A 72089-nucleotide genomic window follows, 5' to 3' on the forward strand; every position below is an offset into this window, starting at 1 on the left:
ATTCCCCAGAGAAAGCAAAGAAGGACGATTTATCATTTCTTATGTGTTTGATTTTAATAGTAGATATTACTACTGTGTATTCTATTAATAGTAAGATAGATTTTTGGAAAGAATATTTACAGTCAACTGATTCATTTTTGAGGGGGCGTGTTGGATTATTAGCAATAATAATGCAACTGCCAAAAGAGCAAAAATGAATTACGTTGTCCACGAATTCTCAAGTGAAGTCGATTATTTAAATACCCAATTGTGGCGGACCCCTTGGAGAAGGGTTGATCGGACCCAGATAGGAGCGTCGTCTGCGGGCTGGGACCTTGGACGCACTTGGTCGCCAGGCCCAAGCTCTTCCCGAGCGCACACTTAGTCGCCGGAACGCCGGAAGTCTGTTCCTACCTGGGGTGCACATTTGGCGACCAGGTTCGGGGTTTTTTCCTTGGCGTGCACATTTGGCCGCCAACCCTTTTTTTTTTTTTTTATCGTGAGGAAATGTTTTATACATTTCCCGACTCCCTGGGGGCAGCCGGGGTTATGTGGGATTCTCCCCGGGGGATGAACCCCCGGAGACTACCCACTAAAACCTCACGCCCACCTAAGCTACACGGGAGGTGCCTGGATCACGCGAGTACTCAACAGGACACCTCCCAGCTATCATCATACCCCGGGGGAGAGGTTAACCTCCCCCACTGCCTACGCTATAAGACCCCGGGCGGAGGGACCCGCCCGGTGTCCCCATCCCTGGAGCCTTCGGATTGGGCTTCCCGAGCCCCAGCTCGGTCCACCCACAGCTCCCGGAGTCTTCGTGCCCCGCTCGGAGCCGGTATCCCGAAGGAACCGGCCCCGGCCGAGGCAAGAAGACGCCGCCACCGGAAGGAAGGGCCGTCGGAGGCGTGATCCGGCACGCCCCGACCCTTCCTTTCCCCACAACCCCCCACGTATCCCCCTCCCCAATCGGGGAGGGACGGACCGACACCCCCCTACACCGGGAAAATAACCCGGGGGTGTCGGCCTATCAGGGGGGGAGCTATGCTCCCCCCCGGGGCCCCGCTCAGCTCACACCCCGGGCCCCCAAGTTCGCCGCCCCCAGTTGTGGGGGCATAACAGGGCGCGGGGAAACTCCCCGCGCCAGACCCACTCCGCCCCCACCACCGGGGGCACACGTTGGCGCGGGGGAGACCCCCGCGCCCTCCCTACCGTCTCCGCCCCCCTCCTGGTGGGCACACGTCGGGGCGGGGATCGTCCCCGTGCCCACACCCTCCTCGCGGAGCCCGGGTCCCGTTCCCGGGCCCGCTCGGCGGCCTGCTTCTGCTGAATAACTTCATCGCAGAAGGAGGCCACCGCCTTCCACGACCCCACGCTGCCGACCATGTGGTCGACCACGGTCGACAGCGCGAGGTCCCACCCTCCCACTGCGGCTCGCAGGACACGGCGCGGCCCGGCCCAAGCAGGGCACTCCTCCAGGGTATGCCGCGCCGTGTCTACATCTTCGCCGCAGTGGTGGCACTGCGCAGTCGGCTCCCGCCACATTCTGTGCAGGTACTCTCCGAAGCAACCGTGGCCGGAGAGCACCTGCGTGAGGCGGAAGGTCAACCTTCCCCGCCTCCTGCACCATATATAAAATATGGGCAGGAGGGCCCGGACAATCGGACTCCGAAAGACTTTCCGTCCGGGCCTGGCGATTCTGGCCCTCGAGCTCCAACTCCTCCTCGCGCGTGAGTTCCACCCCCGGCGGGCGGCGGAAGGAGCGGGCGATCTGGTATAACTTCGCCCGCTCCGCCGCCACCACAGTGAAGGGTGGAATCACGGCGAGGAGTCCCGCCGCCTCGGTGGAGATGGTGCGGTACCCCCGTATGACCCGCAAGGCCAGCCGCCGCCGCACTCTTTCTAAGAGTTTGCGGCTTGGCGTGCTGGCCTCGAGCGAGCGCTGCCATACGGGGGCCCCATACAGGGCTATAGACCGCACCACCTCCGTGTAGAGGCGGCGCACTTTCAAATCCGGCCCCCCGACATTCGGCAGCAGCCGCGCCAATGCGGCTGCCGTCTTCTCTAGTCGGGGGGCGAGGAGCTCGAAGTGTTCTTCGAATCGCCAGCGGCCGTCTATGACCAGGCACAGGTACCTCATCCTGGGCCCGATCTCGACGGAGGTTTCAGCGACGCGAATCCGGAGGTCCTGACCATAGGGTAGCCGCCGCGGCCGAGGCGACCGGTACATCCAGATCGCCTCGGTCTTTGCGGCGGCCACGGTCAACCCCATCCTCCGGATTCGTCCGTCCACGCGGTCCAGGGCGGCCTCACACAGGTGCCTGGCTCTCCTCCAGTCCTCCCCCTCGGCATATACCAGGGTGTCATCTGCATAGCAGATGACACCCGTATCCGGGGGGAGGACAACCCGCAGCACCGCGTCGTAAGCCAAGTTCCACAGGAGCGGTCCGAGGACCGACCCCTGTGGAACGCCGCGGTGCGTCTCCCTCGTGTGCACAATGCTATACCGGCCAGTGTAAGCCACCTTCCTGTCGCGGAGGTAATCGCCGACCACCTCCCGGAGATAAGGGGGCACCTGGAAATGGTCCAGCGCCTCCATTATCTCCGACCAGGGCAGGGTGTTGAATGCATTGGAAATGTCCAATGACACAGCTATCAACACCCTGCCCCGAGCGACAGCCTGCTCCCGGAGGAGGCGCAGGCGCTCCAATGCGTCTACAGTGGAGCGCCCCCTCCGGAATCCATACTGGCTGTCGCTCAGGTCGGGACCACCCCGCGACAGATGCTCGACGAGGCGGGCGGCAATTATCCTTTCGAATAGCTTGCCCGCCTCGTCGAGCAGACACACCGGCCGGTAGGCAGAGGGAGACTCTGCGGGTTTCCCCTCCTTTTGGAGGAGAACCAGGCACGCTTCTTTCCATACAGTGGGGAAGACTCCCCGGCGCAGGCTCGCGTCCATGACGCTCCTGAACGCCGGGGCGAGGACCTCCATAGCTAAGGCCATTATACCACCGGGAACCCCATCGGGGCCAGGGGCCTTCTTGCCCCTGGCCCGGTACAGCTCCCACTCGGTGACCCGGAATTCGTCCGACCACTCAATGGTCGGATCCGGGGCGCGTTCCCTCCCCCCCCTCACTCAGGGGGAAGAGGGTATCCACTACGCGCCCCAGAAGTTCCGGGTCTAACCGCTCCGTGACCGGGGACGCCCAGGGGCGGAGCTTACCAAGCACCGCCTTATACGGGCGTCCCCACGGATCCTCACGGAGGATGAGCAGGAGCTCATCCCAGGCCTTGGCCTTAGCAGCGGCAATCGCACGCTTGAGGGCCACGGCCGCCGATCTGTACTCACTGTACAGCTCGGCGACCCTCGGCTCCGCGTCGCCGCCCAGAAAATGGCGGCGACGGGCGCGGGCATACTGGCGGCGGGCTCGGCCGGCCGAACTGCGAAGTTCGGCCAGCTCCCCCGACCACCAGTAAACTGATCTTCTCGGGGGCTGAGCTCGGACCCGGGGCATCGCCACGTCACAGATCATCTGCAACGTGCCCCGGATCCAAGCCGCCCCCTCGTCTGCCTCGCGCTCCCTGGCCGAAGGCCAGGCGGAGCCGATAATCACGGCCCTCAGGAGGTCAGCCACGTCCATCAGGATGTAGCAGTGGTCCGACAGGGTCTCTCCACTCCAGACCCGCCAATTGGACACACGGCGTGAGGCGGCGGCCGTCGCGAACGACACGTCCACAATCGACCAACCGTTCCACCTCACGCACGTAGGCACGGAGCCCCGGTTTAACAACCGGAGCTCCATCCCCTCCGCCCAGTCTTTCAGGACTCCGCCTCGGGCGTTGGTCCCGGGGTTACCCCAGGTGAAGGACCTCGCATTGAGGTCCCCCAGGACCAACACTGGACCGGCTATATACGGGGTATCATAAGCCCCAGCCGGTCCAGAAACATCCCTAATTCGGCGGAGTCATAACTGGGTGAGCTGTAGCACCCAACGACCAGAAATCTTCCCCACTTTACCATAACCATCCCCCTGCCCCGTTCGACCACGGAGCAGGGGGGCACAGTCGCCGAGTGGCGACGCCACCATATCGCCACGGAGCCGTCATCGTCCCCGGACCAGTGTGGGTGGTCCGGGACTCTGTACGGCTCCGTGGCGATGGCCAGGCCAACCCCCCACTCCTCCAGGCACTGGACCATTAGGTCCTGCGCCTGGCGGCAGTGGTTGAGGTTGGCCTGGAGTACCGGGAGAGGGGACCAGCGCGGTATGTGGGCCATTAATTGGCCTTCACGCTGGTCCCCTCCTTAGTCGCCGGTGCGGGTGGCGGGGGGTCGTTACCCCCCGTCCCGCTGGGGACTGCCTCCACCTCCATTTCCACTGTCTCAGTGGAGGTGTGGGGGGCGGCTACTGCCTCCCCGGCAGTCCCCTTCTTCGCGCTTTGGGGGGGCGCCACACCGCCCACCCCCTTTGCGCCCTTCTTCTGTTTGGGAGGCGGGGAGCACGCTTTGCTCCCCGCCTTGTGTCCCGCCGGTCACCCCACGGCCGCACACACTACGCAGTGGGGTGGCGCCTTACACTCCACCGCCCGGTGGGTGGCGTCACCGCAGCGGTAGCAGTGACCGCTGCGGTCAACCTCCGCAGTGCACCGCTGCCGAACATGCCCCAGGGCAAGGCAGCGGAAGCACTGCAGCGGCCGAGCCGCCAGCACAACCACCTGGGCGGTGGACCACCCCACGCGTACTTTCCCTGCCTTTTCGATCGCCAGGGCCGCCACGGCCGGGCACTGCACCCATACGGTGCCGAGCCCGCTGGGCGGAGCCTTAAGCTCCCCTAGCCTAACGGACTCGGCGGTGCAGCCCCCGGCTTTTGACACCGCCTCCACTATCTCCTGGGGGGTCACGGAAACCTCCAGGCCCGTGAGGCGGAACTCCGCCTTCTTCACGGGCCTGGACACCTTTACGTCCGTCCCCCCCAGGACGGCGGCCATCTTGGCGGCCAAGGCGTCGGCCTTGGGGCCCCCATCGGCCCCAGGGACCTCAATAATGAGGCCCCCGGTTACCGCCCGCTTCCAGTTGAGGGCCCCAATGCCCAGGGCGTCGATATCGACGCCCTGGCGGGCCCTCCTAATGGCCTCCTCATAGGTTACTTTGCTCCCCTCCGGCACGGTGACGGTCACCGCGGCCGATCGGGGGGGAGCCTTCACCTTGGCCGCTGCCTTGCCCCTCTTTGGGGCGGGGGCAGCGGCCTTCCTAGGCGTAGCGGCGCCGGCCGATACGGCTGCCGCTACTTGGGCCGCAGCCTTAGCTGCGGCCTTGGCCGCGGAGATGGCCCGCCTCCCGACCACCTCCGCCCAGGTTCCCGGCTTAGCCGGGGTACCCGGTGCAGGCGCAGGGGACGAGGCCGGGCGGGCGACCGAAGGCTGGGGAGCCTCCCCAGCCTTCTTCCCCTTCTTCTTCTTCTTCTTTTTCCCTGCCCCTCCCGGCACCGGGGCAGGGGCAGGGGCAGGCGTCGGTGGAGCAGGCGCAGGGGCGGGCCGCGGGGGGATGGCTCTTTTGCGCACAGACGATTGCGCACGACGGCATGGCACACGGTTCTTTTGGACACGGTATTATTGGACACACGGTTTTTTTGGACACAGTAACATTGGACACAGTGGGTTTTCGCACACGCAAGGATTGCCCACATGGTTAAGACGCACACGCTGAGTTACGCACATGTAAAATTGTACTCACGATAGATTGCGCACAGAATGAATTCAAACTGTTGTTTATCATCTTGTGTTGTGCTGTGTGATTACATAGTCTATGATTATATACCTTCTATGCAGAATGTGTCTAAAGTATCAAAAGGCTATAGCCGGTTTTGGGGGCCAAAACGGCCCTGGAAGGGATTTTATTCCAATTTGCGTCATTCGATAGCCTACCAAAAAAGATATCTTTCAGCCAAGTTTTAGCCCTATAGCTCATCTGTAAGGGTAGTTACAGAGGAAAAACGAAAATCCAGTTTTTGGCCCATTTTCCCCATTTAATGACAATTTAAAATTCTGAAAAAAATCTGACACATTTCGAACACCAAACCATATACTTTGAGTCGTTTTCAGATTTTTCCGTTGTAAACTCTGGCTGTAAAAATCGAAAAATACGAAAAAAATCGAAAAAATGCAGATTTCATATGGAAATCTAAGAGTGACCCAATCAGAATTAATTTAGCAATAAGATATTGTCCTAAGTATTATGCTCAATTTTTTTCAAATTCCTGCGATTGGTGCGTCATAGTAGGAAAAAATAAAAACCACTTTTTTTGGCGTTTTTTCCGTGAAAAACTAAGTTATAATTATCGTAAAAATATATTATGTAATATTAAACATCTCTAAGTTCAGGGAAACATCGTCCAGACTTTAAAAATTGCGTAATACAAAAAACGACAATTATACTACACAGGATATATCCCAATATTTCGAAGGTATTTTCAACGGCACCGGTTGGTGCAGTAGCTATGGTCTCCGACTGTGGAACCGCTGAAGACTTTTTGGACCAGGTTCGGATCTCGCCTCGGTCCAATTTTTTTTTTTCTTTAATCACATGTTTTTTCGATTTCTAACCGTATGATTGTTGTTACGCTGTTGTAAAAACATTTTTTAACTATGTTTAAACTATTTTTTAATAATTTTCCGGAAAAATATTTTTGGAGTACTTTCGGCCTTTAGTCATCTACGGGCTGTATTACTTATCTATTTAACATTTTTTTACATGGAATAAGGGATTGATTATTTTTGTGACAGAAAATATATACATGAAGTATTATTAGGAATAATCTGTAATAATTATAGGTGGATTGGTATGCAGTGGAATCATGTATGGCGTTTTCAGTCTTCGTCGCTATCTTCGTCAATTGTCGGTGTTATTTGGTCGTTATTGAAAATTCTGGTGAGCAACTCTGCTGGTCGAACTATGTCTGTGTCGTATCGAGCATAAAATAAATATTAAATGAGAGCAGCTACATGTGAGCAACATCCAATAGTGCGATTACCATTGGCACATTCACAACAATACCGTTTTATACCGGAATGACCAGTTGTGTTTGGTATATAATCTATGTAGCATTTGTACGTTTTGCGGTTGATATGTCGCGATTTTACTTCCAATTTTACAATATTATTATTTTCTATTAAATAACGGACATTAATTTTATTATCGTGTTCATCCATTATCTCGGCCAAATACGAAACTGCTTAAGATAATTGGTATGATCCCGTGAAAAGTATCTTCAAATCGTCTTCTGTCATTTCCGGAAAATCAAAAATATTGGTGGAAGATATGTTTTTAAACGGCGTTTTTCTGCGACAGCTGCTCGTTGCTTGTAAAAGATATAATAAAAAACAGCAAAGACTATTGGAACACCTCAATAAAGCAATGTCCACGGCTCGATTGTTTCAGTTAAATGCCCAAAGTCCTGAATCGAAAATGTCCTTCATCAGGAATTTTTCCAGACAACAATGGTTATAGTTTTCCGAAGCATAAACATCGTTTTCATAATATCCCTAATAATATTTTTACTTGACAGAAACAGATACAACAATACCTCCCGACCCCAATATAACACTAGATTTATTATTAACAATAAGTAAAGTACCGACTAAAGATAAAAGATTTAATAGACAAGTCAATGCACTTATTCTATGTAAAAAAAATGTTAAGTAGATAAGTAATACAGCCCGTAGATGACTAAAGGCCGAAAGTACTCCAAAAATATTTTTCCGGAAAATTATTAAAAAATAGTTTAAACATAGTTAAAAAATGTTTTTACAACAGCGTAACAACAATCATACGGTTAGAAATCGAAAAAACATGTGATTAAAGAAAAAAAAAAATTGGACCGGGGCGAGATCCGAACCTGGTCCAAAAAGCCTTCAGCGGTTCCGCAGTCGGAGACCATAGCTACTGCACCAACCGGCGCCGTTGAAAATACCTTCGAAATATTGGGATATATCCTGCGTAGTGTAATTGTGGTTTTTTGTATTACGCAATTTTTAAAGTCTGGACAATGTTTCCCTGAACTTAGAGATGTTTAATATTACATAATATATTTTTACGATAATTATAACTTAGTTTTTCACGGAAAAAACGCCAAAAAAAGTGGTTTTTATTTTTTCCTACTATGACGCACCAATCGCAGGAATTTGAAAAAAATTGAGCATAATACTTAGGACAATATCTTATTGCTAAATTAATTCTGATTGGGTCACTTTTAGATTTCCATATGAAATCTGCATTTTTTCGATTTTTTTCGTATTTTTCGATTTTTACAGCCAGAGTTTACAACGGAAAAATCTGAAAACGACTCAAAGTATGTGGTTTGGTGTCCGAAATGTGTCAGATTTTCTTCAGAATTTTAAATTGTCATTAAATGGGGAAAATGGGCCAAAAACTGGATTTTCGTTTTTCCTCTGTAACTACCCTTACAGATGAGCTATAGGGCTAAAACTTGGCTGAAAGGTATCTTTTCTGGTAGGCTATCGAATGGCGCAAATTGGAATAAAATCCCTTCCAGGGCCGATTTGGCCCCCAAAACCGGCTATAGCCTTTGTCAGTGATTTTAATTTTATAGGTGACTGTGTAAGATGTGCTTAAATTATGAATAGTTGATAAAAATGTGAGAAAATGCTACGGTTTTGAGTAATTTATTTTGTGTACAATCTGTGTCACAAGTGTTATGTTAAGTACTATATTTGTTAAATGATCGTAATATACGCATGTAAATAGTGAAGAACATGAAGAAGCTGTAAATAGTTGAAAAAATATTTATGTTGCAGCAGATTCAAAAGGATTGAGAATACATAATTTGGGAGCTAGAATTTGATCAGATTAAGTAAGGTAAGTATTTCTATCTATCAAAAAGGTACGGATGGAATAAACCAGATACTATGTGGCTTATTTTATTTTCTTTTTACTGATGATATAGTGATTGGCAAACAAGATTACGTACACGAATATTAAGTTGCTCTTAAAAATGCGTATATTGACCTGTTGCGGTCCTATTTACGTCGACTTAGTCTAGAAATGTTATTTTTGCACAACTGCTCGCGTATTTTACATATTCATATTCCATTCATGAATAATACCATAATTACATATTATATAAATACCATAATTACATATTACATAAATCCCATAATTAAATATTATATGAAAGCAATTCTAGTTTTCACTGTTCTAAATATATTGCTAATATACTTATTTTATCTGGATTAAAGCTAAATTGTATGATATTATAGCAAGTTCTAAAACTATATGAGATGGAACTGTGTGGACCGTAAGGGATTAAGCATTCTAACAAGGTGTGATAATTTGACCAAATGTGTATATACGTTAGTGAAATAATAATAATTTTTTTATATGACAAATGATCCTTAATTATGTCTTTTATTTAAAATGTAACGACAACTCTTTGAAAAAGCATAAGCAAAAAAATATTGAATTTTTAAATTGTAATATATTTTATGTGTTCTTGATTTAAACACAGTGATTCTTGACGCTACCTATCACGATAGAACCATTGATATTAATAAACTTGTAAGTACAAGGTGTATTACCTAATTTATTTCAGAAATCCTTAAGTCATTTAATGTTATTTACAACATTAATAGTAAAAGATGCTTTCATGTTTCAGGTATTTCTTTACATTTTACTTATCTTTTTTTCAGAGCTAGTCCAGTGTATTTGTTATATATGTTACAATAATTATATTTTTATATTGAACTTTACTTATGTACATAAAATAATAGTTACATGTATTAATTCTTGAAAAATTGTTTTAGGTCATTATGTTGCCACTAAGATATGCTGCAGTATTTCTTCCGCCACTTTTGTGGAATACTTACTGTTTACGAGAAAAGCGGTGGTCCGATCTAGTCCAAGACATACATATATATCGGCAACATGTTGGAGACAATTTAATGGGCGATTCTTCAAGACAGTACGAGACGAAAATCAAGAATAAAACATGGTGATATTAATTTTTAATTTATTAGTGATTACACATCCTCCTGATTCGCCAATCCGTATATCTATTTTATATATCTATCTCTAACGCTATTTCATTTATTAGCGTACTCTGTATTGCTGTTAAGCATTTTGTGAATACATTTTTATCAATACTTATCATTTTTGCTCTCGTAAGTTTATTATTTATACTTACCTATACGGATCTATCAGTTAATAAGTAATATGGCATAACATCTCCTGTCACAGTGTAATAGTATCACACGTCGTTACATAATTTTATTTTCTAAAGCTATGGTTTCTTGAACTTTTAACTTGCATTGTTTAAGTACAAAATGGTAATAATATTTGGTCTAAGAGCCGCTTTTGAAAAGATTCGACATTCGTACAGAATGCTTCATGGTGTAATGAATATATATATATATATATATATATATATATATATATATATATATATATATATGCGTAATTTTGGAGGCATTTAAGAATATCAATCTAATTTCAAGCGGTATACTCTGTACATTTATGGTGGAGTCCGAATATATATACCAATTGGATGCTAAAATCTGACTAAAATATTTGAGATAAGTAAATTCTATCTGTAAATAGTTAGTTCAAATGCAATGAACATGATACTTTGTGATTTCTTTAATTATATTTTACAGGCGCAATCTGTGTCAAATAAAATTCTCTGAGGACTACCAAGGATTTGAGAACCTGTTATTGAGATACTGAAAATAAAATTCTCTGCCTCTGTGTATTGAGAAAAAAATTTTCATCATTATATTTTCCATCAATGTATCTATAATATATCCTCGTTCTAGAATACTGTATGTTGCATGTCATTTTAAAGTGTGTTGTTAAATGCAACTTATCCTAGCTTTTGTGACACCATTATGTTATAGTTTCACTACACGGCACACTATTTTGAGTATATAGGCATTTCAAACAAAATTCATAGCTTCTGAGCTAATACTTATTGAACTTAACAACTCCAGTATTAAAAAAAAAATACATATATTCATATATAGCGATCTCAATTTTCTACTAGATAGAAAATTTTTCACTAGTTTTTTCAATTTATATTTTATTCTGATCTGATTACTGACTAATTTTTCTATAAAACTTTTTATATGTATTTATATGTGTATTTGTTATATGTATTTATATATTGTGGATTTTAATTGTATTCAAATCTGATAGTATGCTGCATCTGTGAAAACATGAGAGATACATACAGAATGTACAAGTCTTATTCGTTTTTCTGTTATTATATGCTCACTTATGTTTGGAATATAGAACGTAAATGCCCAATTGTCGTGTAATAGATCTTTACTATCATTTACTCTTTATTAGTGCAAAATTGTATATACCTAATTCTGTGTTTACACGATAGATACGTTCCCGAAGAAAATTCGTGTACATTTTTTTATACGTATTCTTCGGGAACATATCTATCGTGTAAAAACAGAATTAGGTGTATATTATTTAGATGAAAATGTGAAAGACTTCGGAATAAGAAAATATATATGAGTGAAGTAAGTAATAAATAAATAAATGAACCAATCCTAGCTTTACACACGGTCTCTGCAGTCATTTGTTTTGTCGTTAACTTTCGTTTGTTCCAGATACTTCTGTTCGTAACTTCATACATGTTCATTTGCTATTCAATTCTCTTATAGTGGTTTGTATCATTTATATTGTGCTACTTTCACTGTTACGTGCTGTTTTAAAAATGGAAAAACTTCCCGGAAAATCCGTCGGTAGCTTTATTTACATATATAATAATTATACGTATAATAAAGACAATCGCACAAAAAATATTTTTCGCTGTAATACACGCCGTACTACGGGGTGTCGCGGGGCAATAATGGACGTCGGTGATGGTTGTATTAAATTGTTACACGATCACAATCATTCGAAACTTTTGCATAGGATCGATCAAGAGAAAATGAAGCACGAAATGCTTCAGCTTTGTCGAGAAACGGCGTTTCCATTAAAGCAAATATTCGACGACGATGTTTGAAAATCGCCTGAATTTTTGTCAGTGGGGTTTTCAAATCGCATAGTAAACATTTGTATTTACACTCTGTTGTATTTACAGATTCCCGAACGACGTCTTCGTCTCTAAAGTTTCGATAGACAATTTATCGTTTCCGTTTAATTTTTGAACTCAAAGGTCATTTCAAGGTCATGTAATGTACATAACTGAACGTATTTTTACATCAGCTACACGATGCAATAAAAAAAATTATACAATTATACGCAAAAAAACATCGATAACCTTGTAAACTCCGAAAAAAATTACCCTAGAAAAAAATTTTTTTTGCAATAGAATGGTTTTTTAAAACCATTCAAATAGCATACAAAATATTTTTTGTAACCCCACAATTAGAGGAGATATTTAGGTGGCCTTACTTAGGTGGACCACCCTGTATATACCTCTCATAGAAGATATAATCTTAATTCAATTTTTCGTGATAAAGGCTTTATTACGAAAATGGCGCTATTTAGGTCTTGCAGATGCGCCAACCAAAGTATTGTCCATGGCAATGACTTTAGCCTTGACTCCTGAAGACCTTTTTGAAAAAGGATTCTCTGAAATTCGTAATGAATCTGCTTCAATAATTCCTGAATATCCAGCAATAGAAACTTTTATTAAGTATTTACAAACTACGTGGCTACCAAAAATGAAAAAAGTTTCAGTACACGATTGTCCAATAAGAACAAACAATATATCAGAATCCTATAATAATATTGTTTCGTCAAAGTTAGGAAAAGGGAAAAAGAACGTATGGAAATTTTTGGGTAATTGTATTTTGTTTATATAAAATATTTGTATACTATTACGTATTTTCTCCTCTTCTCCTTCTCTATTACAGAATAAGAAAATGATCTGTTATTAAAGATAAATTAGTTCTTAACTTTACAGAACATTTGGAACAGCTACTAATGGACGAAGAAATTAAGGTCAAAAGATTAAGTACGGGACAATCGGTACGTCGTAAAAGCAATAACAAAACTATACTAAGGAACAATAAAATTGAAACATTACAGAAGCAGCTCGCTAATGGAAGGTTTGTAACACATAAATTTCTTAAACTGCATTTATTATAATTGTGTTCATAATTGTATTTATCACTTTTAGCTTTAATGATATTACAAAATATTTCTTTGGGCAGTTCCACTCTAAATTACATCGAACGTGTCTGTGGATTTTTATGAAATTTTGTAATATCTCGCTAGTCGTTCCTCGGCATTGTTTTACCTTTTCGAGTTATAAGGGTCAGAAGTTGAATATATATGTACTTCTTAAGAAAATATGAGCCTGCAGCATCAAACGGTCTTCTTAATGTTGTGCAAGTTTCAGGCAAGAGCATTAATAATTGTCAAAGTTACTACAGTTCAACGTTGCATATGACTTAGAGTTTAGTATATAGCCCATAGAAAAGTGTGTTGGTTTGACTCACAGTCAAGTCATGCGTAAAGTTGAAATTTGGTACCTTTGACAATCATTAATCTACCAGCTGGAAATGTGAAGACTATTCAGAAGAATCCTGTTAAAATTCTGCTCCTCAAGGTTATTTCAAATTTTGAAAAACAAAAATATTGTTTATAATAATTAAAAAGGACATAGCCGTATGTTACATTCTCTTGGTTAAACTTTATAACTTCACACACTTAATGTTGGTATTTCTAACATTTTTTCAGTTATAATATTTTAAAAATAGTATTCATCAAATTTCGACTTTCATAACTAAAAAAGGTTAAACTGTATCGACGAACAAGTAATGGAATTTTGTTTCCACTTGGAGTGGAATTGCCCATTTATATTGTAAGAATGTTTCCTTATAAAAGATGTTTATACGTAGCCTGGTGTTTAAATAGGTTAACTTTAAAGGAATACTTATTATCTTTTTATAAGGGCAACAAGATAATAATGTACGGGAATGAAGGTAAAGTATTGCAATTATTATTAATGTAGAAAGTTAAATTATGAAAAAGGTGCAAGTCAAAATATACAAAAATTAAGTGTGTTTCTTATTTTTCAATATTTCTCTCTATATTTCAATATTATTAATAAAATTATTGAAAACAATTTTTTTATTACACCACTTTCATAATTACTGGTAAATGTATCTCCAATAATAATTTTTTAAAGACTTTCCAGACACTTATTTTGACTGTGCTAACAATTCAGTGGTTGCAACTGTAGTTGAGGAAGGCCAAGAATCGCGAAATGAAATCGCCAATAAAACGCAATGTAGGTTAACACAAGGTATTGTAAATACATATAGACAAATGGTGACCTAGTTCCGATTGCGTTGCCCTTGAAATATGTTGTTAAGGTCAACATTTTGAACAACTCCTTCCTATACATATAATGCTAATGAATTCTCCGGGTGATTAGGTAAAGACAGGAATAATAACAGAATTGAGTTTCTCCTGTAAAAAGAGATTTTTAAAATTTTATTTTTCATGTTTTTATTTACAACTATTTACAAAGCTTACCTGTAAAAAGAGAAACGACATTAAATGTCAATTATTCCCTATGTCCTTTCCCTAATTACAATCTCTACAATTATTGTGAGTATTTGTTTTACTAACCTAATTACCAACGCGCAGTAAGTGCGCGGGATAAGTTCGGACTATGACCTTGACAACATATGAGAAGGTGAAGGTCATTGGAGCTGGGTCCCTCTTTGTCTATATTTACCGTTAGTAAGTACATTAAAGGGATACAAACATACATGGTCAAATTGTTTGTGTTTGTTTCTGCAGGTTCTCCAGAAATATGTTCTGAATGTGCTACTAATTCAATAAATTTAAGAACAGTTCGAAAAATACAAGTCCAAGTGAGGAAAAAACGTACGAAAAAAGTAATACAAGATAAAGGTACAATTTAAATTAAACCATCTGGACATACAATATGAGAAAATTGAAGGAATACTAAATATCGATGAGAACATTTACTTTATTGATTTTATCTCAACACTAATTGTAAACAATGCCTTTCTCTCTCACATAATATTAGACATAGCTTTGAGACACCGATTTGTCTTCCAATAGCATATATGTATATGTTGCAAATACTAATATGTAGATTTTCTACTTTTAGATTTTTTTAGAATAATTAAAATTACCCTTTTCTGTCGTATGGAGCTTACAAAATGTGAAGAATTACTTGTTTTGAGATAACTTTGCAAATAGAAGTATATCCTATTTTTTCATCGTCGTATCATATTTGAAATGAAAAGTAGGCCACAATTCAGTGTTCCTTGAATTTTTTTAATAGTATATTGTTAGAAATATTTAATTCTTATTCAATCAAAAGAAAAAATTCTTTTACAGTAAAAGAACTAGTCAACAAGAACATCGACCTTCGTCAGCCGCGTATAATTTTAGAAAAACTTCGAAATTAAAGTGTAGCAGATCTTTTTTATGTGTCGGGCTGAACAACTTTTTACACATCTGCCCATCGCTCGGACTTAGTTTCCGAGATAATTGCAAAAAACCATTGTTACATTTTAGGATCGCTAAAAGAGAGAGTGAATGGAAATTGGAAGAACTGGATGAATGAGAAACGGTTGAATTTGAAAGTAAGTGGAGTGGACTGTATAAATGTTGAAACTAGAACGTATGGATCTACTAATAAATAACTGTATTTCACTGGAAAATGATAGTCAGAAACAAATGTACACTGATGTTGAATAAAGATTAGATAAAGACTATTAACTAAATCGACTGTTAACTCGACGTTAACTAAATCTCGATCCTTCTGGCGTATCCTGAGTATAAAAATACTAAAGTATATTTGTCTAAAAACTTACCGTTGCTGAGATACTTGACTGTGTTCATTCCCTTAGATTCATTCTGGGACGTATTAGAGGATATGCTCACTACGTCAAATGTAAACATTATAAGGCTTCATGAAAACAGTCAAACATCTCAGCAACGATAAGTTATATATATATATATATATATATATGTATCATGGAAGGCGCAGTGTCACATGTGTATTAAAATTATCATTACATGTGGGACATCTATTACACTCTAGTCGCATGATGCATATCATGCAGCATGCAAGATGACCACATGGAACGGAAACTTGTGTTGCTTTCTTAACAAAGCAGATTATGCAATACCCTTCTTTATGTTCTCTAATATCTTCTTTTCGATTATTATTATCATTACTGACTTGATTTTCCGTTTTATCATACCAAAATCTATCTTCAAGAATTTCATAAATGTCATCATCTAGAAAAATATAAATTGGATTGTTAATATATAGTATACAGGACGTCCCACTCAATTGTGATGAATTATATATTGAGAATCGTTAGTGCCACATTTTATAGAAAAGAAAATTAAATAGTGTGGGAAAGTCTAATTTCTCATAGACTTTTTCCATCCAATTATACATTTAGCAATTGTGGATGCACTTTTTTAAAATGGTATGTACTATTTATTTGTGACATTTTAAAGAACACAATTTGCATGTACTATATCAAAAAATAATATAATATGATGAGCGCGGTATTTAACCTTCCTCTATAGAATGAGCCCTCACCCAGCTCAAAATATGATCTTATAAGCTCAAACAACGACATGGCGCAGACTCATGTTTCGACCTAAAATCTCATAAGATTCCAGTTCCTTTCTAGTAAAAATCTGAAGGTATACTACCCCCTTATAGGTTCTACCTGGTTATAGTACACTTTGGCTCTATATAGGATACAGATATGTAAAGTCAAATAAATTACCGTCAATATGATTGCTGTCAAATTTGTCATGGAGATTTTGTGCACTTTGTATATTTACTATGCTGCTGTGTAAAATACATTGCTGGGGTTCGTTGAGATAATTTTCTACAAATATTAAACTTTATAAATTATTTTATATCAGGAAATAGCATTGAGTTCATAAAAACGCAACAAGTGAAAAATAAATTAATTCTTTTATGCTAACAAAAAAACATATGAAATTACCTGTAACTTTTGTGTCTTTTGTTGTCAGAGAACCCGATGATGTCAAAGCCGTATTTGGTAACGTTCTTCTATCTTTTTTATGCACTCGTTCTGCTAATAATATATATTATTTTGAATAATATGTCGTATTTATATTGCAGGTAGTACGTACTATATAATAAAGCAAATTTATTTACCTTTCTCCACCGGTCCATAACTTATATCAAAATAATTGATATCTTCAATCTCATCATTACTATCTTCATCTGTACAAGAAAAACATGTTAATTGTATGGAATATCTTCTATGCGAAGACATAAGATATATAAGCTACATACTTGCCAATGTGATAACTTTATTAATTTGAAAAGTTTTTTCATTATGAGTAAACATATTTAAAAATTCTTCTAAAGATAATCTAAAAATCATATACATTCAAATATAAAATACACATACATATATGTATATGGACAAATAGTAAACATGTTAGTAACAAATAGTAAACAGTTGGAACTAGAGAAAAAGACACATACCTTCCAGCATTATATTCTTCTTGAGCACTTGTTATTTCTTTTCTATGATTAATATTAGCATTTGTACGACGTCTTCGAGATGCTATACCATTTTGCAATCGACTCAAGTCAAGCTCTTGGTCAATAAGCAGATCTTTTACTTTTTCTAAAAATGTAATAACATTTAATTATATATAAACCTCTGTATATGTAGAATAACATAAAGAATAAATTAAGTATAGTCACTAAATTATAAATAAATTCATGCCACTTATCAAAAATTAATTTTATGTGTATAATAAACAATAAAAGTAAAAAATACTGTACCTAAAAATGCCCAAATATTAATATTTTGTTTCCCCAGTTTTTGACATGCAATGTTGTGAAATGATTCTGCAATATTATTCGTACGTACTGGACAATTGTGCACGCTGACTTGCGATGCTATGTTTAACCAAGTACATCTCATATAGGTCATAAACAAAAGAATACCCGGAAACTTGCTGGATGCAATATCTGCTTCCTTTTGAATAATTGACAAACCTTGTTCAAATTTTATAGCAGGTATTAAAGGCAAAGACATTGCCATATGTACAACAGTATGAGGAGCACTATTTAATCCAAGCTTACGCCACTTTCGAAGAACAGCCTACAATATATAAACAGAAAACTAGAATTGTGTTAATACAAGTAAATGTATTATAAATAGCATTACAAACCTGACAATAATGGAACCAGCAGCCATGCATATCTGCACTGGGAAATAACTTGCTTAAGGTTTTAACAGCTGCTGTTTCATAATCGCTCATTATAAACTTTATAGTGTTTGGCAAATTGGGTATTATATTAATTATTTTTTCCCATATGGCAGTATATAAAGTAGCTGTTCGTTTTTCGCATAGAATAAGTAGAGTCGCAATACCCTAAAAAAATCATCTCATAATATTGAACTCATTTTAATATATAAAACTAATGCAAATTATGTTTTACATTATCCATGTAGCGTATGTGAACTGTGTACAGCTGTACTATGTGGGGTTTCTTTGGTAAGACCTAAGAAAACAAATATTACATAACGTACTATGACATATACACATTTTGGACTTACGACATATATAGTTTTCAGATGAATTTATTGGACTTGATTTCAAAAATTGATTACTAACTAAGATATGATTCTGAACAACTTTACCATTCATTTACCAAAATGTTTAGTACGACTTTAGGTATTAGTTATTAATGAAAAACTGACCAATCAGGAACAATGCACAGAATAAATGTCAGCATTATAGATTCAAGAATATAATGTGGAATTTTTAAACTTAAAGATAACAAATGTAAAAATGTTTCAGTCAAACATACAATATAACTATTATAATAAATGTTATATCTAATGTTAAAGTATAAAAGGAGGATGTTATAGCAGATTTATAACGGTATTACTATACTTACTGCAAAAGTTCCATCTACGTACAATTCTGTAGATTTACTCAATGCTTCAACTAAAATGTCAGATGACAAAATTATTGCGTTTTCCCCTTTTTCTGACACTGCATAGTATACATTTAAGTATTCCAGAGGTTGATAATTTTGAATCATTTCATTTAAGAGTATAAACGTCTCTGGTATTCGTGGCCGACAATATGCTCTTTCCCTTTGTAATGTTGGTCTTAATTTTCGAAAAGAGCAATGTGCTCCAGCATCTTGGTACCTGCAATTATAAACAAATTTATGTCCATCTCAATAAAATTTTGAATAAAAAAATGTTTGAAAACATACTTTCTACAAACATCGTCGAATATTTGCTTTAATGGAAACGCCGTTTCTCGACAAAGCTGAAGCATTTCGTGCTTCATTTTCTCTTGATCGATCCTATGCAAAAGTTTCGAATGATTGTGATCGTGTAACAATTTAATACAACCATCACCGACGTCCATTATTGCCCCGCGACACCCCGTAGTACGGCGTGTATTACAGCGAAAAATATTTTTTGTGCGATTGTCTTTATTATACGTATAATTATTATATATGTAAATAAAGCTACCGACGGATTTTCCGGGAAGTTTTTCCATTTTTAAAACAGCACGTAACAGTGAAAGTAGCACAATATAAATGATACAAACCACTATAAGAGAATTGAATAGCAAATGAACATGTATGAAGTTACGAACAGAAGTATCTGAAACAAACGAAAGTTAACGACAAAACAAATGACTGCAGAGACCGTGTGTAAAGCTAGGATTGGTTCATTTATTTATTTATTACTTACTTCACTCATATATATTTTTTTATTCCGAAGTCTTTCACATTTTCATCTAAATAATATACACCTAATTCTGTTTTTACACGATAGATATGTTCCCGAAGAATACGTATAAAAAAATGTACACGAATTTTCTTCGGGAACGTATCTATCGTGTAAACACAGAATTAGGTATATACAATTTTGCACTAATAAAGAGTAAATGATAGTAAAGATCTATTACACGACAATTGGGCATTTACGTTCTATATTCCAAACATAAGTGAGCATATAATAACAGAAAAACGAATAAGACTTGTACATTCTGTATGTATCTCTCATGTTTTCACAGATGCAGCATACTATCAGATTTGAATACAATTAAAATCCACAATATATAAATACATATAACAAATACACATATAAATACATATAAAAAGTTTTATAGAAAAATTAGTCAGTAATCAGATCAGAATAAAATATAAATTGAAAAAACTAGTGAAAAATTTTCTATCTAGTAGAAAATTGAGATCGCTATATATGAATATATGTATTTTTTTTTTAATACTGGAGTTGTTAAGTTCAATAAGTATTAGCTCAGAAGCTATGAATTTTGTTTGAAATGCCTATATACTCAAAATAGTGTGCCGTGTAGTGAAACTATAACATAATGGTGTCACAAAAGCTAGGATAAGTTGCATTTAACAACACACTTTAAAATGACATGCAACATACAGTATTCTAGAACGAGGATATATTATAGATACATTGATGGAAAATATAATGATGAAAATTTTTTTCTCAATACACAGAGGCAGAGAATTTTATTTTCAGTATCTCAATAACAGGTTCTCAAATCCTTGGTAGTCCTCAGAGAATTTTATTTGACACAGATTGCGCCTGTAAAATATAATTAAAGAAATCACAAAGTATCATGTTCATTGCATTTGAACTAACTATTTACAGATAGAATTTACTTATCTCAAATATTTTAGTCAGATTTTAGCATCCAATTGGTATATATATTCGGACTCCACCATAAATGTACAGAGTATACCGCTTGAAATTAGATTGATATTCTTAAATGCCTCCAAAATTACGCATATATATATTCATTACACCATGAAGCATTCTGTACGAATGTCGAATCTTTTCAAAAGCGGCTCTTAGACCAAATATTATTACCATTTTGTACTTAAACAATGCAAGTTAAAAGTTCAAGAAACCATAGCTTTAGAAAATAAAATTATGTAACGACGTGTGATACTATTACACTGTGACAGGAGATGTTATGCCATATTACTTATTAACTGATAGATCCGTATAGGTAAGTATAAATAATAAACTTACGAGAGCAAAAATGATAAGTATTGATAAAAATGTATTCACAAAATGCTTAACAGCAATACAGAGTACGCTAATAAATGAAATAGCGTTAGAGATAGATATATAAAATAGATATACGGATTGGCGAATCAGGAGGATGTGTAATCACTAATAAATTAAAAATTAATATCACCATGTTTTATTCTTGATTTTCGTCTCGTACTGTCTTGAAGAATCGCCCATTAAATTGTCTCCAACATGTTGCCGATATATATGTATGTCTTGGACTAGATCGGACCACCGCTTTTCTCGTAAACAGTAAGTATTCCACAAAAGTGGCGGAAGAAATACTGCAGCATATCTTAGTGGCAACATAATGACCTAAAACAATTTTTCAAGAATTAATACATGTAACTATTATTTTATGTACATAAGTAAAGTTCAATATAAAAATATAATTATTGTAACATATATAACAAATACACTGGACTAGCTCTGAAAAAAAGATAAGTAAAATGTAAAGAAATACCTGAAACATGAAAGCATCTTTTACTATTAATGTTGTAAATAACATTAAATGACTTAAGGATTTCTGAAATAAATTAGGTAATACACCTTGTACTTACAAGTTTATTAATATCAATGGTTCTATCGTGATAGGTAGCGTCAAGAATCACTGTGTTTAAATCAAGAACACATAAAATATATTACAATTTAAAAATTCAATATTTTTTTGCTTATGCTTTTTCAAAGAGTTGTCGTTACATTTTAAATAAAAGACATAATTAAGGATCATTTGTCATATAAAAAAATTATTATTATTTCACTAACGTATATACACATTTGGTCAAATTATCACACCTTGTTAGAATGCTTAATCCCTTACGGTCCACACAGTTCCATCTCATATAGTTTTAGAACTTGCTATAATATCATACAATTTAGCTTTAATCCAGATAAAATAAGTATATTAGCAATATATTTAGAACAGTGAAAACTAGAATTGCTTTCATATAATATTTAATTATGGGATTTATGTAATATGTAATTATGGTATTTATATAATATGTAATTATGGTATTATTCATGAATGGAATATGAATATGTAAAATACGCGAGCAGTTGTGCAAAAATAACATTTCTAGACTAAGTCGACGTAAATAGGACCGCAACAGGTCAATATACGCATTTTTAAGAGCAACTTAATATTCGTGTACGTAATCTTGTTTGCCAATCACTATATCATCAGTAAAAAGAAAATAAAATAAGCCACATAGTATCTGGTTTATTCCATCCGTACCTTTTTGATAGATAGAAATACTTACCTTACTTAATCTGATCAAATTCTAGCTCCCAAATTATGTATTCTCAATCCTTTTGAATCTGCTGCAACATAAATATTTTTTCAACTATTTACAGCTTCTTCATGTTCTTCACTATTTACATGCGTATATTACGATCATTTAACAAATATAGTACTTAACATAACACTTGTGACACAGATTGTACACAAAATAAATTACTCAAAACCGTAGCATTTTCTCACATTTTTATCAACTATTCATAATTTAAGCACATCTTACACAGTCACCTATAAAATTAAAATCACTGACAAATTTTGATACTTTAGACACATTCTGCATAGAAGGTAATCATAGACTATGTAATCACACAGCACAACACAAGATGATAAACAACAGTTTGAATTCATTCTGTGCGCAATCTATCGTGAGTACAATTTTACATGTGCGTAACTCAGCGTGTGCGTCTTAACCATGTGGGCAATCCTTGCGTGTGCGAAAACCCACTGTGTCCAATGTTACTGTGTCCAAAAAAACCGTGTGTCCAATAATACCGTGTCCAAAAGAACCGTGTGCCATGCCGTCGTGCGCAATCGTCTGTGCGCAAAAGATGGCCTCTCGGGCCGCGGCGGCGCCGGAGGGGCCGGCGGCGGCGGCCGGGGGTCCCCACGGTCACCATGCCCGGTCACCCGGCGCAGCTCCCTCCGCAACTCCTCGCGCAGGGACCTGAGGCCCTCTTCCATGAGGGCCCGCATCTGGGCCATAAGCTGCGTCGCCGGGGTCGCGGTGACCTCGCCGACCTCCGGGGTGGAGACTTGCGGCAGGGGGGGAGCGTCCCGCAACCGCTTCATCACCATCAGTTCCCCCCTGATGGCCCGAAGCGAGTCGCGGGTCTCCAGCAGCTCCCTCCTGAGAGCCGCATTCTCCAGCCGCAGTGCGGCATCCCCAGCGTCCGCCTGGGAGACAGGAGCGCGGGAGTCGGCAGGGGGTCCAACCTGGACACCCCTGCGTTCCAACTCCCTCACTGCCGCCTTTATGTCCGCGGAGGCCTCGCGGATCCCCTTAAGGTGGGTACCCTTAAGGTTCCGGCTGGCCTCCGCGAGCTCCCGGGCAACGTCCGACTGTTCCGCAATAAATGCGGACAGCTCCCCGGGAAGCATACTCCTGATCTCCGGGCGGACAGCGTCGTCCAGCCGCTCCCGTTTGCCGACTGACGGAGTCGGCGACGTCCTGCCCGGAGTTGGCGGCAGTGAGCGTTTCACGCCCGGAACGCTGGGGGTGGGGGGGGGGGCCGACTGGGTCGAGATGTTGGACAATCTGTCCACCGACTCGCCGCGCCGACCACGCCCCTTCGTTCCCCTCTCCGGCCGGAGAAAGGGCCGGTCCCCAACAGCTGGGGTCCGGCACCTCTCCTTCTGGGACAGGTCCAGGACCGCCCCAACTCCCTCCACTACCACTTTCGGGTGTGGTAACCCCTCCTTGCCCACTGCAGTTTTATTTTTAATGGACTCCATAATTAATCCCACGAGTGTGGCGGGAAATGGGTTCCGCCCGGGCAGAGCCCCCACTACCCGGGTAAGGCTAGATACGCACTGGAGGCGCCAGGTATCCAGTGGATGGTGCGCTCGCGACTGGTGTACCCCACCAGCCACGCCCTGTTGCCAGGGCGTACCCTCTCACCGCGCACCGAAGCTTAGGGTTGGGGATTTTTTATAGAGGTTATCATCCTCGCGGCCCGGCCGGTTAAGGCAAGACCACCGTTCCGGTAAAACATGACCACCGGTTTACGGCAAGGGCCCTGCGGCGACCTCCCCGGTCGTTATCGCAGGACCCATTCCGCGGTTTTTCATCCCTCCGTGTGAACCTTACCGGCAAGGGAGGCCCTGCCAGGATCCGAAGATCCCGCCGGCATCGCCTCACACATCATTAGGACTACTTGCCGCGGAATACCCCTCGCTCCGTTAGCAACACACAACTGTGTGTGTTCCCAGGGACCACCACGAGGAGGTGGAGCGTAGAGGATTTTAGGGATATGACCGCCACCACTGTGGCATACCTAGTAGTGGATCCGAGTCACCACTACTAAGCCCATATCCCCTCGGTCCCCTGGCCGCCAACCCTTGACTTTCGCCAGGACACGGATGTTCGGTGCAAGGACACGAACTTTCTCCAAGGGGCACGTACAGGAAGCGACATCCCCACTCCAGAAGTTTCCTTGTTCGAAGGAAATTCCTGGAGGCGCGGGGAATAGATATAAGCGCGGATTCTGACGGATGACGAGGTCAGTCAGTCAAGTCAGTCAGTTCAAGTCAGAGAGTTCAAGTCAGTCAGTCGTTGTGAGTAGTCGTCATTCGCCATCAGTTGTTCGTAGTCGTTTATCCGTAGTTCTTGTTTCATTGTTACTTCGTTGAGTTTTTGTTATTTCATTAATAAAGGGTTATTGTTGTAATGGGTGAATCCTTTATTTAACACCCAAACTACCACACATACCAAACCAATCCTAATAATATAAATTATGCAAATACAAATCAAGTACTAAATAATAAAAAATTACAATAGCAATTATATACCAAATTAAAATTAAAATTACAGTTACAATTCCCCTTAAAATGACAATAAAAATATAAATAATACAAATTATAATTACAATAAAAAATACATCAAAAATAAAAATTACAATTAAAATAAAGAAAATTACAATTAAAATAAAAATAATGAAAATTGAAGTTAGAATAAAAATCGCAATAAAAATAATCAAAATTACAATTGAAGTTGTAATTACAATAAAAATTAAAATAGTTTTCAGGTCCGGCCACCCCCATCTTTGGCCCTCTCCATCCATTATTGAATTGAGATCAGTCTCCCTCCCTGAAGATCAGTCTTGAGTCTCCCTCCTGCTTCCGGTGATATTTGCCTTTTCTGCAGTATCTGGAATAAGCATTTGTTTTTGTAGTAAGTTTTATATGAATCATCATTATTACAATAACATAAAAAGAAGAGTGCGCGTACGCACAAGTCGTCGCGCGGATGCCGGATATATCCGGCATCTATACGAGTGTATACAAGTACCATCTGTGGCTTTTTTCTTTAGAATAATTAATATAATATTGTATAAATCTTTTCCTTTTAAAAATATAAAGAATACGTGTGCTATATAAGAGCAATAATTGTTTTATTAAGCATAGTAATTATTTAAGACTTAGAAGAACGTATATACAAAAACCACGCGCACTGTGCACATCTCTGGCGCATGCTTCCGTTCAAAGATGGGGGTGGCCGGACCTGAAAACTATTTTAATTTTTATTGTAATTACAACTTCAATTGTAATTTTGATTATTTTTATTGCGATTTTTATTCTAACTTCAATTTTCATTATTTTTATTTTAATTGTAATTTTCTTTATTTTAATTGTAATTTTTATTTTTGATGTATTTTTTATTGTAATTATAATTTGTATTATTTATATTTTTATTGTCATTTTAAGGGGAATTGTAACTGTAATTTTAATTTTAATTTGGTATATAATTGCTATTGTAATTTTTTATTATTTAGTACTTGATTTGTATTTGCATAATTTATATTATTAGGATTGGTTTGGTATGTGTGGTAGTTTGGGTGTTAAATAAAGGATTCACCCATTACAACAATAACCCTTTATTAATGAAATAACAAAAACTCCACGAAGTAACAATGAAACAAGAACTACGGATAAACGACTACGAACAACTGATGGCGAATGACGACTACTCACAACGACTGACTGACTTGAACTCTCTGACTTGAACTGACTGACTTGACTGACTGACCTCGTCATCCGTCAGAATCCGCGCTTATATCTATTCCCCGCGCCTCCAGGAATTTCCTTCGAACAAGGAAACTTCTGGAGTGGGGATGTCGCTTCCTGTACGTGCCCCTTGGAGAAAGTTCGTGTCCTTGCACCGAACATCCGTGTCCTGGCGAAAGTCAAGGGTTGGCGGCCAAATGTGCACGCCAAGGAAAAAACCCCGAACCTGGTCGCCAAATGTGCACCCCAGGTAGGAACAGACTTCCGGCGTTCCGGCGACTAAGTGTGCGCTCGGGAAGAGCTTGGGCCTGGCGACCAAGTGCGTCCAAGGTCCCAGCCCGCAGACGACGCTCCTATCTGGGTCCGATCAACCCTTCTCCAAGGGGTCCGCCACAATTGGGTATTTAAATAATCGACTTCACTTGAGAATTCGTGGACAACGTAATTCATTTTTGCTCTTTTGGCAGTTGCATTATTATTGCTAATAATCCAACACGCCCCCTCAAAAATGAATCAGTTGACTGTAAATATTCTTTCCAAAAATCTATCTTACTATTAATAGAATACACAGTAGTAATATCTACTATTAAAATCAAACACATAAGAAATGATAAATCGTCCTTCTTTGCTTTCTCTGGGGAATACACATGGTCCAACATTCGTTGCGAGGATTAGGGAAACCCAGTAAAACCTAATCAGACCATTTCAAATGGTTAACTATGTATGACAACAAAATGTAATATAAAATAAAATCAATGTAGTCCCATCTGTGCCCTGAATTCCATGAATTTGACACCTGCCAATGGTTTAGTAAATGCATCAGTTACTTGGCGTTCTGTACAGACAAATTCAAGTTTAATGACATTTTTCTCTATTTGTTCCCTAGAAAAATGATACTTGATATCGATATGCTTTGATCTTTTATGATTTCCTGGATTATTCGCTATACTTATGCAGCCGTTATTATCTTCATAAATTATAATCGGCTTCGAAATGTTTATATTAATGCTCAGGGCCAGCGATTTCAACCAGACAGCTTCTCTTACAGCTTCAAAAAGTGCCATATATTCTGCTTCCGTTGAGGAGGCAGCTACAGATGTCTGTCTTTTTGTCGACCAGCAAATTGTACATTTATCAAATAATTGAAACAAGTACCCGGTCGTACTTTTTCTATCGGTTTCATCGTGTCCTCCCCAATCAGCATCAACATATCCACTTATTATATTATTATAGTTACCTCTAATATAATTTAGTTTGACGTTAATTGAACCTTTCAGGTATCTCAGTACTCGCTTCAAATTTAGCCAGAGTTCCTTATTATTTTTATTTGTATACCTGCTCAAAATATTCACTGCTACGCTTATATCAGGTCTTGTACGTATCATAATATACATTAAGCAACCGATTAAATTTCTACACGGTGCTTCACACTCTTCATCTGAATTTAATGCTTTATAATCCAGTTTATTCGGAAGAGGCGAACTAACAGCTTTACATTCATTCATTTTGAATTTTTCTAAAACTGCTTTTATGTATGTACTCTGATCTAAGGTTATTTTGCAGTCAATTCTTTCAACTTTAATTCCTAAGAAATGTCTAATCTCATTCAAATCTGTCATACTAAATTTTTGCATCAAATAATTTTTAAAATTAGTCATTGTTTCTTTATATCCAGTAGCAATCACAAGATCATCCACATATAACACAACATATATATTTTCGGATACATGTCCTCTATCCAGAAAATATATACAACGATCTACTGATGAACTTCGGAATCCTTTCTCAACAAGATTTTTCTCAAAAACTTCAAACCAGCATCTTGCTGCTTGTTTCAAACCATATATTGCTTTATTCAATTTGTAACGCGACGGGGAAACAATAAAGCGTCAAGACCCCTCGTCACCCCCCCGATGTAACAGAAGAATTGCGCCGAGGCAGCGTGGCCGGCGGTTCAAGGGGAACCGCGGGGTCTGGAACCTTCTAGACCCCTAGTAACGCGTTATTGATAAAGATAGCAACGAGTCCATATAAATATCGGTAGATTACCGCGGAGTAGGCACTCTTGCTGCACCTGTAGGAGAGGACGAGTCAGACCACGGCCGCCCACAGGACGGGAGAGTACGAAGCAATGCTATCGGACGCCCAGCAGCCCAGGAGAGGACAGGGGTTGCACCTGGACGCCTCTCTGGATACATGGGAGAGGACGGCCATGAAGGCCGGCCGCCCGCCGAGAGGAAAGAACAGGGTAGCTTCCTGGCCGCCTGAGAGTAGGGACGCCTGGTTCCTCTGTACGTTTCGGAGAGGACGGCCATGAAGGCCGGCCGCCGATCGGACATGAGAAAACAGGCGAAACCGCGTCGTCGTCATATTCCCAGAGGGAGAGTACGGTTGAAATAAACCGGACGCCCGATGGTGGTATCGCGTATTATATAAAATCTTTTCCTAAATTAATCGTTGCTAGCTTTGTCTCTCTCACTCTTTAGAAAGAATCTATTTTATAACAAAACCTATCTCCTCATCCTTTGTACTAACGTGTTTGGAAAATATATCCTATGTCTCCAGATATTCCGACTCCTGTCATTCCGCAACCACCGCAATCCTTTACGTTACAAAATGTTGGCGCCCAACGTGGGGCCGAGGCTCACGACCAGAACTCCGACTCCACCTCCAATCCTGACCTGAGTCCCAGTCCAACGGTCCAGTTTTCTCCGAGCCAGTTCTCACAACTCCTCGGATCGTTACACGATAAGACACCTAGTTGTCAAAGAAGCTTTACGAGATGCAGGGAACGCTTCGACGGCTCTCATGACTACATGAGAGTCAGTGCGTTCATCGCCGCTGTATCGATATTTAAAGATATCGAAAATATTAGCGATGAAAACGCATTAAAAGGACTTCCACTGCTCTTCGAGGGACATGCAGCTGTCTGGTGGCGGGGTGTACGAGCATCCGTCTCATCATGGAAAGAAGCATTGGAGACAATAAAGTCGACCTTCGCACCTCGACGTCCCGCGTATCAGGTGTACACGGAGTTGTTCCGGACTACACAGGATTCAAATACCCCGACGGATCTTTTTATTAGTCGGAAACGGGCCCAGTTGGCAGAATTACCAAACCCGCACCCGGAGACGGTCCAGATCGATATGATATACGGTCTCCTTCGTCTTCCGCTCCGGAAAAAGATTCCCCGGGAATCGGTGAAAACATTCGCCGAGTTGATCAAGCGTGCCCGAGATGTAGAAGACCTCGAGAAGGAGGATCAAGGTAAAACCCATCACCGTCGGACGGGCGGAATATTCGTCGAACCATATCCCAGGGATCACCGCCGCTGCAATATTTGCCGCCGTCCAGGACACACCACCACTGAATGTCGTTTCCGAAAGAACAACATATCAGGACCGAAACCGACGACCGCCGCAACAATGTTACAGCCGAGACTCTCACAGCCCCAGGGAAGTCGCACTCCGTTGCAATGCTACGGATGCGGAAAACCGGGAGTTGTACGCAGCAAATGCCCGGACTGCTCGAAGACGACCACACCACCTACTTCCGCAGCATTTTGCACGGTAAATGCATCAATGCAACCACGACAGCGACCAGCGGTCGACGTCACCATCGCCGGAGAAAAGGGACAGGCCTTCTTCGATACGGGAGCGAAGTGCAGCGTGGCAAGCCAAAACCTATACTTCCTGCTGATGAAAAAGGGACACGTTTTCGAGGAACGGAGAATGGAAGTCGCGTTGGCAGACGGAAATCCGCGCATACAGAGTGTTAAAGCCGCTCGGATGGAAGTAGAGCTTCGTGGTCGCCGCCTTTGGACCACCTTCGTCGTCTTGCCGGAAGGAAGGGACAACCGAACCTTACTGGGCGTCGACTTCATCGAAGACGCTGGAGTTGTGTTGAATGTTCCGCAGCGAATATGGCACTTCGTAGACGCACCGAAACAACTACACGATTTCCAGGGAGAAGTTCCGGTCGGGAATGCACCTTTCGGCAAGGGGGAGACAGGGACCCCTCTATCATCTTTAAAAGCAGATCTAGTTCGTGAGATGCAGGAGTTCGCGGAACCGCCACCAGAATGTTTGAGCCCGATCCGTGAAGACGCGAAGGGAGTCAGTGCATTCCTACGCGAGGAAACCGAGGTGGATGAGCCAGTGTCGAACAACCATTGGCCAAATATCGACTCATTATTTGAACGATGCATTCGAACATTTGAAACAAGGATGGACATCTCGACCGTTGACATTGGAGAAATTAGGGAGGACGAGGCGGTAAGTACCTCTCCAGATGAAAAACAAGAACTCCACAAATTATTGCAAGAACACGCCGACTTATTTCAAACAGAAGCACCACCGACAGCGGAAGCTGTCCATCGAATAGACACCGGGGACCACGCTCCAATCGCTGTGCCACCGTACCGCATACCACCTGCGAAGAGGGAATTGCTGCGCACAGAAATAGAGAAAATGATTAAAGCAGAAATCATCGAGGAATGCGAATCACCATGGGCCGCACCCGTAGTTCTGGTGCCCAAAAGGGACGGCAGTATTCGGGTTTGCGTGGATTATCGCAAGCTCAACGCTGTTACCGTTACGGATTCGTATCCTTTGCCGCGGATCGACGACCTGCTCCATTCGGCTAAGAGAACGGGATTCATGTCTGCGCTGGACCTACAATCAGGTTATTGGCAGATTGGTGTACGAAACGAAGACCAAGACAAGACTGCTTTCACAACGCCTTTCGGAATTTTCCGGTTCAAACGGATGCCGTTTGGATTGAAGAACGCACCGGCTACCTTTCAACGCCTTATGGATCGGATGAGAGCTGGATTGGGAGGCCGAAATATTCTCGTTTATCTGGACGATATACTGGTACTCTCCACCGATTTCAAGGAACACCTCGAGGACTTGAGAGCAGTTTTCAACAGGCTTCGACAATTTGGTCTCCGAATGAATCGACAGAAATGTCGTCTCGGATGCCCAAAAATCAAATACCTTGGACATGTATTAACAGCGGAAGGCATACATCCCGATTCGGAAAAGGTCAAGGCGATTCAATGTATGGCTACACCGGCGAACTTGAAACAACTTATTTCGTTTTTGCAAACTTGTTCATGGTATAGGCGATTTGTACCAAATTTCGCCACAGTTGCCCAACCTTTGACACAGCTAACAAAGAAAAAGGCAACCTGGGAGTGGACGACGAGCCAACAACAAGCCTTCGAGCACCTGAAAGGAGCCCTTACGAGCCCGCCAATCCTGCGATATGCCGACGAGAACCAGCCCTTCATCATACGCACCGATGCCAGCGCCTACGCCATAGGAGCGGTCCTGTTACAGGGCGAGAAGGAAACGGAACATCCCATTGAATATGCCAGCAGATTACTGACGTCGGCGGAACGCAACTATTCAACCACAGAAAGAGAGGCACTAGCAGTAGTCTGGGCCGTCGACAAATTCCGAGGTTACATCGAAGGAACTTCTGTCACTATTGCCACGGACCATCAACCCCTGAAATGGCTGATGTCTTTGCGTTCTCCCAGCGGTCGTCTCGCCCGATGGGCATTGTTACTTCAACCATATTGTCCTAATATACAATATATTCCAGGTCGATGCAATGTTGTTGCCGATATGTTATCTAGACTACCAAGCGAGCCATGGAACGAAGAAAACAGAGCAGAGGTCGCAGAGATTTCCGTTGACGTACCGGCACGAGGACCAGCAGTAACCCGAGAGGAACAATTAAAAGACGAGGCCCTGAAAACTATAATCGAAGCACTAGAATCGACTACGCGAGACGACGAAATGACCAAGTGGTCCATGAAGGGATATCTGGTCAACAACGGAGTACTCTATCGACACGCTCCAAATGTGGACATGGAAGAAGCACAGCTGGTTGTACCTTCGCACGAAAGAAAGGAAATTCTTCGAGCGTACCACGACGATGCCACTGCGGGTCATTATGGAGCACAACGTACGCTACACCGAATAATCAGCCGATACTTTTGGCCAGGAATAAGCCGGGAAATCGCAGACTACGTCCAAGCCTGCGTGGAGTGCCAGAGGTATAAAGCGAATAACTTAAAACCAGCCGGTTTGTTACAGACGCCCGTTATGCAGCAAAGATTCGAAGTGATCGCCATGGACCTCTTTGGGCCTTTGCCGTCCACGACGAAAGAGAATCGATGGATTTTCATCGTAGAAGATACAGCCTCACGATGGGTAGAACTGTTTCCATTGCAGCAGGCCACGGCGGAAGCCTGTGCAGAGGTCCTCATCAACGAAGTTATGCTTCGGTTTGGGATGCCACGACGAATAATCAGCGACAATGGCACTCAATTCGTCAGCGGGGTCATGCAGCAGGTAGCCCATTGTTTTGGGCTGCATCAGGCTTTCACCCCAGTCTATCATCCCGAGGCCAATCCGGTGGAACGGAAGAACCGTGATCTGAAGGCGCAGCTTGGAATCTACGTCGGTAGGGATCACGCTACGTGGGACGAGAGGCTGCCAACCATCCGATTCGCAATGAACTCGGCCAGATGCGTGACGACCGGGTACTCAGCAGCCTACCTTACTTTCGGGAGAGAGTTGAGGACTCCCGATGACGCCAATCGGGACTTGAGGGCCATCATCCAAGCAGAAAATTTCCTGCCGGAAATTACTCCAAAGCTGCTGACGCTGGCAGACACGATGCAGGTGGCCCAGCAGAACCAAGAACGACAGCAGGAGCAGAGGAAGGAGTATGCCGACCAACGACGCCGGCCCAACCCTGGATACGAGAGAGGAGACCTGGTGTGGGTAACCACTCACACCCTCAGCAGGCGAGAGCGGAACTACACATCAAAGTTTGCACCAAAGAGGGATGGACCATACGTGGTGAAGCGCCGCGTGGGTTCCAACAGCTACGAGATCGAGACCCGTGATGACCAGCCTGTATGCGTAGGGGTGTACCACACCTCGGCGCTAAGGCCTTACAACGGGGCACGAGCAGAACCACCAGAGCCAGTAACATCCATCCGCAAACGGGGACGACCTCGTAAGCAGCGTGAGGGCCCATCAATGGAGCACCCAAGGAAGCAAACGAGGCGCAGATGAAGGAATTCCTGGACTACTTGTCGGGACGCCGTCGTGTCCAGAGGGGGAGTCTGTAACGCGACGGGGAAACAATAAAGCGTCAAGACCCCTCGTCACCCCCCCGATGTAACAGAAGAATTGCGCCGAGGCAGCGTGGCCGGCGGTTCAAGGGGAACCGCGGGGTCTGGAACCTTCTAGACCCCTAGTAACGCGTTATTGATAAAGATAGCAACGAGTCCATATAAATATCGGTAGATTACCGCGGAGTAGGCACTCTTGCTGCACCTGTAGGAGAGGACGAGGTAAGACCACGGCCGCCTACAGGATGGGAGAGTACGAAGCAATGCTATCGGACGCCCAGCAGCAGGGCTGCACCTGTGGGAGAGGACGAGTCAGACCACGGCCGCCCACAGGACGGGAGAGTACGAAGCAATGCTATCGGACGCCCAGCAGCCCAGGAGAGGACAGGGGTTGCACCTGGACGCCTCTCTGGATACATGGGAGAGGACGGCCATGAAGGCCGGCCGCCCGCCGAGAGGAAAGAACAGGGTAGCTTCCTGGCCGCCTGAGAGTAGGGACGCCTGGTTCCTCTGTACGTTTCGGAGAGGACGGCCATGAAGGCCGGCCGCCGATCGGACATGAGAAAACAGGCGAAACCGCGTCGTCGTCATATTCCCAGAGGGAGAGTACGGTTGAAATAAACCGGACGCCCGATGGTGGTATCGCGTATTATATAAAATCTTTTCCTAAATTAATCGTTGCTAGCTTTGTCTCTCTCACTCTTTAGAAAGAATCTATTTTATAACAAAACCTATCTCCTCATCCTTTGTACTAACGTGTTTGGAAAATATATCCTATGTCTCCAGATATTCCGACTCCTGTCATTCCGCAACCACCGCAATCCTTTACGTTACAAATTTACATACTTCATTGCTTTTACTTTTGACTCCTTCAGGAACTTTCATATATATTTGTTCCTTTAATATACCGTTAAGAAAGGCAGTCTTTACATCCATATGACGTATCAATAAATTAAATTGATTTGCGAAAGCAATTATAAACCTAAAGCTTGAAATTCTAGCAACTGGTGCGAATGTTTCATTATAGTCAGTTAAATATTCCCGACTAAAACCACGCGCAACCAGTCGTGCCTTATATTTTCTTGGATTTCCGTGTTCATCATGTTTAATCGTAAATATCCACTTACAGTCTACTATATTAGTATTATTCGGTCTTTCTACTAATTCCCATGTTTTGTTTACTGCATGTGAATTTAATTCATAATCGATAGCTTGTTCCCATAGAACTCTATCTTCTCTTAATTTTATTTCTATAAACGAACTGGGAATTTTTCCGGCGAACGATTGTGTATACATAAGAAGATCGTCTTGTATATTACTTTCGTCGTAAGAAATATTAGGTTGATTCTTGATTCTATCACTCCTCCTAAGATTCTGTTTTTCTGGCATTTCTACTTTATCATTTTGAGATAATGACTTTTCGTGCGTATCTGTTTCTTTTACAGATTCATTAGGTTCATCTCCTAATTTCTTTTCAGGGATTTTACTCGACTTTGATATATCTGATTTATCATTATCAGATTTATGAGACTTTTCATTCAATTTTACTGATTTTGACCTTATGTCGGATGCATCAGTTTCATTTCCGGGACCAGCATTATCCCTTTCTATCCTCATTTCCGGACGAGTTTTTAAATAATTGACTTCATCAATTATCACATCCCTGGCTACTATAAATTTACCAGTTCTCACGTCCCATACTTTATAACCGTTTGGTTCATAACCAACTAGAATACCTTTCGTTGATTTCTCATCGAACTTAGTTTTTCTAAATTTGCTATGAACGTACACGGTAGACCCGAACATCTTTAAATATTTAACTTTGGGCTTTTTACCATGCCACAATTCAAATGGCGTTTTATCTACCTTTAACGCTCTAGTTGGGGTTCGATTAATTAAAAACGTAGCAGTGAGAACTGCCTCGCCCCAAAATACTTTATTCAAATCAGCACCACTTATCATTGTGCGTGCTTTTTCAGTTATTGTTCTAACCATTCGTTCTGAAACACCGTTCAATTGAGGGGTACGTGGAACTGTTAAATGGTAACTAATACCTTTTTGCAGGCAATAGTCCTTCATCTCATTTAATAAATATTCTTTACCATTATCAGAATATAAGTTTACGATTTTTGAATTAAAATGAGATTCACTCTTTGCAACAAAATCTTTAAAAACAGAAAAAACATCTGACTTATACGAGATTAAATATGTTACACAATAATGAGTGAATTCATCTACAAATATTACATAATAATTTTTATCATCAATCGTGGGCGGAGTGATAGGCCCACAAACATCAGAGTGGACAATAAACAGTGGTCGTTTTACATGACTTTTATCTTTTAATTTTTCAAATGGCAATCGTGCTTGTTTTCCTTTTATACAGGCTTCACATAAATCATCATTGGGTGCAATTTGATTAAGATATTCTATATCATCGACCATTTGTTTATTCTTTAACTCTAAGAATTTTGATCTTCCTATGTGTCCCAAACGCTTATGCCATAATTCATAATTATTATCATTTCCATTATTTATTTGTATGTTAGTCTTTCTTACCCTCTGTTGAACAGTCTTGAATTCAATGGCAATTAAATTGCTTAAGGGCTTACCGGTCATGATGGTCTTTCCGTTCTTTAAAACGGTCGCACCATTTTCGTCGAACACTATTTTCATACCGGCCTGCTGCATCCTTCGCACAGACAAAAGATTGTGCGGTACGTCGGGGCAGAATAGCACGTTCTCCAAGGTCCCCGGGACTCCGACGTTGCTGATCAGGTTAACACTTCCCTTTTTCCTTGCATTTATATGTGCGCCGTTCTTAGCCACCGAAATTTTTATGGGTGGATTTAGATCTTCATAATCGGTGAATATATCATCCTGTTTGATTATATGGTCCGACGCTCCTGAGTCCAGAAGGAAAGTTATCTTGTTCGTTGTTTGTATCGTGTTTCGTCCTGCCATAAATACAAACCCAGAGCCGCTTGCCTGAGCTGCTGCCGGCTCATTCATTTCTACGTTTACGGTTTGTGCAGACTTATTATTTTCATTATTGTATTTGAGGCTCTTTTGATAATAGTAACAGTCCTTTGTCTTGTGTCCTTTTCGTCGACAATGATGGCATTTTGTTTGTTTGTCTGTTCTTCCTACTTTGTAGGATTGATTTCTCTTTTGTTTAAATGCTGTTTTAAACTTCATCTGATTATTCGTAGTAAATCTTTTCTGATTTGTCAATAAAACTTTAGCGCTTGTGTTCGCACTTTCGGTTTTCAATTTTATCTCGTGGTCCAGTAACCGCGTTTTTACAAAATTCAGGGTGAGGTTGTCTTCTGACAATGTTTCAATTGCCGTAATTACTCCATTGTATGAGTCAGGCAGTGTTAATAGCATGTGAGCCACTTTGTCTGCCTCCTTCACTTTTGCACCTGCTCCACACAATTCTGTAATTAAATCATCAAAGATGATAAAATGTTCAACTAAAGGCAAAACTTAAAACTTTCACTGAACTTAGACTTTACTGAAACTTTATTAAAACTGAATTGACACTTCTATGACGGACTTATCCGGTCAAAACTTTATGACGGAATGAATGATCTTTGAAGTATTGGTTCCCTTTTATAGGATGGACAGTCCATTGTTTCAATAGGATATTGATTTGATCTTTTATCTAATGCGCGTCATTCTTACCATGGGATTAGTGTGCCTTCTTGGAACTTGGTGCAACTAGACACACTTTCTGTTTATTTTTCGGGGTGACATCGATCTTTGCTGCGTCTCTCGCAGGAGGATAATTGGAATTGTTTTGTTCGCTATCTAATTTTCTAGAAATTTTAACGCCTATCCTAATCCTATTTATTTCCTTCTCCTTGCGTGACATTATTGGGTTTCAACAATAGTTCATAATAATTCTTTGTCTGAAGTTTTATTCGTCTTATTCATGAGCGATCGAAACACCGGACGTGACACCATCTACAGTTTTCTTTCGATATAAGACGATTGATCGGGGCGGCTTAGATCATCCTCAGCGAAATTTTAAAGTGCATCGCCTGAAACGTTAGCTTTTATTGTCGTTATTATTGCGTTTTATTTTGACGGAGAAAACGAAACTGGGCAGGCGTGGCTTTCAAGTGGCTTTCAAGAGAATGCAATGACTCACGAATGGACACGAAACTTTCATTTCATGCTGGAACATTTCTACAGAGAGAAAATCGTTTTATTTCCATCTACACCATGTAGGTGCTGAGTGAGATATATAAATTCCGTGTTTTGACAGCAGGTTCTTATGCAACTCAATTGTTTTATTTTGTATCATTATTCAAGTACCAGGCGTGGCATGAGTAGCTACTATACCTTCAAGTATTTTGTTCCGATAAACATACCATAAATATATTCAAACATATTTCTTGAATGATCTTTCGTGAATACGTTGGCACAGCATCTCGGCACCCGTAAATTAAACAATTTTGAATCCGTCATTTTGACGCGGCCTCTAGTTTTAGTGTTATTGTACGTACTTTTTAAACAAATCGATATTTGAGAATGTTTAAGGGTGTTGGTGTGCAAGGATTACCACTTCCAAGAACTGTAGTTTTAAGGGGCGGTTTACTTTCCTTCAGGTATAAGGCGCTGTTGTGAGACGGAAAAGCGGGGGCCCGAAGTCAGTCCCGTCAGTCCGGCTTTCTTTAGTCCCGTCCGAATCGACGCCCCGATAATCTCTCTATTCAAACCCGAAAAGTTTATCTAAACTTAACCGTTCGCCTTGGATACTTAGGGCTTTGCCTCGCATACAACTATTGTTCGCGGTACCCGGTTCCCTCTTCACTCCGCACTCCAGTTTACAATATTGGTGGAACCCTATTGTTCGCAGGATCGAAGGTCGCGAAATTTAGGTCGCGACGGGAACGGAATGTGCGCGGTATCAGAAAAAAAAAACAGCAAAAGAGACTACGTTCTACACGAATATGGTATGGGGTGATGATGTTATATACGGGAAAGTACGGAGCACGTTTTCGCCCTTCACCTCCGAGACAATACCCCAAATACAGGAAATTTATACAATGCAAAATACAGTACACTGGAAACAAAATGATATAAAATGATCGAATTGGTTCGTCGCAACTGGCTTCTCGTCGAGAAGCTCGCGAGAGAATGGAGACGCCACTCACGGGCCAGACAATACGGAGGCGACGACGCGGGACGAAGGCCCCTGTCGAACAGCCGACATTTAATTTGGCGGTCCTGCCGCCGCCTCACCTAGCCACTTGCAACGGAGCCTCGACGAGGGTGGTGTAGGCGCCCCATATCAGGGGAGATCGGAGAACTGCCCCTTTCCCCGGCCGCGAAGCGTTCGCTCCTTTCCATTATTGTAGATATTACATGCTAAAAATATTTTATAATCAGCCACGTATACTAATATAGTTAATAAGTAATTGTACTCATGAATTTGTATTAAAAGTAAAAAATTTGTTTGCGTCAACTTACTTTGCGTCTGGCGAAAATTTGACAAGAATTTTAGAAATTTGTAATTACTACACTTTCCGCGATTCTTTCATTTTGAAACTCTACAACTGACTGTCACACTACCCATGCTTACTGTAAACAGAAGCAGAACACCAGGAAAGTCAAGTACAAACCATATTAAAAAAAAACAGCATCGCGTACTCCGAATTCGACCGCGTCAACTTAAATACCGACGCGACTGTACATATTTGAAATACAACATTAAAATATTGTATGTTATGTATCTGGTTATGAAAATAAAAATATTTTATTTGCCGAAATTTTTCGTTCTATTTAAAGTAGTATTTGATTTGAACCACATTAGTCTATACTGTTTGAAATAATATTTTAAATATTTTTTCTCGAAATTTTGCCAAGGTGTGGTAAAACTGCAGGGCCGGATTGTCGTTCGCCGCCGCCGGTCCGCTGGATTCGCCACGATGTAGCTCATCCTGTTGTTCTTCAAAGCTGGATAGAATAGAATTTGAAATATTAGTAAATAATCCTATTTATGTTAAAGTATGCGTAGAACCCAACTATTTGCATGCATTTGAATGCAGGTATCGAATCAACAACTTATCAAAGTTACATGGTACCTGCCCCTCCACCAGTGTTCATTCTTATAATATTGACATTCAAACTGTGTGTACATTGCTTCGCAAGTGGGTATTATGACTTCCATTGGTGAAAGGTACGATACTTCAGTGTGAGACCTTATGCGCCCTTACCACATTTGCATTCAAAAGAACTACACCCACTTCGAACCAATTAGGGCTATTTTAAAATTTGTTCTGCTCGAATTAATAATTTTAAATTCAAGTGAAATGGCATTGTTCCAAATTTTTTAATTCAAACCATTTGAAGCAATCAATTCAGCTTTGAACTGATCTCACCTATTGAAATTAACATACTCTTTGAAGTAGTTGATACCGCTTCTAAATTCAGAGCATCCCAAGTAACAACTCGCTATCAGAGGCAGTTAGGCTTCTCCTTATATCTCTAATTAGGGTTCTCGCCTACCAAAGACGGTGCTGTAAGTTCAACTGTTCGAAGTTCTCGGGAAGTTACAAGTGTTGGGGCTAAGCAGTTAAGTCACGATATGGATCATAAGGTGTCATCGGTTTGGTCAAGGCTGTTCTTTATCAGGACTCGACAGATCGGCTGTCGCATGGTAGGGTTAGGTTCTCGATTCGCCGCCGAATATGTCAATTCACGATGACGGTTACCGCAGAGATACATTGAATAATACATCCGACATTCCAGAAAGTGTTTGCACGACAGCATCTACATGTAATGGAATACATATACACGAGGACGAAACGCTCGTGGAATTAATTACATATGGGGTCACTGGTGAATAAATGTTCGGATTCGCTTGCAGTGTGATTTATTACTTAGCGTAATGGTACACGGTGTAAATAGGCTCGGTTGCGACTCGTGTCCAGGAACCTCTGCTCGTGCCGAGTGTTCGCGTCGGACTGTTTTGTCCGCTCGTCCACGACAGGTGTCACAATTGGTGAAGTATTTGTTATTTTCGATCATTAGATCAATAGACGATCAATAGACCGCCCCTCTACAAATCCGAGCCGAGATGGTCAGGAGTCCAGGGTCCCACTATCCGTATTTCTCCTGGCTCCTGTGATACAGGTCCTACTCCACACCTGTTCTTGGCTCATTGTATCTCAACGTATCTGAAGAGCTTCTGCTTCTGCGTTTTTCGCGATCCTTTATTAAAACTCCGCAGGCCGTGTCCTTGACGGAAAAATTCGCTAATTGGACAGCATCTATAACAATCGCTGTCCAATCAGGTTTCTCTTTTGGGCCTGATTACCTCTACCATTCCTTGCACTTGAGGTGCACTTTTGCGGGAATGTTAGGTGTGACCGTGGAGGTTTCATGATAAGAGCGGGTTTTCCCTCGGACATCGGTCGGCGCGAACCTCCGGAAACTCGGACGTTTATGATACTAGCATTTGCTATTGAGGCTCGGAACAAAAGATTCTAAAGTATGAGACATGCATTGTCCAAACATTCTAATTGCATGGATTGGAAACGGCTTTTTCAAAAATAACTTCGCTGTCACTCGCCTCATCAAACCGACCCGACCATTTGCACACCAACTGTTTTATTGTACGTGCCGATGGCCGCAACAAAGTTAACGCTGCGCGAGCAACAGGCGGCCGGAGACGGCTAGGATTTCCCGACACAAATTGCAGGATCTCGACTTCAGTCGCTGCACAAACGAATCAAAATTTCGGGACAGAAATGTATTGATCTCTCGTAAGATGACACTGGTTTTGTGACGCAACTCTGTTCTATTCCCAATTATTTTGTATACGTTGAATAACACTATACATATATGAATATCCCCTCCATACGCTCGTCACAATTTCATGAGGATATATTGAAAAATCTAAAAGTTTAAACTTTCATTCGTCCGCGATTCTCCATCCGCTTACATTGTATGTCGTCTGTCGTCGCTGGGTCTTTGATGCTTGGCGCTCGGCAAAAGTTATTCGAACATTTATTCGAAGCCTTCGAATAAAAGATACAGATAAAAGATGGAAAAATTATTCGAAGTTCGAATAAATCCGCTTCGAATAGAAAAATAACTTTATTCGTCGGATAAATTCTCGTCGAATAAAATTATTTATTCGATACACGTCGAATAAAGATACTTTTTAAATTCGAACCTTCGAATAACGAATACAAATATTTTTATCTTTTATTCGTTATTCGAAATTTTTATTTAGATAAATATTTTGCCCAACTCTGCCAGAGACGAAACCAACGAATTAAGGTCGATGCACATCTCACCGGCCGGCCGACCGGCCGTTTTTTCCCCGTTTATAAGCATTTTGGGGTCCGGGACAGCTATTAGAGAGGGTTCGAGAGGCTCGGAACAAAGGCACAGCGTGTCCTCTGCTACCAGAACCCCAGGGGTTCGCTGCCCAATGCTAGAGCCGGCCGGCTAGCCGGCTAGCATTCTCGACGAGAATGTTCGCAGGCTAGTCGGCCGGCTCGTAGCGTGGCAGTACGAAGACAGAATGAACATGCTGTATTTATTTAAAAAACTATCAACCAGAACTTTTCTGAGTTCCTCGTGGTAATAGATGGGGAATACTTTGTTAAGGAATTTGAGCGTTATTAGGAAAAAGCTACCAGAATAATTAATAATACGGTACTCCCTTTCGGAGCTATAGGTTCGAGCTACGATTTGTTGGGTTTGAGGGGAACATCTGTCGTATTTTAAATAGGCAGGTAATTTTTCTTGTGAATCAAAAACACATGTTGAATGTGAAAAATTATTAGATCTCGAGATATTTTCAAAAAATGTCATACATTTTCTTGTATTTAGTGAAATACAGCTACACTTTTTCAAAATCTTAGTTTTCGTACTCGAGTTACGATACGTGACTTGCTACTGAATTATGAAATGCTCACTCGTACAAATCGGTTTCTGTTATGATAACAATGTCGAAAGGGTGTTTACCTCTACAACATAGTTATGAAGTGTTTGAGTATCTTCTTCAATAAAGACATTTTTTGAAAATATCTCGAGATCTAATAATTTTTTTGCCATGGTACTCTAATCATTTTTTACATAGAATGAAAGGAAGAATCTATTCTATTTAAAGAAATGATGCAATTGTTAATTGCACATGCACTGCAGCATCTAAAAAAAATTTAAAGGCCTACAGATGTAGTGCTCTTCGAACCATTTATCTTTCTCCTTTATCATTTTTTCGTAAATGCAATAATAACGGAGTTATGACTTGAAACAATTGCGTGGACCACCCTGTATAAGGATGTGCGATGCTGTTTCACTAAGTGCCAGGAACGTTTCCTATTTCCATGGTGTTGTAAAGGAGAGGTACGGATAGATTACCTAAAGAGCTGTGGAGCCCCTAAAAACATTTTTTTTGTGCCACGCACAGCAGGGAACTGTCAACGCGCTCTCGAAAGGCCATCTGGAAAGGGTCGAGAGGCCAGAGAAGAAATTCGGTTCCAAAGTCTGACACGGTTGCCGCTAGTAAACGCTAGGTCCAAAACCAGGGTTATAATTTTGAGCCGGCCGGCCGGGCCGGTGAGATGTGCATCGACCTTTATCATGCCCGGTCCTCTCGGCCTGGTACGGGGGGGGGGGGGGGGGTTTATGGCACTCTCAAGTGCTTTCTCATTTCGGGTCCTTCGACGGGGGAAAGCAAATTGGCGCAAATAAGGCTGGATTCCATAAAATATGGAAACACGTGTACCTGAGCAGGACAGACCTGGCTGACAAAGTCCAGATCCCCACGAGTTAGGAAATAACGAAAGGAATAATGTACGGAAATCATCGCACGCCACTGCGCAGAGTGTGCGAGAATGCCCGAAAGCCGGCCATAGGACAATTTTTCGAAATTACGAATATTGTTCATTTGAGTTGCGATGTCATTTTCTTCAAACCACAACGAACAACTTTACAAATTAATTTTAACATTGTGAAATCATATTTTTATTATGTTTTCTTCAGTCAAATACTGTGAACTGTAATGCTTGTTTCTTCCTATTGTGTCAAATGTGTACACTTTGGAGGACAATCTTGCGATTGAAAGTTATTACTTGATTAAAATTGCTTGCGTGACCATGCATCAGCATGTACATAGTTTCAAATGTACACTGTCATAAAAGAAAAATCATGTTATCCGACCAAAATAAAAAAATCAATTAATGAAAATTAAATTATTGATTAAAATGTTAAATTAACATATTCGTGTCCAGCGACCTCAAAAACCCTTGCGCACGGTTTTCTTTTGGAAATTTCTAATGTTTCTAATGTTTTCTTGGCCGGCTTTTGGGCCTTTGGACGTTGTGCTGCGCGCTGGAAAAGTCAACGAAACCTATGATATTGGTTTTTTCCTTCGTTTACGAGTTATAAACGTTTGGGAAAAATTGCAATTTTTAACGAATTCGACTTATAATTGACAAATATCGATAACATTTTCAGCATGGATATAATTTGTTCGAGTTAATGGAACACATTTTTTGAAGTTTCAATAGAGGCCCAGATAAAAACGTTGTAAAATGTAACTTTTCCTACATCTTCGACTAATAAAATAATCCTTGTAGCTTCTCGAAAACACTCAAGTCTTTTGGTGTGAATGCTGTTCAAAACGGTGTTGATTCAATTTTGCTCTTCACCGATACGTCTCCACCCCGTGGATTTCCGACCCATCCCAACGATTATGTACCCGATTCTTTCGAATTATTACACACCTGCAGTCACTTAGAATCTTTGTTCACGAATCCGATACGGTCACGAAAAAACCGTTCTCGCACACTTCCAAATTCTACACAACACCATAACACGCGTCCAACGAATCAAATCAACTATTATTTCACTTGTATATTAGTTTTCTTCTGGACGCTATAAAACGTTTTTTTACATATATACATTTTACTCCTTCGATAATCTTATAACATAATTTTTTTTTCTTTTCCAGAATAATGGAACCTACTGTAGCTAAATTTGAGAGGCTGTCGGTGTCGAGGGAGAGGCTGTCGGTGTCAAAACCTCGGGGATCAAGGATCCCAATAAGGGTCGGTGAGACAACACCGCCCACCGCCTCCCGCATCGCGATGCCGGCAACGGCTCAGCATACTGGCCCTGGCCCACCGCCCACGGCATCCGCAACGCGGGAAGGGAGAACGCTCCCGAGATTAGATGAATATTCATACGTAAGTCACTATAGAATAATCAATAATGAACAGTCTTAATAATTATACATAATAACATTATTTTTCAGAACAAATTAGCGAAACTAATCAAGCGGGCGGAATACCGCCACAGAAACCGTGGCCAACGTAAGAAGAAGCGGCTCGACGTGGGAGGAGGCAGCGGCGGTCATGGCGGAGCTCGCGGAGGAGCCCACGGAGGAGCCAGCGGAGGAGCTAGCGGAGGAGGCCACGGTTTCGCAGAATCCCCCTTCAACATTGTACATCAATATTTTTATTATGGACATCGACAATAAAAAAAAATTATTTTTTAAAACAGGGAGAGTTTATTTTCCTGCATCCCTTCTCTTCCTTTCCTATAAGCTTAATTAAAATGTAAATAAACGTTACTTCTATATCATAAATTTTCAATCTTGTACATAAGCATATTCTTCTTATTTCATTTTACAGTTACATACAATGATTATTATTTAAATTTTTTTTATGGAAAGGAATTATTTTTTATGAATTTGAATCTAAATTATTATTTACACGAACAATAATCAATAAGAAATTTAAATAATAAATATTGTAGGAATTGTTGGAGGCCAAGCGGTCAGGTATTGCAGTGAAGTTTTGTATTGCAGTAACGTTTATTGGACCTGTATAAATATTCCTCTTGACGCTCACCCACGTGTTCTCTCACTCTCTCGTCTGTTTCGTACGAACGGCTCTCTCTCTCTCTCTCTCTCTCTCTCTCTCTCTCTCTCTCTCTCTCTCTCTCGCTCTATCACTCCGCACTCTCGCAAATCTCTCGACTCGCCAAAACTCGGACAATAACTCTTGCGCTCCCGCGACCTACCGCATATTTATATTGGACTAGTTACACATACATGCATACATACATACTACACGGTCATTTTCCTTCTAAGATTCTTTCTTTCTTTCACTCACGCTCTCACTCTCTCACACTCGCTCTCTTGGACATTCACCTGTCGACCGTTGTTTTGGCGACTCGCGGGTGTCCTTTGGCAAAAACGCTTTGCGTTTTATCCTTCCCCACAATATAATTCAATTTAGATTCAAATTCATAAAAAATAATTCCTTTCCATAAAAAAATACTACTTAATTTAAATAATAATCATTGTATGTAAGTATAAAATGAAAGAAGAAGAATATGCTTATGTACAAGATTGAAAATTTATGATATAGAAGTAACGTTTATAGCTTCTTATTTACACGAAAAAGGTATACCTTTTTGTAAGGGAGAGGGGGAAAATACCGTACGCACACCCCAGACTGGGGTAGTGTGGGGCTCAGGTATATTGCAAAGAGCAGTTTATAAAGGGTCAATTGTGTTTCCTAAAAGTCCAATTTATGTCTGTACAGAGCCCAAATTTCGAATTTCCACCTCATCGGGGAGTAATTTACAATATTCGGCAGCATACATATCGTACATACGTAAACCTGTACTATCGATCTGCATTATCGACCGTATTCTATCGCAACATACAGTGTTTGCCGCGGAGAGACCGTGGCACTAGTAACCGGAACCGCAAAATTGTGCCTTTTTTTCTAGTCATTTTACGTCTTAAATAAGTAAGTAATCAATTAAAACTGCATACCACCGTGTTTGTACATGTCTTCGCTATGTCTGTATAGAGCCCTTTTTTCGATACGAACACTAAATCTCGCGAAATTAAGAGAATCTCTCAACGGCAGCCATCTTGTGACGTCATACTTGCTTCAGAATTCGAATTTTCTGCCGAATATTGTTAATTACTCCGCGATGAGGTAGAAATTCGAAATTTGGGCTCTATACAGACATAAATTGGACTTTTAGGAAACACAAGTGACCACTTTTAAACTGCTCATTGCAATATTGAAGCGATAGTTTGAAAAGGTTTTGACCCATGCATAAGCATATGGATTTCAAACCCTGCCGGCCCCCTTAATTGGTGAACGAGGGGTTTTTCCAATGCCCAGTCCACAACACCTACGGACTGTTTCCTTCGCAACCGATGGAGTTAGGGGTAGAGAGCCTAACATGAACGGTTGACTTTTCCGGTATGGGGCGAATCCCGGAGGTACGGAACTCCCCTCACGGGGAGTGGTCAATACTGCATGTTAGTCTGGGTTCCGATTAAGCGCAAAATGTATATTAGCCGCGTTTCTGAAACCATTTTGGCTTTGTCCGTCGGTAGCACTGTGATTGATAATTCTTGTAATTGTGGGATTTCCCTAATTGATCACAGTGTGGCCTTTGACGATGTTTAATATTTTAGATTATTCCGCGGTGAATGTATTAATGTAACGAATACCCTTCTTGGAGTCAACGCCGTTCGAAAATATTTAGTTTTATTTAGCAAAGCGTTTCTGTGAATAGTAGATAGACAAAGGGAGAGGTAGCGACGCCCTGCTCGTCACCTTGTTTAGTATTAAGCGACCTCGTCAGTCGGGCCGTAACATAAGGCGTGTTGCACCAACGGTAGGGGGAGAGGCTGGCTTATGTGGTGTTGAGTATGGGAGCGTGAGGGTGTTCGGTAATTCTTTGCAATTGTGGGGCCACCCTAACCGAACGCACCGAGCGTCGTCTCAGGTATGTTGACCGTTGAAGGTTTTCCTTTGTTTACACGAGCTACGCGGTTCGGCGACCGTTGGTGTAGGCATGGGTATGTGAGAGAGAAAGAAGTCGCAAGAGTGAGAGAGGAATGCGTGACGCGCGTGATTGGGCTGTCAAACTGAGACCCAAATTTTATTGGCTAGGCGCGTAGAGAAGGGAGCTGGCCAGCGGGCCGAGCTAGCCGAAACGCGGCACGGAGCGATCCTTCTTCGATGTACAAGCGCGAGGTGCGTGTCGTCGAATCCGTGAGATCCGTATTAGGGTCTATTCAAACTTGCCGGAGGCGACGTCAGTATGAATACTACCGCGTTTTCCTAATTCATATTTGCCGGGATCGTCGCTGGCAACCTGAGAAGGCGCTCGAGATGCTCGCAACAAAAGCTAAGACCCGCACACAGCGGGGGTTCGCTACCTAACTCCCGAACAGTTTACTCCCCTCTACACCCCGGGGATGCCTATGCATCCGCTGAGAGCTGGGCAAGCCGTTGGGCATCCGTTTTCGGCCGCCCGGCACAGGTCGCCTGGCACCGGCGGCCGCCACCTGGCAGGGGCCGCGTGGCATCGGCCGCCGGTGCCACGACAGCATCCGCACACAATCCATGTTCGAAGTAGAGAAAAGAATATTGTTCATCTGAGTTGTAATGTTAAGAAGTAATGGTTCAAACTATAATCTAATTTAACGATGGAACGATGAAAATCAGCTTCACAAATCAATTTTAGCATAGTTAAATTATATCTTATATCTTATAAGTGATTATAAGTCAAAACTCCGGAGAACAAGTTTAAAATGATTAGAATTCATTGGTTGCAAAGTGTGTTCGAAAGCTGGTGGAAATAGTGGAAAATTGGAAAAGTGGAAATATACGTATAACATTTGGTTCGCAAGCATCTACGGTTGTAAATCTTAGTACGCTAACGGTGTACAAGGTTCCGCATGTGCCGCATTCGGCTGGCTTAAAAATTACGAAAGTGCTGGGTACAATCGGAAGGATTTTTGATTTATTATCGATTTATTATCGATTTATACCTGGCCTTGGTCGCGTGCTTGTCGCGTCGTACGTAAGGTCTTACGACGCAACCCAAAAAAAAAACCATTTTAATTTCGCCATTCTTTCAGTGCCACCATTTTTGGGGAGTCTATCGTTAGATCTGCCTATGCTCATCTCCGCCGCACCCGCAGACCCAGTATCTTGGCTTCGACGTCACACGCTACATAGTATATGTGACCGCTGTAGCCAATATCTCGACTATAGCCGAAAGTACGTGTGAAACGAGGCCTGTCCCTTGCACTCTGATCCAATCGGCCGCGCATTCGTACCTATGCTCTGTCCAACGAGACCGAGGCAGTGAAGCACCCAACGTGCGTCCTTTGCTAATTGTCTTGTAAGGGTAACTTCAACTCTGTCGCACTCGAGCGCTTATGTTTACGTCTACTGTCTCGTCTCATTGGACAAGATATAGATACGCCATCGCATTCCTGCCTGGGAACCTTGCATCTAATCATCTTTAAGTCATTATGGACAAGAATTCAGAAGTTTTCCATGTACATTTTTTCGTGTCGTAAGACAAAACGATGCAATTTATGTGGAATTAATTCTTCTTATTCTACAAATTATCATGTGATTGAGTCCTGAGGATTTCTTCCACTTTCACTTGGACCACAACATATTTCAATGTCATCAAAATTCGAGACATAGTCCCCCAAAAATGATCGAATTCACAAGGCATGATCCCCTACCTAACGTGGATACTTCCTTAAAAAAAAACAACTATTCTCGTTTTTACAATGTATGTACAATTTAGGTTAATATATAAGGATGTGTGATGCTGTTTCACGAAGAGGCAGGAACGGTTCCTATTTCCATAATGTTGTAGAGGAGGGATACCGATAGTTTACCTAAGGAGCTGTAGAGCCCCGAGAAACCTTTTTTTTTTTTGTGCCACGCACAGCAGGGAACTGTCAACGCGGTCTCGAAAGGCCATCTGGTAATGATCAGCCGCTTGCTCAGACGACGGGCAACGGCGGCCGGTGGGATTGCTCTAACGCCGGGGCGACGGCGCCCGTTTTACGACAGATAATCGGTAACACGGCATTTGGACCTATAGTCCTTACGTAAAACCCTCCGGTCCCGGCAAGTATGAAGAGACCCTTAGGCAGAGTTTCGTCTTAGGGTTTCAATAGCGCCCGGGCGGAAGGTCCTAGATCTCTCGTTAAATAGTTGTAATTTGTTTTAAACATTAACTCGTCTTGCCGAGCCCGTTGTGCTCGTAGTTTTAGTTCAGTATCAGTTTTACAGTAGCTCGTTAGCCCCGCGGTATCGTTATTCGCGTGGCGGAGTGTTTAACGAGTTAACCGTTTTAATTTTAGCTTTTAGATACATTACTCAACGGCATATTGTATTCTCTCTTTGCGAGTTATTTCCACCGTTGTATTGTGTGGAGAGAGATATTGTATTGGTGAGTGGTTTTCGTTGTTTTTATATTGTTTATATTGATGTGTGATATATTGCTAAACTGTTGCCTTGCCGGTCCCTATACAGCCGTGCGGGTTATGTTAACCGATTTCACTCGATTGTTTTCTCTCCGCATTTGCGTAAATATATTCATACGTAGTTCGTTCATCTACTCGAACCCATAGTTTGTCATTCAAATCCTCCTGTTCCTTTATGCTTTAACCGTCGGGAGAGCAGCGGAACAGTGGGTAGTAAATCTGGACGATTAGAGAGATCCCGCTCTCTCGGTTTAGGCTTATGCCCTTCCGGGAGTTCGCGTAGTCGTCACACTGGTGACCGAAAAATGTATTTAGTTATTTATGTTGATGATGGGCTTTTAGCAGCTACGCAGAATTTCTCAATAGATCAATTCTTTACTGAATTAGCGAAGGAATTTAAAATAACTACCACAAAAGAAGTAACGAATTTCTTAGGCGGAGAAATTGTCAGATTAAAGGATGGTTCTATATTTGTACACCAGACAAAATATATTGAAAGCATTTTACAAAAATTTAATTTAAACGAAGCAAATAGTGTCTGTTCTCCAATAGAGGCAAGTTGGGATGCAGGTAATTCAGAAGGAAACAATTGTAAAGCGCCCTATAGGGAGGCCGTAGATAGCCTTATGTATCTTCAAGTATTTAGCCGGCCCGATATAAGCTATGCCGTAAACATTGCTTCGAGAGCTCTAGAAAAACCAAGCGAAGGACATTGGCTACTCGTTAAGCGAATAATGAGGTACCTCAAGGGTACGTTAGACTTAGGATTATTTTATATTAAAGGCGGTAATTTAAAGGTATATAGTGACGCAGATTATGCGGGAGACAAGGAGACGCGTAAATCAACGTCGGGTATCGTATGTCAATACGCGAATGCAGCCATCTCATGGCAGAGTAAGAGACAGCAATGTGTATCATTGTCTACGACAGAAGCTGAGTATGTTAGCGCAGCATCAGCCGTTAAAGAGATTGTGTGGCTAAAGAAATTGTTCGGTGAATGTGAAATTAATGTACAATACACGTTATTAGTAGATAATATGAGTGCGATCAAATTAATCAAAAATCCAGAGTTTCACCAGAGAAGTAAACATATCGATGTAAAATATCATTTCATACGTGATCTACATAATAAAAGCGAAATTGACGTAGAATATGTTAAGACCGATAAGCAGTTAGCTGACATTTTTACGAAAGCACTATGTAAACCGCGATTCATGCATTTAGTAAAGGAATTAGGACTGTTCGGTGCCGTCGCCGCAACGGACGCGGTCGTCATGCGACACCACGACGACGATGAGCACCACTGCTCTCGCCGACTCCGCGGAACAACAGACCACGGGGACCTCCAGCGAAGACGACTGTTTAGGTCACGTTTTTTGGGAACCCCCACCAAAGGAGAATCGACGCTCGATACTCGTCGCGAGGTCGATCGCTCTCTCGCTTTCCGGATCGTGAATCGTTCACACCTTCGTTTTTCGTATCCCGAGCAATCGGTAGAGTGTCGGCCATTCGTGAAATTAACCGCTCGTTTAACAATATACCGGCGATCCTAAGATTATTGTTACGCGAGTGCTTGGTGCCCGCCAAGTCTCGCGATCAGACGATATCAAAATAAACCTGGTCATTTTTCGCACCACCCAGTGACTTTTTTCATATCCACGTGGCACCCATCTCGCCGTCTCCTCACTCAACTCCACCAGCCTCCACGAAACACATGTTAATTCGTCTTTCGAGGCCTCCCGAGAGGCCAAGGTGTTCCTACCGCAGGCGCGGAAAAACTAATAAAAAGACTACCGCAAAACCAACGGTGAGTCGTCTCATTTTCTGTTCCGACCAGGCCCAGCCCAAAACTCGGTTCACATATTCCAGTGTGAGTATTCCGGCGGTCACGTCCGGCGGTTCGCCGATAAACGCCTAAACAAAGACCATTAGTATTATCACACGGGAAAACAAAATAAAATCGAAATATACGTGACAAGCCGACGCGGTTAAAAATACGCCGACTTATCTTCCTGCAAGACACGCAGTTGAAGACCAGATTACAAATTAGACGAAAAAGAGGAAAATATCAAATTACGCCGAACCATAAGAAAAGACGACGACTTCATCTTGGCAACACACAGCTGACGAAGCAAGAAACATCGAGAAGATCGGGAAGCAGAAACGCCTAAATCAGCACTTCAAGAAAACAAAGGACCGCCCACACTATAAAAAGGAAACCAGCTCTTCAATTCGGATTCACTCAGTTCAAAATCAGTGCTACTGCTCAGTTCCGTTGACAGACCCTTGTACCGCACACGCGTCGCGCCGGCAGTAAGATAGTGTCGCCGAATTTCGAAACCCCGTTGCGTGAAGTGTCCGCGTGTGTCCCAGCGTCCAGCGGCCACAACCAGCGAGCGCCCAAAAACCCCACAACCACGACTTGCGAGCGCCTACCAACGACTCGGTAATTTAAACGTACTATTAAGCGAACTGTTTATAAGTGCTCTAGCTTATGCGCTATAAGAATTCATCCTTGTATAATCTGATTCAGAACTAGACTCTAAATAAGCCAAACCTTTGCCGTTTTTATATAAAATTGAAGGTACAATTTATTTAACCAGCCCTCAATCTCCCGAACCAAAGCCGGTGAACGCAGGTAGGTTCAAAACTGCGCCTTATCCCCGGAAAACTATAAACAGCCCCATCTGGGACGTAACAATTAATTCATATTTAAAAACACGAAGGCAGAATTTGAAGTCTTCAAATAGGCTACTCTTCAAATAGGGTAGGGAAAATGCCGTCCTAGTCTTGCGTAAGCCGTCGGAAAAAGAACTACTAATCTGCGAATTTAATTCAAAATTCAAGATTTTGGTCTACGGTCTGTAGCGGACGAAAGCGGAGCTATTCTACGCGATGAAGGTACGTAACTTTTTGGGTTTTACAGAAACTTTTCATTTCGATAAGACTTTGGACCCCTCCCCTATCGGTCTTTTCGAAATGTGAGGGGTACAATTGAATTTACAGTAAAACGCCATAAAAACCATCATTTGTACCACCTTCGGAAATGCGTCTGCCGAAAAAACGGTTGGGCATTTTATGAACACGGAATAAACTTCGGGACGTCCAAAATTGTTTTATTGCCGTAACCGTCAACTACCTGCGCTGACGAATCGGGCAATTCCCAGCGTTAGTCCACCCCCACAAGGAGCGTCTTCCAAAAAATATTCCGCCAATCGAATTTCGAGAAATCAACTCCCCGCCAACGCTCGGTTCACATGCCGACCAGGAAAGAAGAGACTCTCGAAAACCGGCAAAGCAACAACATCTAGCGTCTAACTCAACAACCTGTAGCATACTTTCTGACCAGTAATGCAGTAAAAATGAGCGATTTATCATCCTTATTGGATGAAATAATAGAAGCAATTTTCAGCACGGGATTAAAAGTACGTGCTGCTGTTTCTGATCAAAATGCCAGTAATCGAAGTGCTATTAAATATAGAATTTCTGTAGACCGTCCATATTTCATGCCTGGAAATCAAAAAATGTACACGACCTTTGATATACCGCATATTTTTAAATCTATAAGATATCAACTTTTGAGATATGATATTATGTTTGATGATCATAAAATTGCATCGTGGAAAGACGTACGTTCGTTATGGAAATTGGAAGGTGATGAAGCAACGAGAGCTGCTTGCAAATTAACGGAGAAACACGTTTATCCAAATAACTTTGAAAAAATGAAATGTCGTTTAGCTCTGCAAGTATTTAGTCGCAGAGTTTCAGCAGCTCTTTTAACCGCGGGAACGGTGGGGGGAATTCAAAGTCAAACAGTAATGCATACTGCTGAATTTTTCAAAATTCTTAATGATAGTTTTGATTCCTTAAACAGCCGGAGTTGCAACGATTCGAATCCAGATAGATGTAAATTGTCGGAAATTCGATTAAATTCACAAAATAATTTAACTGCATTATTACAAAGATGTCCCAAATGGCGCACCATTAAAACTAATGGTCAGAATATACCACCATGTTTCGAAGGCTTGGAAATTTCTGTGAAAGCAATTTTGCAATTATGGGAAGATCTCAAGTGCGATGGAATTCATTTTTTGTGTAACGTCTAGAGTGAATCAAGACCCATTGGAAAATTTATTTTCAATGATGCGCACTTATGGTGGAATTTATAATCAAAACCTGTCTGCAAAAGCTTTTCGCTTATCATTGCAAAAAAAATATTGTATTAAATTTATCAAAACCGGCTCAATCTGCCAATTGTTTATATGATGAGGACGAAACATTACTTCCAAGCTCGAAATATGATGCTACATCTAATGTTGCACTAATATCGACAAATACAAGTCGTGAATGTGAAATTGATCAAGAAACGTTTATTGATGTCGAAGAAGTTGTCATTGATGCGTCATATATAATTGATAAAACATTAGAAGTCACTGCGGTTGAATATTTTGCAGGATTTGTGGCCATGAAATGGGTTACAAAATCTGGTTGCGAACAATGTTCGATCTCATTAATTAGCGAAAATCACGAATTCCTGGACGCTACAGATACATAAGGGACAACGCGCTGATCCCCACTCCAGTGCATACCAATCAGCATGCATTCTAGGTGTCCCCTTAGGCATCGAAGCTATGGTTCTGTAACAGTTATTTCTCGATTCTGTATTTTGGTTCTAGTTTCGGTTATATTTCGATTCTGTTATTTTGTTCGGCCATATATCAGAATATACAATGTATACAAGCAAATGAATCATCGACGATCGACAATCGTATTTATGTAAGTAATCGTTTAAGTAATAAATACTAATAAATAATTATTGAAATAAGACAGTTTTGTTCCGTTATAAGGCAACGGTGTTTGTTCCAAAATAAGGAAATCGTTATCCCTTCCCGCCGCTTAGTGTCGTTACACGAGGGTATGTTACATTTTATCGTTTTAAACGAAAGATACAGTCTTCCTTCCACGAGTGATAAAATTGTATCCCCACTACTATGGGGGAATTTCGATTATACTTACTTATTTAAGAAGCAACGAATGTTTAAAACGCAAAGAAGAACAGCGTGTGGAAAGAAGGAGATGCACAGAGTCGTAGCAGTCGACATAGATACAAAACTTTCTTTTTTTCCTTTTTTTTTTTTTCTAGAAATTTTAATAGCATATTTAGATGATTTTTCTGATTAAAATGTGTCTAAACACGGCATAATTTGGAATTTTTTTACTTTTGTACTAATTCATAGTAGCTCCTCTTTAATCTTTATCTCGGGGTTTTCATCGCTCAGCTGTCGTAGTGGTCGACTTCGTGTTCTTCAGTACTGATGAAAAACATGTATGATGGATTCTTGAAAAGAAGCAGAGAAGACACAAATTTCCTATTCACGAAACGAACATTGGTGCCGTTTCTCGAGACAGAATATATCAAAACATCTTTGCGGTCGATATTCTTCCGATACCGTTTACTGCCAGAAGGAGAAGGACAACTTTATGATCTTGCGCTACCTCTCCCCTCTTGCTGACTCTCCATCTTGCTCCTCTCTCGACTCACAGGAGAACAAAGTCAAGCCAAATACAAGATGTACATATGCAGCAGAATGAGAGGGCATGTTACACTTGTACCACTGCTCGGCCGACCACTTTATAGTTATAGTCGCTACATTCGAGCCTCTCGCAAAGTCAAGCCGTATAGGTAGTGTGATCCAAGAAACGGCAGAAGCCGTTCTGATCCATCTCCGTTTCTTCAACAAAACTGTATTATGTTTTTATAAGTTTTGTTTATCAAGTAAAATATTTCCAAGGCCTCCAAATGTAATTGTAGAGAGCATGCCAACGCCCGTTCGTGTTCAAGCTGAACACGCTGTTTTTGAGTATACATTTCCACTCGCACCAACATCTTTCTTCTTCATATCTTGCTGTACTGGTCTCCGCAATTCGTTAACTTCTCTCTAATCTTCATCTTAACTTCTCTGTAATCTTCATCTTCGTTTTCATTTTCCTTACAGTTGTTTTGTGACAACAGTAAAACTGTGCATTACAGGATGATCAATTAGTAATGCATCAGGTTCCATTAAACCATCAATTCAATCAATGTGATGAGGCTTCCACTGTTGCAGAAGTGGTCAATGTAAGCATAATGTTTTAAAGGTCTAGTGAATGACCTACACCGCCGACAGCGGTCAAAATTCGCTACCACTATCCCGACAGTGATCACTGTTAGCATCCGAATCCCCTTCGACAATTCCAAGAGTGATCAATGAACAAGACATTGTAATTTCTTTTCAGATTTATGAGATTTATATGGTTGAAAAGAGACCAAGCTCGATAGAGTTTTAATGATATTTACTTGTATTCTAGCGAGCTATGGTCACTCATTAAATAAGTATACAACATCAAAATTATGCCGTGATTACACTCATTTTAATCAACTCCTCTTTGTAGTCACCGCGCTATCCTTCTCTATCGTCGGCAAACTTCAAATAACGTAGTAAATACCTACGTCCTATACGATCATTGATACAGTTTTCTTTCGAAATAAGACGACGATGCTTTTTCGCAAGAAGAAAATGTTTATCCCCTCTCTTTCTTTTGAAGTTGTCTGCTCGACACCGGCCAGAACGAGAGGGTATGCCATATGCTATCGTTTTTGCAACGAAAGATATGACTGCTCGGCCAACCACTTTGTAGTTTGCCGCCACATTCAAACCTCTGGCACATTCTCCTTACTCACTCGCGGTCCGCTCAAGAACAAACCGAAGCGACATAGATACCGTTATTCATAATAGGTCAAAAGTCGTACCGAGCCATCGACTTATAGCAAAAGAAAACTGTACTCCAGAGCCCGGAGGTTTCATCACTTTCGGAGGGAATACTGTATTGCTACACGGCTGACAACTGTATGGTCTGCAACTACCTCTCGCCTCTCTCATTCTCCGTGTTCACTCTCGGGCGACTCCATAACAAATTCAAGACGCATAGGTAACCTGATCTGAAATACGGCGAAAGCAGATCCCGAGCTTTCGCCCTATATAGGAACAAAACGATAAATATACAAGTGAGTTTTTACAATTGTGTTCACGATGTTGACATCTACAACATATTAAAAAATCATCGAAATAGGTGAGGTGAGGTGGTACAGATATCAATAGTTGACCGATCTCGTCGAACAGTTTTGTGTTTTGTCAGCATACGCTAATCTTTCATCGTGGTATTTTAGGATCGCACTGACGATGATTTAGTTGCTTGCACACATTGTATACTCTACGTTCTATCACAGAACCGAATTATAAATGAAACTGGAACCAAAAAATAACAGTTATAGGATCGATATAATATTGGTACTTAAGAACCATAACCGTAACCGATGTAAGCCAGAACCGTTGTCCTCATAACAGATAGTATTGAAACTTCGCACACTTATAGATCTCGTTCTCCTGTTCACGAATATATACCATGTCACGTCCGGTGGTTCGACCGTCAATGAATAAACCCTCAGACAAAGAATTATTATGAACTATTATGCTGTGACGTGGCACATTTATTCACGTCCCTCCTGTAAGAGCGCGCGAGCGCACGATTTGCCACAAGGGGTAGCAGGGCAGCGACGACGTCGATGGAATTCGACGATCGCGACGCAATCTGACGATCAGCGGCCACGGTCTGCGGCGCAGTTCGCCTAGACAATCAATAACGTTAACATGTACGGGCGAGAATAAATAAAGTTTCGTTGAAATAAAGTTTCGCGATTACACTCCGATCAAAGATCGAAAGACCGGGCCGCCCTTTGGCAGCACCGCCGCGATAACGGCTGTCGTGATCGCTCTCCCTGGGCACATCCGAGATCCCAGATTGGAGATTAAAGGTCAATGCATATCTGGCAGGCCCGGCCAGCCGGCTCAAAATTACAACCCTGGTTTTGGTCCTAGCGTTTACTAGCGGCAACCGTGTCAGACTTTGGAACCGAATTTCTTCTCTGGCCTCTCGGCCCTTTCCAGATGGCCTTTCGAGAGCGCGTTGACAGTTCCCTGCTGTGCGTGGCACAAAAAAAAAAAATGTTTTTAGGGGCTCCACAGCTCCTTAGGTAAACTATCCGTATCTCTCCTTTATAACACCATGGAAATAGGTAACGTTCCTGGCATTTAGTGAAACAACATCGCACATCCTTATATGTATTTTATCATACGTAAATTATACATATAAAATTCTTCTTAAATAATTTATCATGTTATACGCAAATGTAATTTCTTAATGAAAATATATTAGAAACATCTTTGTTCTGGAAATTCTCCCACCGATTATAAAGTGTAAAAAATTTTTTTAAGATATGGTCGTATTCTACGATTCTTCCTGTTTGAAATTCCGTTTTTTAATTCGCGGAGCATCAAAAACTGCAAATATTGGGTACTTGAAACTGTTATAAAAATATATTAGATTGGAGGGAAAGTTCTGTCGTATTTTAAAGAAAACATTTGAATCAATTTATAAAAATACGTGTTTAATATTATTCAATGATATAATTTCCATTATTTGTAAGGACTTGTTGCCATCTTTCAGGTAACCTGTGCATTCTTGTTTCCCAATGACTCAATAGATACTATTTTTACTAAGAAATTCCCGTGTGATTAACTCCATGATATTGGATGTAAGCTGTGTGTTGCGACGGCAACACCGAAGGTCGTACCGTACCGTTCCTCCAGGCGACAAAGGGACATACCTGAAGGGGATGTCCCATTAAAAACACGTGCGAAGTAGGTATAAACGACCGAAAAAATTAGTTTACGACCACCGCAATTCGACAATTTTGACCCCGACAGATGGACAGCACATGCGACCAAACTAACGAAACGACGAACGAAACACAGTAATAAATCAGGCCATTGACGAACGAAGACAAAACCAGGAATCCCTGACAGCCTCCCACTCCCATCAACTCAAAACTCCTCCCAATGCACCCACGTCCAATTACAAAACACTATATTTTCCCACCTAAATCCAAAAGACCGAACGTGAGTTATAATAAACACGGTCGGCTGCGATAGCCAAAACACTAGGCGAAGCGACGGTCCCAAGATTTGGAATGTCATCGGACACCACTTGGAGACCTCCGTGAACGAGCCCATTGAAAGGGCAATACACAAACATTTAATTTTCCAGACCATCTTTCCCATATCTCTCACACCTAATCCATTCAGATCATCTAAACACAATTCCACCAAATCGCATCCCCACTCCGACGACCAAATGCACCACCCTGTTACGAGCCAGGGCTGCGAGCAACGCGAGAGGCCGGCGAGGGGTTGTTACCCCAGGAATATGGTTTCAATTTGTTAGTTAGGTACGCGGACGCACCCAATGCGAGATCGGGGAACCGCTAGGATAGTTGACGTCGAGGACGCACCTGATGCGAAATCAGGGAACCTCTGGGAGGTTGGAGTCAAACGCAGACGCACCCGATGCGAAACCGAGGAGCTACTAGGAGGATGAAACTTCGTGAACGCACCCAATGCGGAATCGGGGAGTCACTAGGAGAGACACGCGGCGAACCCGATTAAAGGAAGGTGGATAACTAACAGACGCACCTGATGCGAGACCAGGGAGCTACTAGGATACGGAAGAACCCAATGCGAAATCGGGGATCCGCTAGGATAGTATAGTTTTCGTGGACGCACCCAATGCGAAACCGGGGAGCCACTAGGTTGGAGAAATCTTTGTTGAATTGAATCTAAGATTAGTAAGCCTCGTAACTTATATATAATTTACTTGATACAATCTGAGCGGTAAGATTGTATCATGTGGGGACGTTCAATTATTAGATTAGGATATCAGGCAATAATTAAAGGTTGTAGATTACGCGAGTTAACAAACAAGACAAATATATTCTGATTTGGAATAGTTACAAGTGTAATTGTTTGTGTCGCGAGTGGATGTAGTAAGTGTACAATTAGAGAAATTGTTACCTAATGATGCACGGTGTTGACGCACTGGCAATGCGGGGTTAGATAGCGATTGTTGAATGCCAAATAGAATATATACCGAACTGACGGAATCTATAAGGTTACGAATTGATTCGAAAGGGACTTTAACCCGATCTCACTAGACTTGACGCGACGTGACTGCACGAGTACTGAACCGCGTCTGAATCTTGACTGAACCGCTTCTCGACTAACCAAAGAGCATGAAAATGCATGGGTTTATATACCCTAAAAATGAGAGGGGAATGTATCTGTTTTATTTTACGGTCGCATACTCGTATTTGTCGTTTCTAGTGAGTTTAAGGTTTGCAGCTGGATCTTTTGTTTATAGGGGTAAAACGAAGGGTTAGCCAGGATGTTTCCTATCAAAGACTATCTTGACAAAACATTCCAGAAGGGGATGTTTTGAAAATTTCCATATTAGGAAATCGTACGGTGCTGTTACTGAATCATGCTTCGTGCCAGCTGCGTCCAGTCGGAGTACAATCATTAAACAAGGGGCCTGTTGGGACGCTTTTCGTTCTCAGAAAAGAGATTAGAACTTCTAATCGAAATGAACGTGGAGAAACGTCTCCATACGTAACAACCCATTAACCAATAGAAGAAGAGCCCGAGTTGACTTTATAGACGACACGACACCGAACCGCAGAAAGCTAAGATACCTCGAAGAAAACACAAATCGATCGCGTCTAGAAAACTCGTTGTACGCGTCATACCTCGCCAACTGACTTGTAAATGTTAAGTTAAAATATATTGAAGTGTTGTTCCAAAACGTCGAGTTTCATTTCAACTAGACGTAGCTACCCCGTAACTCCGTCAAGGCCCGAATATCGTCCGCGAGCAAGCGAAACGGGATTTACGACCCCGCGAAGTCCGACAGGCGGACTGACGACACATTCGGACGCCTCAGTAGGAGTGTCGACACACTAGCCAGAAGACATCAAGAAGGTAAAAAGATGCAAGGTAGAGACTCCTGAGCCAGCATCTTTGAAAAACAAAGGACTGTCCATCTTATAAAAAGGGGGAACCAACTCCTCAAACTCAGTTCATTCCGTCATAAAAGTTTCATCCAGTGAGTTACGTTTTGTCAAAGTTCATTCAGTTCTCCTAGATATAAACAATAGTAGTCCAGTTCGGTTTTTAGTTTAAAGTTCCGCGAAGTGCTTGCAGTGCCCAACGACTCCTGTACTTGGCGAGTGAATACGAAGCGACTCCCAGCGATTACTACTACTATTGCGAATCATCCGAAGCGACTCCCAGGGACTACTATTTTTGCGAACAAATCCGAAGCGACTCCCACAGACTCGGTAATACTAATATTATTGTTATTATTGTCATAAACGAAGTACTAGTAAGCACTCTAGTATACGCGCTATATAATCCCTATTTGTAAAATCAAATTTGCAATCTCTGATTCAGAACCTCACTTTGAATAAATCAATAATTTTGTTAGTTTCAAAATAAGGGTACAAATTTATTTAAACGTGCCTCAATTTCCCGAACCGTAGCCAGTGTATGCAGGTACGTTCGAAACTGCGTCCTATCCCCTAAAAATCATAATGCGTCCCACTCGGGACGTAACACCATTATAGGGGCAGAAGTTTCAACGCAGTTTAAACAGGACAAAGTTTGCGTTTGTCTGTGTGTGAGGTCGTCCCCTACCGGTATGATCTTTGGGTTTCTCTGTTGATGGATGTACTTGTGAGTGTGTGTGTGTTGGTGTCCGGACGTTAGCTATGAAATTTCGTACAGCTGAGGCGTTCGGCAGTTACGATTTGTACGAGTCTTGAAACGCGTCGATAGATCGGTCGGATTATCGACCAAAACTCTCAACAGGTTATGAGCCCAGGACGATAAATCCTGTATCGAAAGAAAATAATTTCAAAAAGCGCGGAAGAGTGATCAGTGAATAGGCTTGAAGAGGTTCTAAGATGACGGTTTGTGGTGTGACGTGGCAAAGTTGTCCACGTCCCGCGGATCTTAGATCGAAAGACCGGGCCGCCCTTTGGCAGCGCCACCGCGATAACGGCTGTTGTGATCGATCTCCCTGGGCGCATCCGAGATCCCAGGTTGGAGTTTAACGCGGTTTAAACGCCGCGCCACTTGGCGCGTCGAAAAGTTGCAGGTCCGTGGCCGGGCCCCAGGGGGCCCGGATTCTTTTCCCTTCTCCCAGGAGCGCGGAAAATTCTAAGAGAAATGTTCAGGGGACGACTACGGGGGACACCCTACAGGAAGACATCGAAGAGGATACCGAGCCCGGGCTTGTCAACCCGGAGGCGCCGCCGAGGAATTACGGGTCTGAGGAGCACACCATCTCAACCTCGTCGCCGCCTCGTCCCGGAAAGCTGCAAGGACCCGTCGAGGGAATAGCTCGATGTCTTCCGCCGTGGGAATCGGCCAATCAACGCATGTCATCCGGAAAGCGTTAGCCAATAAATCCGTAGCCGAGGGCCCCGGACCGCCGGGCGCGGCCCTGCCGCGCGAGAGCTAGCGATAGGTCCGAGCGTCGCGCGGGAGCAGGGAAAACTAGGACAGTGGGAGACGCCTCGCTTCCGCGTTGGCGAGTCTTCGCCAAGTAGGTCACTGTATCGCCGAAAGTAGTCCGGGCTAGTCCTTTAACGATCGCTTCAGCAATAAAGTAATTTTGAGAAATTAGTGCTGCCGGAACGATTAAGAAGCCGGCTGCCGAACATCGAGACAACTAAAGCCGCTGAGAGACCACGTTGCCGAGTGGTAAGTGCCGACCAGGTTTTTCCGTACTATTGTGATCTTCGCGGTGGCTCGGTTAGCGTTTTTGCGAATCGACCGGACTTCGAGTTGAATTTAAGACGTGACCTCGCTCGCCGTGAATCGCGATCAGGATAGAATCGCGAAGGGGGTGAGGCCGTTGGTCGGTGAACGGACGGGGGGCCCGTACCGTTGCCGATTTTTGGCGAATATATCCAAAGTGGAAGGCTAGATGAGGGTCTTATAAGCGTCAGGGACTTATATCATGGTAAAACCCTGTCGCACCAACCCCTCCTCCACGTGGTAGGACCTGGACACCATCCGGGTGACTAACGGGGCTCTGGTAAAGAGAGCTCATACGTCAGTCTTCGCCCCGCGACAACCGCGGCTCTCGTAAAGAGAGTTCTTGCGGAGTTGTACCGCATCGGGAAGACCGCGGCTCTCAGAAAGCTCCTGCGTGAGTTGTCGCTCTGCGACAACCGCGGCTCTCTCACAAAGAGAGTTCTTGCGGAGTCATCGCTTTGCGATGACCGCGGCTCTCAGGGAGCCCATGCGCGAGTCGTCGCTTCCGACGACCGCGGCTCTCACCCGGAAGACTCCCCTCTGCCGCGACGACCCACCGGATACATCCGGTGGTATGTTGCAGAACGGGAGAAACCTTATGCCTTATGTCTGAGAGGAGCAGCGGCAGCGAGGTCCCGGCCTCCAAACCGCAGCTCTACTCGGATATAATTAAAACCAATAAAGTCACGAGACAAGTAGCCAAAAAGACTACCATTAAGGACACGAAACCAACAGCGGCTATCTACCCTGCGAAGGGCAGTAAGATAAAAAGAGTGAGGAAACGAAGAAAGTCCTGTCGGATTGCATAAATCCGACAGAGCAAAGAATAAGGATCTGGAACGTGAGAAAGATTGGCAGTTCCGGAATCCTAATAGAGACAGATACGGCTAAGGACCTTGAGCAAGTCCTTAGCAACAAAGCACTTTCCTCCCTAAGAGGAAACCAAAAATTATAATATTCGGAGTCCCCTCCGTGATACCAGAGGCGGATCTCCTACAAGCAATAAATAAGCAAATCCTAGAGCTGGACTCAGAGGAAAAATTAGAAGAGGAGTTTAAACTCCTCTTCAAAACTGGAAAGAAAAACTGTGAAGTCACCAACTGGGTGGCCGAGGTGTCTCCGGAAACCCGGAAAATCCTGCTAAGCAGGAACCGGGTTTTCAGCGGATTCAACGCACATGGAGTGAAAGATTTTATAGCTGCGAGTCGATGCTACAAATGCCAGTCATTTGGGCACGTCTCAAAGCATTGTAAGGCACGAACTGACACGTGCGGGCATTGTGGGAAAGACGGGCATACATATAATGTATGCCCAACAAAACAAGAGAAACCTACCTGCATAAATTGCAGGAGAGTAGGAAAGCCAGCCAACCATGGGCTAAAGGATAAGAGTTGTCCAACGTACAAACACGCCATAGAACTGTGCCTCAGTAGGACGGACTTTGGCAACGAGTAACAAGACATAAATAAGAGAAAGAGATAGCCTTATAGGCAAAATCAACCCTGACGATCCATCGCAGGTAATACCCAGGTATTCGAGATCGTAGGGTTTAATAGGCAAGTACGGCTATCACACCGTCGCCGCAACCTGCTAGAAACCGAGCGCTAAGCTTGTAACTCCGCCTCCTCGTGGCCCCCGCTGGTAACGCTCCTGAGTCGGCGCAAGCTGATTCGGTAGCGGCTAAGCGAGTTACTTCCCGTATGGGACGGTCTACCCTTGTGATGATCCTTAAGTGGTGAACGAGGGGTTTTTCCGAGTCCCGTCCACAACACCTACGGACACACCCTTTGTAGTGATGGAGTTGGGAAGTTTAGGCCAGGCATCTGGTCGACTTTTCCGGTATGGGGGAATACCCCGAGGTACGGAACTCCCCTCACGAGGAGTGGTCAATACTACATGGGAGGCTAGATGAAGAAAGCGATAGACGAGCCGCCGCGAAATGAGGTATTCTTGTCTTGGCCGTAGTTGGGAATAGCCCGTGTAACTACTGCGTGAAAAATAGTGACGGAATGCCGAGAGACAGCCGTCTGAGCCGAGATTCCTACCATATAGCCGCTGCCAGCACGTTCTTGCCGTTGGTAAGTGCCAGTTAAATCCGCAATGAAAATTTAAAATATGTGTCTTGTACATCTATGTTAGTGATAGACACATTGAAAATAAACCCGATAAACACACTCCGAGACAAATTGGACAATTAGATTTCATTAGCCAATTCGCCACCAACATTCAACATACATCCGGACGCTACGATGTGGTCGCGAATACGTTGTCCAGAACTGCAACGGTGGATAAGGGCACTGATTTCGATGAGCTAGCGACAGACCTGGCAAGTTGACTCAAAGTTGCAGACGCATATTGCCAACAACGTCAGTCTGAAGCTAAAAAACAGACGACCCACGATTACACCATCACTACATAGGCACCGACGAGATATTTAAAAAGACTGCCAGCCTTACGGGAGAATATGTCGCTCGAAAAATACTGTAAGGATATTGGCGCCACTAGCGCAAATTCCCTAGACTCGCGCCTAGTGTTAGTCTCGACGAGGTTGGCATCTCCGACCTCGAGCGATGGAAACCGAGAGGGAACACAATCTAGCTCTCTCGATTGCCAACCGCCGATCGAGTTTTGAATGCTCGATCGGCCATCTTTACATTTTGTTAAATATACAGTGTTACGGCACCGACGAGATATATATAAAGACTGCCAGCCCCCGTGTTAAACTGCGAGTCTCAAAGTGGGTCCCAGCCAGTGATATATATATATATATATATCTATACTATGGATTCGAGATACCGTGAAACGAATTGAAGCGGCTTTACATGCAAGCGCCGTCAGTTATACACCGGTGTACTACATCCCCCCCCCCCCGTACTCCTCTTCACCCCCGCGGTGCTCGACACTCATGTAAACAGTGGGTCAAAGAAATAGGTCGGGAAGGATGGATGCCTACAGACAGTAGTTTCATCTGTTCTGATCATTTTCCTGAAAACAGCATCACGGAATGCTATAGCAGGAAACGCTTAGAGCCTGGAAGTATACCCACGATTTTACCGAAAAAGTCAAGATGTGAACCACAGGCGAATATCTTAAGGGAAAGTAATGATAGAGGTAAGACACTTTGTCTTTGTTAATAAAGGGTTGCAAAGCATATGATATATACTTGTTTCCTTTCAGATAATAATGATGTTCTGGCAACTTTTGCAACAACAGAAGAAGTCCCAGAACCGATTATGGTTGTAGAATGCAATCATTCTCCTACAACCAGCAACCAGACACGTAAGTTGAAATAAGTTTCAAATATACAGAGTATCCCATTTTAATCTATAAATGAAATTATCTCTTCCAATTTTTCTTATTCATAAAGCAAAAACTTACTTTAACATATTAAAACTGGCATATAATGTTACTATTTGAGGATTAATATCTGTCTACAGTACTGAACAATATTTCCCATTGCAGTTGGTAAAGATTTCTCTTCACCATGCACATCAAAGACTGCAAATGTAAGGGAGAAGTGTCAAATTTGCAACACTACGTGACAAAATACAACACGATCATTGTTACCACAATACACCACGAAGTACGATAAAGAAATTAGATCATATGTAAAGAAGATTGCAGTCCATAACGCAGGAGAATAGAAGACTCAAGCAGCAGGTCAGACGTCTGAAAGAAAAGGTACACTCTTTACGAGATGTGATACAAGGGTTAAAGGAAAACAGACTTCTGCCTGCTAGTGCGTATTATTGCCTTTCTGCTAATGCCGATGCTTCATTAGAATTATTCAACCGCATGCTCAAAAATAGGAAAAACGTAGGCAAACTCACGCGAGACAAATACGCCCCAGCACTGCGCGCGTTTGCTTTGACTGTACACTTTTATTCACCGAAAGCGTATTCGTATATAACGAAAACTTTCAATTTAGCGCCTCCGCACGCAGACGTCCTCAGAACCTGGTATAGTAGTGTAAATGCAGAACCAGGTTTTACTGAGGAATCTTTTGCAACATTAAAAGAAAAATCTGGCGAACTAAAAGAAAAAGGGCAAAGACTGCTTTGTGCTGTGATATTTGATGAGATGGGCATAAAAAAAGGATGTCAGAGGGGTCGCGATGGGACAATGCGGGCTCATGTAGATTTAGGTGTCGGTATAAGTGGTGGGGATGACCTTCTAGAGGCCAAAAATGCCCTCGTAATAATGGTTGTGGCGCTTGGCCAAAATTGGAAACTTCCAATCGGCAATTTTTTAATTACAACGTTGAACGCCGAAACTAAAGCCAACTTATTGCGAGAGGCATTCATTCGCCTACAGAAATCGGGCGTGACTGGTGCAGTTTAACGTTAGACGGCCCATGTGCTCATTTTGCCACAGTGGAAAATTTAGGTGCTCGAATGCATGTAAATACGAGAATGACAGAGCATGAAAATATTTATGAAATATTTAAAGTTCATTTCGCACATCCTGTACCTGGCGAGCCAGACATTAATGTAATATTTGATGCATGTCATATGTTAAAGAACATTAGAAATTGTTTAGGCGAATACTTAGTCCTCTTTGATGGAGAAGGAAAGAAAATCGAGTGGCGGTATATACAAGCACTTGCTTTACTGCAACAGAAGGAAGGTCTACGTTTGGGTAATCGTCTTCTAACAAAACATATTGAATACCGGAAAATGGTAATGAAAGTGGCCTTAGCTGCGCAAACACTGAGTTCAAGCGTGGCCGAGAGCATTGAGTTTTGTTGAAACGTGCTTCAAATTCCGGAATTTGAAGGTGGTGGAGCAACAGCACGTTTTCTACGCTGCATCGATACAATATTTGATTTTTTGAACGTGAGTTGAGCGTCCACGTTTAATCGCGGAAATTCAATATTTATCTAAAATTAGAGATAAAAATGGAACTTCCATATTCCTCTACAGGCGAAAAGCGGGATTCATTGGCCTTTTTACCGCAGTTTTATCTATTTTTAATATATACGACATGTTTATCAAACCAAATGAATCGCAAATGAAATATTTATTATCTTATAAGACGAGACAAGATCATTTGGAACTCTCTTTTTGCGCTGTTAGAGGCAGAAGTGGGTGGTGCCCAAATCCAACAGCTTCGCAGTTTGTTTCCGCGTACAAGCGACTGCTTGTGCGGCATGACATTTCAATTAATACAGGAAACGTGAGGGCATTAGACAATACTAAAATATTAAATGTATCAAGCGAATCGAAAAAAATACGTGCAATAATAGATAGGTACGATGTAAATGTTTATGACCAGGTACATAATTTGAAAATACGAGAAAAGTACGGGCTCAGTGAACATGTACAACATACTGATTACTTCCCCGAAATGACCGAATTTTTAAATTTCACATGGGCACAGTCTCCAAATCTAACAAGGAGAGGCCACGTCCTTCGGGTCACCGATTCGGTTGAAACTTTGCACACTTATAGATCTCGTTCTCCTCTTTACGAATATATACCATTATAGGGGCAGATACCCAATACTTTTCGAGATATTGATGATTGAAGTTTCATTATTCCTCATGTAATGCCGTATTTTTTCTAGCCTACAACAAGAGTCGTTGTGGCACAAGGGTAGCGTGCCAAGTTTTCAGCCGGACGACCAGGGTTCAAATCCTGCCGACAAACGCATTTTTTTTTAATTTCATTATGTTTTATCATTGCATATTTATATTATTAATTTCAAACGATTAAATTTCACGCATAAAATTGCATTTTGAATTACAAATAACATGTATTTATTTACTAACAACAGGATTATTTATTATTGTTATATATTAAATAATAATTAATAGTAATTAAATAGTAATAGTAATTTATATATTAAATATATATATTAAATTTTAAGAACTTTTTATAAATATCTTGTGTTAACTTTTCGGATTTCGAACAAGTTACTATTACGTTTGTGTGATGTGACATAAGTTCATCTACCTTTTTTTAAACAAGTGCGGTCTTTACTCCCTTATATGTTATTGTCCTTTCGAACGTTGATTGATACTGACATCCTGTCTGATCCGTGTTGATTATATAATTTAAATGGAATTGTGAAATACGAAATACATGTTATTTGTAATTCAAAATGCAATTTTATGCGTGAAATTTAATCGTTTGAAATTAATAATATAAATATGCAATGATAAAACATAATGAAATTTAAAAAAAAAATGCGTTAGTCGGCAGGATTTGAACGGCCTGGTCGTCCGGCTGAAAACATGGCACGCTACCGTTGCGCCACATCGACTCTTGTTGTAGGCTAGAAAAAATACGGCATTACATGGGAAATAATGAAACTTCAATCATCAATATCTCGAAAAGTATTGGGTATCTGCCCCTATAATGGTATATATTCGTAAAGAGGAGAACGAGATCTATAAGTGTGCAAAGTTTCAACCGAATCGGTGACCCGAAGGACGTGGCCTCTCCTTGTGAGACCATTACTCTGGAAACATTATTAAAAATGATACAGCCAAGAAATAAGGAGCAATATCGGATGGTCGACAGCTCGGAAGTGAGTTATATGTTTGGGGATATAGAAATCTTCACCAAAGGGAATATGATATCACCAGAGTCATGCGTACAACTAAATACATTGTCACCATCCAATTTTAAATTACCAGAAGAATATAAGAAACTCAAAATTCCTAGTTTCAGGGCAACGAATGTTCTTAACATCAACACAAATCTACTAGATGATTTATTCTCAATGATGATGCACAATCAGGACTTAATAGACGGAGGTGTAGAGAACTTACACGATTGGTTATGTTTGTTTTTAGTCTATGGAAATGATTTCTTTGCAATTATAAGTAAATGCACCGAGAACTCCGACGAAGGAGTACAGATTAAAGACAAGATTAAAGAAGATTATACATTAAAGGTAGTAAATAAACCGGACTTAAAAAATTTAGACGATTTTGATGCTAGGGCTACATGCCATTTATTGCTTATATCAATGTTCAAGACTTTCCACACGACTGAAGCTATTGGAACAGAACAAAGAAAAGCCTATATGGCCAATCGACGTAGAGCTGTATTGGCAGCAATGAATGTACCACAGGGTGTATTCCTTGTGTCAGATAATTTTACGACCCTTTATGCACCCACCTTTCAATTGGCCCCTCGGTTAAAAAGAGTATTATTCAAGTTCTGCTTTCAATACCAGAACAAGTTGCCAGAATTGGCCGCTGCCCTTATATTAAGTGAGACTGCAATGACAGGCATTACAGCAATGATTCAATCCATACATGGAGAACCTCTAACTGAAGCACATAAAGAACGTATCATTTGGGAGGAAGTTGGAGAACTTATGGACAGAGTTGACAAGATAAGATCGAAAATGGGCAATCCCATATGGCCGTATTATCGCGTTTCGTACCCGATATTAGGAATTATAGGGGCAGAAGTTTCAACGCAATCGGTGTTGGACTAACGGCCAAATGCTGTGACCATGACGATTGTACTGTTATGTCGTGAAGATAGAAGGATGGGATTCTCTCGAGAAATAGTCCTTGTCTTCTTGATAACCTGAAGTTTTTATTGAGTAGGCCACACACACGCCAACAGATTGCTTACAAGAAACTCGCGCTTACAGAAATTATGCGTCCGTGCAATAGAAGTGTTAACTCGGAAGTGGAAGTCCTTTGATGAGAAGGCTCCTTATATGGCCCTTTTCCAAAGACCTTTGGAACCTTAATATGTGTCACCGGACACGTAACTCCGCCGTTCCTAGTCCAGTCAAATAGGTGAATCAGCCGGGCAAAAAGGGCGAAGATAAGGTTGGAGGATGATGCGGCATAACAGTACTGTGTACACTTCCGTTTTGGGGGATCGTCCCATTTTACAGGCACGCTTTCTTCATTATTCATTACATTTTCTGTTAGCAATTTTGTGTACTATGCTCTGAATTTCTGTGGATCCTTTGTACAGTACTGAATTGTACTGTAAACAGTAAGATTACATTGAAAGTAAAAGAATGTTGTTATCAATATTCTTTACACACATTGTAGTGTGTAGGAATGAAGCATTTAACATTCAGTCCAGTTATGGTAAAATTTCTGTGTACTATGCTCTGGACGGCACTGAACACATTTATTCTATGGCGATATGGACCATCGCTGGGATCAATTACTTTTTTAATCAAATCAAAAAACAATTTCCCTTTAAGAGTCGATGATGAGCGGGGAGATTCTCGTAACGGAAGCCTCCATCGAGGCAGTCGTGTTTTGTGATAAAGTCGACTGTCGAATACGAAGATTCTGAAGACATCTTTTGATGTTTCTAAGAAGAGCAGGATCAATAGAAGAGGCAAGACCTCCATGGGTCAACAATCCGAAAAATTTCGCATAAACCCGATGAACACACTCCGAGACAAATTGGACAATTAGATTTCATTAGCCAATTCGCCACCAACATTCAACATATTTCCGGACGCTACGATGTAGCGTAGAAGAACATTGACCCCTTCGACTCGATACTTTCACAGGGTGTATTAAAGAAAGTTTGTTGTGCATTGTAGGTATTAACGAAAGAACCCTCCCCCGCCCTAAAGAACAAAGTCGGTCATTCAAAATAGGCAAAATTTTTCATCAAAATAGGCAGTTTTTTGCAAATATCTCGGAAAATAAAGATACCGCAGTACTGTGCGGACTAATGGCCTGTTTTTGGGCACTTCTCGTAATTTGGTTATTAATGTGTATATATATATATATGTAGGAGGCAGACGCGGAAAGGAGAGTTCGCGACCGCGGAGGAACACCTAAACAGGCATAAAAACGCCCAAACGAGGCCGTCGAACTCTCCTGCGATCGAAGGACGCGCGCGAGCATGTGTTTGCGCGTCTGCGTGAGCGTCGACGATGTTGTGACCGCGGCGTAACACAACAAACGGTAGCGACCGCGGGAACGAGCGGCGGGCGTTAGGCCGTTACCCTAACGCCCAAATCATATAAGAAAAGATCGCGAATGTTCGATGAAGGCGCGGATAAAAGGACGCGTCCGCGCCGGGACGGGGGATTCGCGAAAGAACGATTATACGGTGAAGGCGAACGTCACGATACGATACGATCCGATACGATAATTACGATTACGACAAACGGCTACGAACACGGATTACGAACACGGATTACGAATACGGCTTACGGACTAGGTTTTCTGTTATATTCTTTCGGCGCGCGAAGTAATTGTGTAATTGTCTCGTTGTACTGTGATTATCGTCTAACTATCTGTTAATAAAGTGGTTACTTAAAAATACTGCTCTTACATATATAAGGCGCTAAAACTCAAGGAACGTAAAGAATATATTTCGCAGAAGTTATAAGGGAATAGCAATCCCTAAGACCTATATCCCATAAATTCCAAGTTCAAGAAAACAAAATCTATTCAAATTAAAACATTGATAAAGAAATAATGAGGAAATAACTGCAAAATTACTTCTTAACCGTTGAAAAGGAAACATGAGACGCTGGGGTGACCGAGGAACCAGTGCGTGAGGTAAAGAGCGAACCAGCATTGCATCCGTTGGCCAACCTCACCCATTTGAAAACACTGGAAATAAATAATAACATGTATCACTCAATGAATACATATATAGAAACAACTTATAGTGATCATGAATAAATAACTTCTGCGAATTTGATTGCAAAGTGGAAGAACATTGACCCCATCGACTCGATACTTTCATAGGGTGTATTAACGAAAGTTTGTTGTGCATTGTAGGTATTAACGAAAGATCCCTCCCC

At 42.0% G+C, this 72089-nt stretch overlaps 3 protein-coding genes across 3 annotated transcripts; 2 read left to right on the forward strand and 1 right to left on the reverse strand.

Moving 5' to 3' along the window:
* Window positions 1-17513: 17513 nt before the first annotated feature.
* Window positions 17514-19103, reverse strand: LOC143363656 (uncharacterized). Its single transcript, XM_076804218.1, has 5 exons — window positions 18915-19103; window positions 18453-18515; window positions 18182-18385; window positions 17878-18111; window positions 17514-17628 (listed from the first exon to the last, which is right to left on the reverse strand). Exons 1-5 carry the CDS (start codon window positions 19059-19061, stop codon window positions 17620-17622), a joined length of 657 nt encoding a protein of 218 aa, XP_076660333.1. The 5' UTR covers window positions 19062-19103; the 3' UTR covers window positions 17514-17619.
* A 13212-nt stretch (window positions 19104-32315) lies between these two features.
* Window positions 32316-33231, forward strand: LOC143363655 (uncharacterized). Its single transcript, XM_076804217.1, has 2 exons — window positions 32316-32403; window positions 32522-33231. Exons 1-2 carry the CDS (start codon window positions 32337-32339, stop codon window positions 33211-33213), a joined length of 759 nt encoding a protein of 252 aa, XP_076660332.1. The 5' UTR covers window positions 32316-32336; the 3' UTR covers window positions 33214-33231.
* A 32007-nt stretch (window positions 33232-65238) lies between these two features.
* Window positions 65239-66386, forward strand: LOC143363652 (uncharacterized). Its single transcript, XM_076804215.1, has 3 exons — window positions 65239-65441; window positions 65508-65609; window positions 65793-66386. Exons 1-3 carry the CDS (start codon window positions 65276-65278, stop codon window positions 65870-65872), a joined length of 348 nt encoding a protein of 115 aa, XP_076660330.1. The 5' UTR covers window positions 65239-65275; the 3' UTR covers window positions 65873-66386.
* Window positions 66387-72089: the final 5703 nt, after the last annotated feature.

This window comes from Halictus rubicundus, unplaced genomic scaffold (genome assembly GCF_050948215.1).
Source record: "Halictus rubicundus isolate RS-2024b unplaced genomic scaffold, iyHalRubi1_principal scaffold0084, whole genome shotgun sequence".
NCBI lineage: Eukaryota > Metazoa > Arthropoda > Insecta > Hymenoptera > Halictidae > Halictus > Halictus rubicundus.

Bases quoted from the DNA above. Each gene is read 5' to 3' on its own strand.
- LOC143363652 (XM_076804215.1), top strand. From the start codon at position 65,276: ATGCCTACAGACAGTAGTTTCATCTGTTCTGATCATTTTCCTGAAAAC. The intron at 65,442-65,507 runs GTAAGACACTTT...GTTTCCTTTCAG, and splicing joins AAGGGAAAGTAATGATAGAG to ATAATAATGATGTTCTGGCA. The intron at 65,610-65,792 runs GTAAGTTGAAAT...TTCCCATTGCAG, and splicing joins TACAACCAGCAACCAGACAC to TTGGTAAAGATTTCTCTTCA.
- LOC143363656 (XM_076804218.1), bottom strand. From the start codon at position 19,061: ATGATTCAAAATTATCAACCTCTGGAATACTTAAATGTATACTATGCA. The intron at 18,516-18,914 runs GTAAGTATAGTA...TTGTTTTCTTAG, and splicing joins ACGTAGATGGAACTTTTGCA to GTCTTACCAAAGAAACCCCA. The intron at 18,386-18,452 runs GTAAAACATAAT...TGATTTTTTTAG, and splicing joins ACATACGCTACATGGATAAT to GGTATTGCGACTCTACTTAT.
- LOC143363655 (XM_076804217.1), top strand. From the start codon at position 32,337: ATGGGTAGAACTGTTTCCATTGCAGCAGGCCACGGCGGAAGCCTGTGC. The intron at 32,404-32,521 runs GTTATGCTTCGG...CTTTCACCCCAG, and splicing joins CAGAGGTCCTCATCAACGAA to TCTATCATCCCGAGGCCAAT.